Raw genomic sequence first — 72089 nt, 5'->3', positions numbered from 1 at the left:
CCGCCTTTAAGGGGTCCAACCATGTCAAGCCCCCAGACCGTGAAGGGCCAAGTAATGGGGATAGTTTGGAGGGCGGTGGGTGGCATATGGCTTTGGTTTGCAAAGAGCTGGCAACCGGTGCATCGTTGGACTAAGTCCTGAGCGTCTGCCCGGGCCGTCGGCCAATAAAAGCCTATATGGAAGGCCTTGCTTACAAGGGACCGGGCTGCAGCGTGATGCCCGCCGAGTCCGGCATGAATTTCAGCCAGGAGGTTCCGCCCCTCCTCTTCGGAGATGCACCTTTGAAGGACTCCGGTAGTGCTTTTCTTATAAAGCTCTCCCTCGTGGACTCTGTAGGCTTTAGATCGCCGCACTATGCAGCGTGCCTCATTTTGTTCCTCGGGGAGTTCCTACCTAGTAAGGTAGGCGAGGAATGGTTCTGTCCACGGGGCGATGACGGCCATTATTACGTGGGCTGAAGGTGTTATTTCATTGGCAGAGCCTCCGATTGTGTCGGAATATTCGGTGTCGGGCAGTGCGGTTGGGTCCGGGCTGTTATTGTTCGGCTCCCCTTCCCATACTACAGATGGCTGGAACAGCCTTTCCAAGAATATGTTGGGGGGGACTACATCACGCTTTGCGCCGATGCGTGCCAGGACATCTGCCGCCTGATTGTTTTCCCGGGCTATATGGTGAAATTCGAGCCCCTCGAACCGAGCTGACATTTTTAGGACGGCGTTGCGGTAAGCTGCCATTTTTGGATCCTTGGCATCGAAGTCTCCATTTATTTGGGATATTGCGAGGTTCGAGTCCCCGCGCACCTCTAGGCGTTGGATGCCCATGGATACTGCCATCCGGAGACCATGTAAAAGGGCCTCATATTCAGCTGCATTGTTGGAGTCCGTGTACATAATCTGTAGTACGTATTGAACTGTGTCTCCTGTGGGGGACGTCAAAACGACGCCAGCCCCCAGTCCGGCCAACATCTTGGAGCCGTCGAAATGCATGACCAATTTGAATATGTGCCGTATTCTTTAGGGAGTTCGGCCTCCGTCCATTCTGCGACGAAGTCAGCCAAGACTTGCGATTTGATGGCTCATCGAGGCTTATAAGTTATGTCGAACGGGAGGAGCTCAATGGCCCATTTTGCAATCCGGCCCGTTGCGTCACGGTTGTTTATAATATCGTTAAGTGGTACTTCTGAGGCTACTATTATTGAACACTCTTGAAAGTAGTGTCGTAGCTTCCGGGATGCCATGAATACTGCGTACGCAATATTTTGATAATGCGGGTACCGTGATTTGCAGGGAGTGAGGACAGTGGACACGTAGTAGACCGGCTTTTGAAGGGGGAATTTGTGTCCGTCCGCTTCTCGTTCGACGACGAGTACTGCGCTTACAACCTGATGTGTTGCTGCAATGTATAATAGCATTGGTTCGCCAATGTTTGGCGCGGCCAGGACTGGGTTTGTTGCCAGTATGGCTTTTATTTTGTTGAGTCCGGCGGTGGCTGCATCCGTCCATTTGAAGTGTTCGGTGTGCCGAAGGAGGCGGTAAAGGGGTAGGGCCTTTTCTCCCAAGCGGGAGATAAAGCGGCTTAGAGCCGCCACGCATCCGGTTAACTTTTGTATTTGTTTGAGGTCCTTTGGGATATCCAGTTGCGACAGAGCACGGATCTTGGCTGGATTTGCTTCAATTCCTCTACCGGATACTATGAAGCCCAAGAGCTTTCCGGATGGAACACCGAAAACGCATTTTTCCGGGTTGAGCTTGATGTCGTATGTCCGGAGGTTATCAAATCTGAACCTCAAGTCGTCTACTAAAGATTCAACATGTCTTGTTTTGACGACCACATCATCTACATATGCCTCCACTGTTTTGCCGATCTGGCTTACCAGACATGTCTGAATCATGCGCTGATATGTTGCGCCGGCGTTTTTGAGCCCGAAGGGCATTGTGTTGAAGTAGAATGGCCCGTATGGTGTGATAAATGCCGTTGCGGCTTGGTCTGGCTCTACCATCTTAATTTGATGGTAGCCAGAATATGCATCGAGGAAACACAACGAATCATGTCCTGCGGTAGCGTCGATAATTTGATCGATGCGGGGGAGGGGGAAGGGATCCTTTGGACAAGCCTTGTTAAGGTCTTTAAAATCAACAAACAGGCGCCAGGATTTGTCCTTCTTTGGAACCATCACCAGGTTGGCTAGCCATTCCGGATGTTTTATATCACGGATGAATCCGGCCTCTAATAGCTTTGCTAGCTCCTCTCCCATGGCCTGTCTCTTAGGTTCGGAAAAACGCCGAAGATCCTGTTTGACAGGTTTGAATCCTGCTTGGATATTTAAGCTGTGCTCGGCCAGCCTGCGTGGGATTCCTGGCATGTCTGAAGGGTGCTAGGCGAAAATGTCCCAGTTCTCTCGTAGGAACTCTCGCAATGCGGCGTCGACATCAGGGTTTAACAGTGCCCCGATGGAAGCTGTTTTATTGGGGTCCGTTGGATGGACTTGGAATTTGACTATTTCGTCAGCCGGTTTAAAGGAGGTGGACTTGGATCTTTTGTCGAGTACCACATCGTCCCTATTCACCGTAGAGCACAACGCAGTTAGCTCCTCAGCCGCTAGGGCTTCGGATAGTGCCTCGAGGGCCAGTGCGGCTGTCTTGTTTTCGGCACGGAGTGCTATGTCCAGATCACTAGCGAGAGTGATGATCCCGTTAGGCCCGGGCATCTTGAGCTTCATGTACCCGTAATGGGGTATTGCTTGGAAGACTGTAAACGCTTCCCTCCGTAGCAGAGCGTGATAACCGCTGCTGAACGGAGCCACCTGGAACGTGACCTCTTCGGACCTGTAATTATCCGGCGTGCCGAACACCACATCTAGTTTGATTTTTCCTGTACAGCGCGCTTCCCGACTGGGGATTATTCCTCTAAAGGTTGTGCTGCTTCGCTCAATGTGGTTCCCGTCTATTTCCATTTTTTGAAGGGTCTCCTCATAAATGAGGTTCAATCCGCTGCCGCCGTCCATGAGTACCTTGGTAAGACGAAAGCCATCCACTGTTGGACTGAGGACCAATGCGGCTGGTGCTCGGGCTGTTCGGGATTTAGGTTCATCACTGGCGTTAAAGGTAATAGCTGTGTCACTCCATGGGTTTATTGTTGCTACTTGGTAGACTTCGGCAAGGCTGCGGAGTGTCCTTTTTCGCATATTATTTGATGCGGAAGTCTCGAAGACTGTTAATACCGTATTGGTGTCTCTGGGGTGGCTTTCCGTGGCCTCCGGAATTAGGAGATTTTCGCCAATTTTGGCCACTTGCCAGAGTATCCAACATGCTCTAAGGCTGTGAGTTGGTGTGGCGTCCTCTGTACTGTGAATTTTACAGGGTCCATTAAGCCATCCTTCTAGTACGGTTCCATGCCCTGTAGAGGGTTTTTGCTTTTTAGTGCTTGACTCGGGTGACTGGTGATGATGCACCCTTTTATTTCGGGCTCGGTTTGTATTCAGGGCCGGATTGTCCCAAAATTTTATTTCGGTTTTCCAGGCGCTTTCCATCGCACAGTATTTTCGTACAATGGACGCCAAGTCAGCGAAGCGTGTAATATCGCAGCGACTTATGGAGTTGAGTATTCCCTTGTCCGTGCAATTATTGCAGAAGGTTGAGATTGCATCTTCCTCGCGGCAGTCCCTTAGCATGTTCTTAACCAGGAGGAATCTGGCCCAGTAATGATGTACTGTTTCATCGGGTTCTTGCCTGATTTTGGATAGATCGCTTATGTTGGGGTGGGTGGGTGGAATTAAATCCGAAGCCTCACCCCATCTAAGGCTTAGAGGTCGAGGAATTTCCAAACTCGAAAATTTGGATTCCTGGATGTTGTCCAATGAATTCAGCCCGTCGCCTGACTCTAAATTCAGGTCTTGAGTGATATCCTCCCCTCTGCGGGTATCCGGCTTGGAGGGATCGGGAATCCGGACGTAGCGAGTCTTTAAGATAGATGAAGGGTTGCCGCACTGTCCCTCTACCACGGCAACGTGATGGGTAACTTGGGGAGAGTTAATCTCTCTCAGATCGGGTTTTGACCCAATCTGGTCGTAATCCGTGGCGACTCCCAGGGCGGCGAAGCGATCCAAGAGCTCGTTTATGGAGGAGAGCTCCATTGGATCTAACTGCTCGGTGAGTTCCGAGCTGACATGCAGATTGTTTTCGATGGCTCGAGAGGACATCGTCGGCGCAGAAGCCGAACAGGCGGTCATAAGAAAACCACCTAGCTGGAGGGTTTGGCCGACAACCAAAGCTCCCTTAGCAACGGTGCCGTCTTTAAAGACGGGGCGAGGCATCCTTCCTGATGGCGACGACACAGAGGAACTCTCAATGAAAGCACCAATGTCGGTGTCAAAACCGGTGGATCTCGGGTAGGGGGTCCCGAACTGTGTGTCTAGGCCGGATGGTAACAGGAGGCAAGGGACACGAAGTTTTACCCAGGTTCGGGCCCTCTCGATGGAGGTAAAACCCTACGTCCTGCTTGATTAATATTGATGATATGGGTAGTACAAGAGTAGATCTACCACGAGATCGAAGAGGCTAAACCCTAGAAGCTAGCCTATGGTATGATTGTTGATGTGTATGTTGTCCTACGGACTAAAACCCTCCGGTTTATATAGACACCGGATGGGGTTAGGGTTACATAGAGTCGGTTACAATGGTAGGAGATCTACATATCCGTATCGCCAAGCTTGCCTTCCACGCCAAGGAAAGTCCCATCCGGACACGGGACGGAGTCTTCAATCTTGTATCTTCGTAGTCCAATAGTCCGGCCAAAGGATATAGTCCGGCTGTCCGGACACCCCCTAATCCAGGACTCCCTTAATGAGCCCCTCAAAAATCTCTTCATCATTTTCTGAAAAATTCTGAAATTTTTAGTACTTCAAAAATAAAAGTGAACCAAACTCAATAATATTGATAGCAACTACTCATACAAGTGCCTAGAGCCTATATCATGCATCAAAACTACTTTTAACCATATAAATTTGACATGAAAGCTCAAGAACAGGGTCACCTAAGCAGCACAAATTTGCAATGAATAAAGCACTAGAATAAAAAACTAATTGGACCAATGGAGGAGTCACATGCCAAGGAACAATCTCCCCAAGCAATTTTGTGAGAGGTGCTTTGCGCAAGGAGATCGAAAATGGCAGCAAAATGAGCTAGAACTCGTGCTTGAGCTGGATATTCGTGTTTGTGGGAGGAAGAAGGAGTGTGTGGGTGCAGGAATAAGTGGAGGAGGGCCACCATGGGCCCACGAGGCAGGGGGCGCGCCCAGGGGGTAGGGCACGCCCCTGACCCTCGTGGCCAGGTGCCAGCTCCTCCTGCTGTTTTCTGAGTGCCAAATATTCTCAAAATATTCCAGAAAAAATCATATTTAAATTTCAGGGCATTTGGAGAACTTTTATTTTCGAGGTATTTTTATATTGCACGGATAACCAGATAACAGACAGAAAAATACTAATTTTATTTTATTTTATATAAATAACAGAAGGTAAAAGGAGGGTACAGCAGGTTGTGCCTTCTAGTTTCATCCATCTCATGCTCATCAAAATGAATCCACTAACAAGGTTGATCAAGTCTTGTTAACGAACTCATTCCAAATAACATGGAACCGGAGAAATTTCGAATAACACTATGTTACCTCAACGGGGATATGCACATCCCCAATAATAAGAATATCATATTTCTTCTTGACAGTAGTAAGAGGAAATTCAAAACCTCCAAAAATAATCGATGGAAATTTTCCAATAGAGTTGATACTATGAACTTGAGATTGTTTCCTTTGAAAGTATATCGTATGCTCATTACCATTAACATGGAAAGTGACATTGCCTTTAGTGCAATCAATAACAGCCCCTATAGTATTCAAAAAGGGTCTTCCAAGAATAATAGACATACTATCGTCCTCGAGAATATCAAGAATAACAAAGTCTGTTAAAATAGTAACGTTTGCAACCACAACAGGCACATCCTCACAAATACCGATAGGTATAGCAGTTGATTTATTAGCCATTTGCAAAGATATTTCAGTAGGTGTCAATTTATTCAAATCAGGTCAACGATATAAAGAGAGAGGCATAACACTAACACCGGCTTCAAGATCACATAAAGCAGTTTTAACATAGTTTCTTTTAATGGAGCATGGTATAGTGGGTACTCCTGGATCTCCAAGTTTCTTTGGTATTCCACCCTCAAAAGTATAATTAGCAAGCATGGTGGAAATTTCAGCTCCCGGTATCTTTCTTTTATTTGTAACAATATCTTTCATATACTTAGCATAATGATTCATTTTGAGCATATCAGTTAATCGCATACGCAAAAAGATAGGTCTAATCATTTCAGCAAAGCGCTCAAAATCCTCATCATCCTTTTTCTTGGATGGTGTGGGAGGAAAAGGCATGGGTTTCTGAACCCATGGTTCTCTTTCTTTACCATGTTTCCTAGCAACAAAGTCTTTCTTATCATAACGTTGATTCTTTGATTGTGGGTTATCAAGATCAACAGCAGGTTCAATTTCTATATCATTATCATTACTAGGTTGAGCATCATCATGAGCATTATCATTAACATTATCACTAGTTTCAGGTTCATTACCAGATTGTGTTTCAGCATCAGAAATAGAAATATCATTTGGATTCTCAGGTGTTTCAGTAATAGGTTCACTAGAAGCATGCAAAGTCCCATCATTTTTCTTTTTCTTCCTTTTAGAAGGACTAGGTGCATCCACATTATTTCTATGAGAATCTTGCTCAATTCTCTTAGGATGGCCTTCAGGATACAAAGGTTCCTGAGTCATTTTACCACCTCTAGTCATAACTCTAACAGCATTATCATTATTCTTACTATTCAATTCATTGAGAAAATCATTTTGAGCTTTAAGTACTTGTTCTCCTTGAGTGGTAACCATAGAAGCATGTTTACTAATAAGTTTAAGTTCACCTTTAACATTAGCCATATAATCACCCAAGTGTTCAAGCATATTTGAATTGTATTTCAATTGTCTACCAAAATAAGCATTAAAATCTTCTTGCTTAGCCATAAATTTACCAAACTCATCTAAGCATGGGCTAGCAAAGTTAGTAAATGGGATTTCAGCTTTATCATATCTATAGAGAGAATTTACCTTTACTACCTGTGTCGGGTTATCAAGACCATGAGTTTCTTCAACAGGCGGTAAATTAAGACCATGTATTTCTTCAATAGGAGGTAAATTCTTAACATCTTCAGCTTTAATACCTTTTTCTTTCATAGATTTCTTTGCCTCTTGCATATCTTCAGGACTGAGAAATAGAATACCCCTCTTCTTCGGAGTTGGTTTAGGAATAGGCTCAGGAACTGGCTCAGGAGGTATCCAATTATTTTCATTTGTCAACAAATTATTCAATAGAATTTCAGCTTCATCTGGTGTTATTTCCCTGAAAACAGAACCAGCACAACTATCCAGGTAATCTCTGGAAGCATCGGTTAGTCCATTATAAAAGATATCAAGTATTTCATTTTTCTTAAGAGGATGATCAGGCAAAGCATTAAGTAACTTGAGAAGCCTCCCCAAGCTTGTGGGAGACTCTCTTCTTCAATTTGCACAAAATTATATATATCCCTCAAAGCAGCATGTTTCCTATGAGCAGGGAAATATTTAGCAGAGAAGTAATAAATCATATCCTGGGGACTATGCACACAACCAGGATCAAGAGAATTAAACCATATCTTAGCATCACCCTTTAATGAGAACGGAAATATTTTAAGGATATAAAAGTAACGAGTTCTCTCATCATTAGTGAACAGGGTAGCTATATCATTTAATTTAGTAAGATGTGCCACAAAAGTTTCAGATTCATAGCCATGAAAAGGATCAGATTCAACCAAAGTAATTATATCAGGATCAATAGAGAATTCATAATCCTTATCAGTAACATAGATAGGTGAAGTAGAAAAAGCAAGGTCAGGTTTCATTCTAGCATTTAGAGATTGCTGCTTCCATTTAGCTAATAACCTCTTGAGTTCGTATATATCTTTGCAAGCTAAAATAGCTAAAGAAGCTTCTTTATCAAAAACATAACCCTTAGGAATAATAGGCAAGTCTTCATCATCACTTTCATCAGTATTATCAGATTCAATATTTTTACTCTCTCTAACCCTAGCAAGTTGTTCATCAAGAAATTCACCAAGTGAAACAGTAGTATCAAGCATAGAAGTAGTTTCATCATAAGTATCATGCATAGAAGACATGGCATCATCAATAACATGCGACATATCAGAACGAATAACAGAAGCAGGTTTAGGTGTCGCAAGCTTACTCAAAACAGAAGGTGAATCAAGTGCAGAGCTAGATGGCAGTTCCTTACCTCCCCTCGTAGTTGAGGGATGAATCTTTGTTTTTGGATCTCTTAAGTTCTTCTTAATGATAAGCAGATATAAATCCCAAGTGACTCAAAGAATAGAACTATGATCCCCGGCAATGGCGCCAGAAAATAGTCTTGATAACCCACAAGTATAGGGGATCGCAACAGTTTTCGAGGGTAGAGTATTCAACCCAAATTTATTGATTCAACACAAGGGGAGCCAAAGAATATTCTGAAGTATTAGCAGCTGAGTTGTCAATTCAACCACACCTGGAAACTTAATATCTGCAGCAAGTGTTTAGTAGCAAAGTAATATGATAGTAGTGGTAACGATAGAAAAAGGTAATGATAACAGAAGTAATGTTTTTGGTATTTTGTAGTGATTGTAACAGTAGCAACGGAAAAGTAAATAAGCGAAGAATAGTATATGGAAAGCTCGTAGGCAATGGATCAGTGATGGAGAATTATGCCGGATGCGGTTCATCATATAACAGTCATGACCTAGGGTGACACAGAGCTAGCTCCAATTCATCAATGTAATGTAGGCATGTATTCCGAATATAGTCATACGTGCTTATGGAAAAGAACTTGCATGACATCTTTTGTCCTACCCTCCCGTGGCAGCAGGGTCCTAACGGAAACTAAGGGATATTAAGGCCTCCGTTTAATAGAGTACCGGAACAAAGCATTAGCACATAGTGAATACATGAACTCCTCAAACTATGGTCATCACCGGTAAGTATCCCGATTATTGTCACTTCGGGGTTAACGGATCATAACACATAATAGGTGACTGTAGACTTGCAAGATAGGATCAAGAACTCTCATATGTTGATGAAAACATAATAGGTTCAGATCTGAAATCATGGCACTCGGGCCCTAGTGACAAGCATTAAGCATAGCAAAGTCATAGCAACATCAATCTCAAAACATAGTGGATACTAGGTATCAAACCCTAACAAAACTAACTCGATTACATGATAAATGTCATCCAACCCATCACCGTCCAGCAAGCCTACGATGGAATTACTCACTCACGGAAGTGAGTATCATGAAATTGCTGATGGAGGATGGTTGATCATGACGATGGCGACGGATTCCCCTCTCCGGAGCCCCGAACGGACTCCGGATGAGCCTTGCCGAGAGGTTTTAGGGCTTGGCGGCGGCTCCGTATCGTAAAACGTGATGAATCCTTCTATCTGATTTTTTTCTCCCTGAAAGCAAATATATAGTGTTGGACTTGAGGTTAGAGGAGCTCCAGGGGGCCCACGAGGAAGGGGGCGCGCCCCCCACCCTCGTGGACAGGTGGGGGGCCCCCTGGTCTTCATCTTTGAGATTTTTTATTATTTCCAAAAAGATGTTCTGTGAAGTTTCAGGTCATTCCGAGAACTTTTGTTTCTACACATAAATAACACCGTGGTAATTCTGCTGAAAACAGCGTCAGTCCGGTTTAGTTCGATTCAAATCATGCAAGTTAGAGTCCAAAACAAGGGCAAAGGTGTTTGGAAAAGTAGATACGACAGAGATGTATCAACCATATCCTGTTTCCACTAGTGTATCTACTAAACCTTTACAAACTCATTTTTCTGATGTATGGGGTCCTGCACCCACTTTAGTTGGTAGAAACTCTTATTATGTGAGTTCTGTTGATGATTTAAGTAAGTACACGTGCATCTATCTTCCTAAAAAATGTTCGGATGTTTTTCAAGTCTCCCATAATTTTCAAGCTCTTGTTGAACACAAGTTAGATAGCAAAATCATTCCCATGCAATCTGACTGGGGTGGGGAATATGAGAAGCTGAATTCTTTTTTTCAAAAGATAGGTATTTCTCATCATGTCTCCTGTCCCCATGCCCATCAACAGAATGGTTCCGCCGAACGGAAGCATAGACACATTGTTGAGGTAGGCCTAGCCCTCTTAGCCGCAGCCTCCATGCCCTTGAAATTTTGGGACAAAGCTTTTCTAACTACAGTTCATCTTATCAACATGTGTCCTAGTCGCACTATTGCTCATGAAACTCCCACTAAACGTCTTCTCCATGTCACACCTGATTATGCTACCCTTCGTGTGTTTGGGTGTGCATGTTGGCCTAATCTTCGTCCCTACAACACTCACAAACTTATGTTTCTCTCAAAACAATGTGTCTTCCTTGGCTATAGTGCTCAACACAAGGGTGTCAAATGTCTAGATGTCTCCACTCGTCGTGCGTATATTTCTCGCGATGTCGTTTTTGATGAAACCCAGTTTCCCTTTGAAAAAATACATCACAATGCTGGTGCCCTTCTTCGCAAGGAGATACTTCTCCTTCCTTCCAACCTATCTGGTGTTAATTATGTGGGCAATGATGATTGTATTGATTCACTTGCAACTAACTCTCCTAATAATTTATCTAAGTATGTTGCTACAGGTGCCAACAGTGGAGAAAACAGTGTGGACAATGGTGAAAACATGGCAGAAAACGGTGCTTCCATCCGTTCTGTGGCTGGCATGGAAGATCAGATGCGATCTCCTTCGGGATCTACGCCCCTGACTACGTCAGGGCCAACAGAATCAGCCTCGGGATCACCCGTCTGTCAGGCGGCTTGGCGGCCCGCGCCCGCGATAGGTCGGTGCCGACCCACCACCGCCACGGGTACGCATGCAGCTGGGCACTCATCTTCGCCGGCCCGACCCAGGACAAAATTTCTGTTCTGACCTTTTGTGTAAACTTAATCACAAATTGACCTCGTTTTAAAAAGATTTTTGAATCTGACCTTTTTTGGTCATGCCAACATCCTTGGCGTCTTGTTTACACGGCAGACGTCAGAGTCCGTGGCGTTTGGCCCTGGCCCACACTTGCCTTGTTAGCGCTGATGTGGCGATTTGGACACGCCATCCATCTTGGCGTTTGGGGAAACGCCATAGCTCTTGGCGTTTGGCCCTACTCCATCACTGAAACCAAAAAAGCTACATGCATCATTACTAGAGTTGCTTCTATAAACAATTCTCTTAATTAATTACTCCGTAATAAAAGGCATGCTAACCATCGTTGCAAAACGAATTAACCCGCACCTAAATGCAACTAATGACGACAAATTTTCTACGGATCGACTTTGGATGAGGCGTCAGGGTGAGATGGAGCGGATTTCTAGGAGATTAATATGGTGATCCGGTTTTAAATTTAATTAATCGCATGATGATTTATTTTTCTATAATATCTGCGCTTGTTAGCCTATTAAGGGCATTTCCAACGCTGACCCTCAAACCTTCCGCAACCGTCTGGACCGTTTTGTTTGGACAAAGAATCCATCCAACATGGTCCTGTATCGGTCCATGGCGTGGTCCCAACGTTTTTTCTTTCGCAAACCGGAGAAAAAATGTGGGGGAGCTTTCCAGGAGTTAGGACAGCTGTCACGCCCGCTTCTGACATCTCTGGCCCACCCAAAGCCTCCTCCCTCGCCGGTGCACGCTTCCCGCTCGAACCGGTCAACGTAGATCCAGAGCATGAGTGTTCGCATTCATGAGGACCAGAGCGGACGCGGCCACTTACTAGCGCCATCATTGAAGCAACATGCTGACCGAAAGAGCAAAGAGCGCCACCCGCACCGCTTCCTGGTGCTGGCGTCTGTTCCATGTTCAAACGACATGACGGTAGCCCGTCTGTCCGTTTGCTACCCACATTGACGGTGGCCCCCTCAAACGCTCGGACTGACCGGCACCCCTCATCTCCAGGCCAAATATGGGGCAGATATGGAGACGTCCGGGCCCGCCCGCCACGTTGGACCCGGCTCACGCTGGCCCACCTGACCCCACATAAATTTCTTCCCATCTGCTCACCGGACCAAAACCTAGCCACTTCCCTCCCCTCTACTCTGCTCTGCCACGCAAGCTCATCTCCGGCTCCTTCCGACTGTCTCCGACATGGCGGGCAGCGAATCCGAGTCCTTCACCTCCAGATCCGTCGACTCCGAACTCACCCCACGCGCCCCGGAGGAGATGGCCGTCCAACTTGCGCTCCATCGCGCCTGGGAGGAGACTCTGTGGATGTGGAATGCATTTTTAAGACATGACCGGTCACGGTCCATGGACGCGCCTAGACGCGCCCGTGGACGTTTGAGGAGTCGGATTTGCCAAATCCAGTTATAGATGCTCTAACAAACCTACACTGAGGAGTATTTCATTTGTTGTCTAGACGTGCCTACGCCAAGACCAAGGTATATTGTTTGGATCTTGAATTTTGATATATGTTTTTTACATTGTCTCTCGTTTTGCTAAACATAGCCAGATGGGTATATGTGAAGACTACGTTTGTGTGTTCTAGCAGCTTGTAAATTCTCGTGAAGAAAAAAACAAGTGGTGATTTAGTCAAGAGATCATCTCATATACAGTAACTGTAATCTCTTAAAATTCAAGGGAGATCTCTTTATTTTCTTCTCCTTATCTTTTTACGTGCATGATACCAAATCAGGATGAGGTAACCATACATGCTCTAGCATGGGCTGGGCTATCAAGCAGGCCATTAATTATGGGAGTTAATCAAGAGAATTTTTTATAGAAGCAACTTCATTAATGGTGCATGTAGCCTTTTCTTTGTTTATTAAGTGATGGAGTAGGACCAAACGCCAAGGGTTATGGCATTTCCCCCAGACGCCAAGATGGATGTCGTCTCCGCATCGCCACATCAACGCCAACTAGGAAAGTGTGGGCCAGGGCCAAACACCACGCACCCCGGCGACTGCCATGCAAACCAGACGCCAAAGATGTCGGCGTGACCAAAAAAGGTCAGATTCGGAAATCTTTTCAAAACCAGGTCAATTTGTGATTAAGTTTACAGAAAAGATTAGAACAGAAATTTTGTCCCCCGACCCACTCTTCCGCTGCCACGTCGGCCACTCCAGATGTTGGGCCAATGCGGTTTGCCACAGAGCCCCACGTCTACACCTGGCAGGGCCCACCTCTGTTGACTGCGCCCGTCACGTGCACCTGTGCGCGCCCCGAGCCGGCTTCTGCTGGTTCCCGAGATCTTCTATCGCCCCTTCATCATCTCCTGTGGCTCGTTTGGTCATAGAAGATCCGACGGGAGAGGGCACCACCACAGACGTTGCAGCAGCCTCCTCGAGACCAGTTCTGAGCCCTGCGGCTGATTCATCTTCACCTGCGGCTATCGGATCCTCTGTGCAGCAAACTGTGACACCGCCACGTACACGTCTCCAAGCAGGTGTCATTCAACCTGTAAATTACAAAGTAAAATATGGTTTGTCTACATCCATGGGAGAACCATGCACACATCAAGGCTCTTTCTGACCCAACATGGAAGGCAGCTATGGATTATGAATTTCAGGCTCTTTAGTAAAATCGCACTTGGCATTTGGTTCCTTCACGTCAAGGTAAAAATGATCGACCGCAAGTGGGTATTTAGAATCAAAAGGAGGTATGATGGAACAATAGACCACTACAAAGCTAGACTTGTTGCTAAGGGCTTTAAGCAAAGGTATGGCATAGACTATGAGGATACTTTTAGTCCAGTTGTTAAAGCTGCCACCATTCGTTGTGTGTTGTCTATTGCTGTATCTAGAGGATGGAATCTCGGGCAGCTAGATGTGCAGAATGCATTCCTTCATGGTGTTCTGGAAGAGGAAGTGTATATGAAGCAACCTCCTGGGTTTGAAGATAAGAACAAACCGTATCATGTGTGCGTGCTTGATAAATCTCTCTATGGAATGAAGCAAGCTCCTAGAGCGTGGTACTCTCGTTTAAGTACAAAATTCCAACAACTTGGTTTTGTTCCTTCAAAGACTGACACTTTGATGTTCATTTACAATAAGTCACATATTTCAATCTTTGTGCTTATTTATGTGCATGATATCATTGCTACAAGTTCCTCAAATGAAGCAGTGACAACTCTTTTGTCAGATTTGAACTCAGAATTTGCTCTCAAGGATCTGGGAGATTTGCACTTCTTCCTTGGTATTGAGGTCAATAAAAACAGGGAAGGTGATCTTCATCTCTCTCAGGAAAAAAATGCAATTGATCTTTTGAGGAGAGTTGGGTTGCAGAATTGTAAACCCTCATCGACGTCGTTGTCCAGTTCAGAAAAACTCTCTCTCACTGAAGGTGGACTTTTGAGTCAGGAGGATGGCACCAAATACAGGAGCTTGTAGGTGCACTGCAGTACCTGACCCTTACTAGACCTGATATATCTTTTTCAGTCAATAAAGTTTGCCAATTTCTTCATGCACCCACGACTGCTCATTGGACTGTAGAAAAACGCATATTAAGATATGCGAAAAACACTTTAAGTGTTGGATTGAACTTCAACAAGTCCTCATCCACTCTTGTGAGTGATTTTTCTGTTTCTGACTGGGCAGGTTGTCTTGATGACAAAAGGTCCACAAGAGGTTTTGCAGTTTTCTTGGTCCTAATTTGATCTCATGGTGCAAAGAAACACGCTATAGTTTCACGGTCAAGTACTGAGGTAGAGTATAAGGCATTGGCAAATGCAAGGGCAAAAATATTTGGGTCAAAGCCATTCTTAAGGAACTTGGTTTACATCATACACAAACTCCTTGTCTTTGGTGTGACAACCTTGGTTCCACCTACCTATCTGCTAATCCTGTGTTTCATGCAAGAACCAAGCACATTGAGATAGATTATCATTTTGTCAAAGAAAGAGTTGCTAACAAGGAACTGGACATCCGGTTTGTATCTTCACGAGATCAAGTGGCAGATGGGTTCACCAAAGCCTTGGCTATGAGACCATTTTAATAATTTAAGAGTAATCTCAACTTGAGGAGTTTAGATTAAGGGATGGTGTTAAACAAATTATATGTTGGGTCAGGCTAATTGTCTTGTGTGCCAATTCTTAGATAGATAGAGATAGAAGAACTCCTCTGTTTAAGTTGTACTTGAATCTATCTATACCTCTTGTAATCTTTGTCCTCTTCTCTTGGTTATTCTCCTAACTGAGTACGATTGTAATTCTATCGAGAGGATCGCTCTCGCATCTCTCAATATATACCTACTAATCAAGCAAGGTGTGTTTTGCTAATTTTTTCATCCGTTCACCGTCGAAAACAAAAAATCTATCCGAGGTGGTACTAAATTCTTATGCGTTTGTCTGCTAGAAAAAAAAGACTTTTTCAGAATTTCGTACATGGGCAGCGTGTTGTGGTCCACCGAAGCCAGCTCACTTTTTTTATGCCCATGCAGCTAGGAAAATTCTATTTTCCACATAGGGCGGCAAGTAGTCAGAGCTTCGCACATGACAACCGATAGTGGAATGGTCCATTTTTTTGTTTCTATGTTTTACTTCCATTTGTATTCTCCCATATCTCTTTTTTCCCTTGCAGGTTTATTTTTCTTACATAATTTATTTCATATATTCAAAATCCTCAAAAAAACATTCAGAATTTCAAAATAAAATCAAAATTTGGAAAATGTTCAGAATTCGAAAAATTTGTTGCTATTTTGAAAAATATTCGGAAGTACAAACAAGTTCTCAATTTTTTCAAGAAAAATATTGCTTTTCACAATTGTTCGAGAGTTCTAAAAAGAAAATGGAATTTTTAAAAAATGCTCCAAATTCAAAAATAATTCTTGGTTTAGTGAGCTTTTCACAATTCAAAATAGTGTTTACGTATAAAAGATAAACATTTTTGAAAAATGTTACGAATTTTCAACACATGTTCCCATTTTAAAAAATGTTCACAGATTCAAATAATATCCATGTTTTTATAAAAAAAAGGCTGGTGTTTTAAAAAAAATTGTGAAGTTAAAAAGATGTTCCTGTCTGAAATTTTGTTCGCGTTTTTCTGAAAGTGTACATAATTTTTAAAAACCTATTCAGGATTTAAAAATGGTTCATATTTCTTACAATATTCGGAAACTTCATACCTTCAAATCTCCTCGATTGAAAGAAAAGTAGATTAAATAATTCATGGGTCTTCTCTGTCGTACAATGGCGTAACAAAACTCTTAAATGCCCTCATCAATGAATGGAAAATAGCGGATTGATTATTTCACATCTGGCTAAACCAAGAAGCTAAATCTTCCTTTTTCACGTGCACACAGGGTTTTTTCTTGCACATATAATTCTCATAATTTTAAATGCATGTTATATTTTCTCCTGTTGCAACCCACGGGCATATGTGCTAGTATAACATCCGGGCTCCCTCCCAGGGAGTTGAGATGCTTCATCATTAGTTTACACACCAAAATTCAATCACATGTAGGGTTGATTCTTGAATGTTAGAAGGAAGAGAGAGGGATTGGTGGAATAGTTGTTGCATTGCTTGAGCCTCGTGGGCATATATATAGGAGTACAATGATCTACTTGGAGTACAAGACAAGCCAGAACAATCCTAGTCCATCTCGTCTTTTCTAATAATCACGATACTCAACATCCTCCCGCAGTCACAACGGTAGCAACACAGACGGTGAGACTGGAGAAGAATCCGAAGACAAGCCGACGGATACACCCCCCCCCCACAGTCGTAACGGCCGATGCATCACGGAGTCGTGGCTGGAGTGGAAACCGACGAGGTTGCTCAAGCAAGGCGGTAGCCCTTTGTGTCATTGTCGAGGTAGCCGAGAGCGTGGGTGGTGGAGCCGTGGTTGAGGTAGCCGTGCGAAGAATGCCGTGGTCGATGTCGAGTCGGGGTGCCCGGTGTCGAGGAAGTCGTCATGGAGCCGCGGGTGCAAGGGGACGCCGAGTTAGCATGAGCATAGTGGTATCGAAGTAGTGGTGCGCCGGAAAGGAGATGTTGTTGACGACGCGTCGCGGCGGGTTTGCCAAGCCCGGGGACACATCACAGACGAAAGCACGCACCGGTGTGGCCAGCACCGGGCATGCGTAGACGGACGAAGACGAAGTTGATGGAGCGCCGCACCAGGCTTGCCAGGCGCGGGGACACATCGTGGACGAAGGCACGCGGCAGTGTTGCTAGCACCAGGCATGCGGAGACTGGGACCTGCATGAGCTGTATGCCATGTCGAAGAAGTCGGAGAGGCCAACAGAGAAGAACTCGACGATGATTGCGGCATCCATCGGCGCGGGGCCGATGTCACCAACGGTGGTCGGAGTAGACGAAGTGGTCGGGGTAGATGACGGTGACGCTCGTGACGGGCTGGTGCTGGACGAATACGAAGGGAGGTGGACAGGCGGCGGCTACGGGGGTAGCAGCGGCGGCGGCTGAAGAAGAGCGGCGGTGGCGGCTAAGTTAGGAGCGCGGCGGCGGTGCTCGAAGTAGGTGAGGAGAACCCAACAACGTGACGAAGACTGGCGCGGACGATGGTGTTCCCGCGCCAAGGGAGGTGGCGCGGCGCATACCACGAGAAGTCGACGCGCAGGGGCAACGGTGGACAGCGGGCCGCGGCACTACGGCCCGAAGGGGCGACGCAGCGGCAAAGGGCAGGTCAGGGCGACGGCGGAAGACCTCGGGGCGGTCGTAGGGACCGCAAGCCGCGGCGCTCCAGCCCGAAGGGGCGGTGCAGCGGCGGAGCGCGGGTCGGTGCAACCGCGGGGACAGCCTTGGGACGGCGGCCTGGACAGCGTGCCATGCTCGCTAAGGCCTGACGGGGCTACGCAGCGGCGGCGCGAGGGTCGATGCAGCCACAGGGACGACCTGGAGCGGACGGCCCCGGGACAGCGGTGGACCGCGGGCCGCGACCCTATGGCCCGAAGGGGCGACGCAGCGGTGACGCGGGTCGGTGCAGCTGGGAGAAGAACCAAGGGGCGGCGGTGCTGCGGCCTGATGGGCGACACAGCAGCAGCCAGTTGCTCGATCAGTAGAGGGGCGCGCTGAACTCGGGACAGTCTTCATGAGGATGCGGAGGCGCGCGCAACTGACGGGCCAGGTCGGTCGCACGGCGTGGATGAGGCGGATCGCGGTGGCGAGCGGGTGATCAATCCGATTGCGCGCGAGGTCGGGGACGCCGCTCGATGGAGACGACATGGCGGCGAAGTCTGAGATGAAGCTGGCGACGATGGACGGCGTAGGACGACGTGCGAGGACGCCGGGTCGGTGAAGTAGCCAGCCGGTCGTGCCGGTGTTGGAGTAGAGGCGCGGGGTGTCGACGGCGGCGGCGAGCGACGCAAACCGATCAAGTAGAGATCGAAAAACAAAGAAATGCCGATCAAAACGACCAGCGAGAGAGCGAAAAAATCCAGAGCGAGGGTTCGGGAAAAAGACTCTCTAGGGCAACCGGCCAACACGGCCGGCGTACGAACCATAGGTACGGGTGGCGCGGGCCCCGACGGCAGTCATGAAGGCCGATCGCCCTGGGGCGGCGCGCAAGTGCGGAAGCGGCGGCGGCTAGGGTTTAGGATCAACTTGCTATAGATACCATATTAGAAGGGAGAGAGAGGGATTGATGGAATAGTTGTTGTATTGCTTGAGCCTCGTGGGCATATATATAGGAGTACAATGATCTATTTGGAGTACAATACAAGTCAGAACAATCTTAGTCTATCTCGTCTTTTCTAATACCCAAGCCTCTATATCCGGCAAGGTTTTCACTTCAAGATTCATACACTTGGTTGAAAATGACCCATGGTGAATTGTGGTTGTGACACGTGCTATTTTTTTGGTACACGATGGTGTACAAAGGACTTGTGGATTCAGGTTTTTTATTCAAATTTTTTGAACGGGTGTGCCCATCGCTTTGGTTGGTTTATCGTTTTTGTACTGCATGTGGGGTAGGCTGATGTGTTCGGTGTTCTCGCGTGCTTCTTTTGCGTCGTTGTCACGTTAATTTGTGTGCTGACACATCTTTCTGCTTCGATGCTTCTACATATTTCAATTGGTCATGGGTTTGTGTCCCGGCCACTGTTGCCCAATCGATGCGTCGCTTTCTGTTCCTGCCGATGTTGGTCAGTCGTCATGTCGCTTTCTGTTTATCATCGGTGCCGCTTTGGTCGCGCTTTCCAGAGTGTGCTGATCTTCTTCCGGCGGTACTGATTTTCCTGTGTTTTCTAGAGTCGTCCTATGTCTTATGGGGCTATAAATAGGTTGCTTTTTCTCTTGTGGTAGGCGGCATTGGCGACGCTGTCACCTCGCATCCCTCGGCGCTCGCATCATCGTCCGCTACATCGGCGACTCGGCACCCGCGGAGCAGCTGGTCACATCCCTGAACGCGGCCGCGGGCAGCTTGGGGCCACGCGCAGTCGCCGTGTGCGCGGACGTGTCGGACCCCGTGCAGGTGGAGCGTCTGTTCGACGCGGCGCAGGACGCAGCGTACCCGGCCATTCGGTGCTCGATGGTTGCTTCTTCATCCAGTCGTAATGGTTTCTTATCCAATTCTTCACTTTCCCCTCTGATTCAATTCACGCCTCGCCCGTGACTGTAGTCATAGACTCACAGGCCACGACTTACACCAGCAGCAAGTCGCCAGGAGTGACAGCAGGATGGGCCCGGGTGGCGGCCAAGCAGCCAGAGTTGTTGCACGGAAGACCGCCTTGCCGGTGGAGCTCACCAGCTCCGTCATGGAGCTTGGCGGTGTCGGAGGCCCGTTCAACAACGTCAGCCTTCTCGAGCTCCTGCTGGTCGCCTCGACGCCCGAGGGCGCTGCCCTAGCTCCACCCGCCTGCGCGGTGGGTCGAGCTCCAGGAGAGGAAGAAGGCGCATGCATGCGCCGGCGTCCGCTGGATCCACCTCGACCTCCCCTCACCGTGCAGCTTGGCGGAGGAACTGCGCTAATCTTCTTCTTGATGCACGTGGGCAGCGTGTTCATACATGTCCGTGGATCCGCCGGTGAGCATATTTGCCTTGCTGTTCTTAAACGCACTATTTTTTGTAGTTTCTATAGGCAATTACTGCCGGCTCGCTCGCTCTGCCATACGGCGCGCGCCGTAGTTCGTCACCCATGCTATCTGCTCTACAACCGCTGGCCCGCTGGGAATCTCTTTTCTTCAGTTCTCCGTTTTTATCTGCTGGCAGCCGGTGGCGCTGAGGCTATGCTTGACATAATAATGCTGCTGAAGACGGACACAACATGAAACTGGATAGACACAACATGAATGCGTTCTGTTGATAGCTGTCGTAATGTAATCCAACTGTTTTTGTTTCTGATTTGTTTGCCTTTTGAGTCATTCTAATCCTTGGTTCTGTTTCTTTTTTGTCGACTTTTTTAGAGTTTTTTTACCGCCCACATTAGTGAATATCAAATGGGCACATGGTTGATAACCTACAAGTATAGAGGATCGCAACAGTTTTCGTGGGTAGAGTATTCAACCCAAATTTATTGATTCGACACAATGGGAGACAAAGAATATTCTTAAGTATTAGCAAACTGAGTTGTCAATTCAACCACACCTGAAAACTTAATATCTGCAGCAAAGTGTTTAGTAGCAAGGTAATATGATAGTAGTGGTAACAATAGCAAAAGGTAATGGTAGCAAAAGTAATATTTTTGGTGTTTTATAGTGATGATAACAATAGTAACGAAAAAGTAAATAAGCGAAGAACAATATATGGAAAGCTCGTAGGCAATGGATCGGTGATAGACAATTATGCCGGATGCGGTTCATCATGTAACAGTCATAACTTAGGGTGACATCAAACTAGCTCCAATTCATCAATGTAATGTAAGCATGTATTCCAAATATAGTGATACATGTTTATGGAAAAGAACTTGCATGACATTTTTTGTCCTACCGTCCCGTGGCAGCGGGGTTCTAGCGAAAACTAAGGGATATTAAGGCCTTCTTTTATTAGAGTAGCGGAACAACGCATTAACACATAGTGAATACATGAACTCCTCAAACTACGGCCATCATCGGTAAGTATCCCGATTATTGTCACTTCGCGGTTAACAGATCATAACACATAATAGATGACTATAGACTTGCAAGATAGGATCAAAAACTCTCATATATTGATGAATACATAATAGGTTCAGATCTGAAATCATGGCACTCGGGCCCTAATGACAAGCATTAAGCATAGCAAAGTCATAGCAACATCAATCTCAGAACATAGTGGATACTAGGGATCAAACCCTAACAAAACTAATTCAATTACATGATAAATCTCATCCAACCCATCACCGTCCAGCAAGCCTACGATGGAATTATTCACGCATGGCGGTGAGCATTATGAAATTGGTGATGGGGGATGGTTGATGATGACGGTGGTGACGGATTCCCCTCTTCGGAGCCCCGAACGGACTCCAGATCAGCCCTCCCGAGAGAGTTTAGGGCTTGGCGGCGGCTCCGTATCATAAAACGCGATGAATCATTCTCCCTGGTTTTTTCTCCCCGAAAGTGAATATATGAAGTCCAGGTTGAGGTCGGTGGAGCATCAGGGGGCCCACGAGGCAGGGAGCGCGCCCAGGGGGTAGGGCACGCCCCCACCCTCGTAGACAGGTGGAGGCCCCCTGACGTGGATCTTCCTTTCAGTATTTTTTATATATCCAAAATAATTCTCCATTGATTTTTAGATTATTTCGAGAACTTTTCTTTCTGCACAAAAATAACACCATGGCAATTTTGCTGAAAATAGCGTCAGTCCGAGTTAGTTTTATTCAAATCATGCAAGTTAGAGTCCAAAATAAGGACAAAAGTGTTTGGAAAAGTAGATACGGCGAAGATATATCAACGGTATTATTTGGTACCAGTAGCTTGTGTGCGTTGTATTTTCCTTTCCGATTTGGCTATTTGGTCAAACACATGTTCTGTCCCCTTGCATTTTTTTAGAGTAGCCCCCTTGCATTGACCGGTGATTTATATGGATGCAACGGTGGGATTTATTTGACTACGTGCATGTATTTTTCTTTTTGCCATACATCTGAGCCTCTCTGGTAGTTTCTCTTTGGAAGACTCGGGATGCATATCCTAATCTCACTTAACCATGTCCAGCTCCAACAAATTTACCCACGCACAACACTATCGCAGTAGGGGGAGCCAATGGGATATTATAGACCGTCGACTTAGTATCATGAAAAAAAATATCTTTTTTATTCATGTAATGTGCTGTATGTACCTAACCGGATAAATTCATGTTCTGTTTTACTAGGCATGATTTATCCATCAGTGTAATGTTTTACATGTCTACATAACGTACTTCATTGTTATTCTCTTCCAAAGAACATCACTTTTTTCTTTACATCACACCTATGTTCTATATTAAAATAATTCACTAGCAAGTTCAACTATCTATAAATAAGTACCGTAATTTTTGGTACTCCCTATAAAATTTGTTACCTCCATTTACATTCTTATGACACTAAAAAAAGAGGCAACTTGGTTGTAAGTTTTCCCAAATTACACAACAGAAAACACCCTTACTATTAAAATGTTCCAACCTTTCTAGCCAACATCTTTTCTGACAATTTAGACTCTATGCGACATTTTAAACTTTAGCCTTTTTCGGCCCATATAAAAAAACAAGCACTGGATATTTTAAAAAAAGAATGTACCTTCTAGAGAAGATACTACAAGAACTGAGCCAAAAAATAGTACACACACATACAGTGTCGACGGGGCGTCGCATGCCACCGCGCGGGTATGGTTAGTAATCACGATACTCAACATTGAATCTGGCACATTCTAGAAAGGTGTGTGCTTATAGAGAAGGAGGAGAAATCTCGGACATAGTGATGCTGACGAACCAGGTGAAAAAGGAGATGATGAACCGTCCCCACACGAGGCTGGCCGGCCCGGCGTACTGGAGGATGCTACCGTACAACAGTGTGATCCCCGTGAAGAGCATTATCGTGGAGAAAGTGATGACCAGCTTCTTGAACAGCGTCTGCGGCACATGCAACAAAAGATCTTCATCTCTTGAGAAACCAGAAAAATAGAACTGGCAAAATGAAATGCAGTTGCCAAGCCGGTCATGCACATTGGCATCACGCTTCTATCGAACGAAGAAAATAGCCAATGCCGCCATAGTTTTACCGAAACACGCAATGTAATCAGTATCTCATCTCATCAAAAAATACAAGATGCATTGATCAAATACTATATGTACAGTACCAACATTAAGAGTATGTGATGTCATGCCATGGTCATAAATTTAATTGCCTTATTTGTGTCCTCTGTTTCTTTTCTCCTCATATTTATGTTAATAGGTGAATGTTTATACCATCCCTTTTTGCATTAAAATGTAAACCACTATTTTCTACAGCCAAGGTTGAGAAATCGATTAAACCAAACAACCATCAGAATTTGCAATGCATATGACATTGTTAGGGACCGTTTGGTCAGCCCTGGAGTGTCTCACGCTCCAGCCACGATCCCACAACGCCCACGTCCTGGGCAGGGCTACGGCCACTATATGTATCACCTGTACCTTCCTATGATGAATGAAGAACACTTTCCATCAGTTTTCATGGTATCAGACGCAATCTAGATCCTCTTCTCCCACGATGGCCACTCCCGCCGGCGGCCAACCCCCTCTTCCCACCGAGCTGCGTACGATCACTCAAGGCGACCGTCGACGAACTGCGAGAGCTTGGCGAAACTGTCGCTGATCGCTCTCTTTTTCATGCACTAATGGGTGGTCTGGACGATTGCTTCGCTCAACATGTGACGATGATCCCTCTTCCTTGTCCTTTACCCTCGCTGGCCGAGGCCCGTTCCATGCTACAAATGGAGGAGCAGAATCAAGCCCGCAAGGCTGGTGCGCCCCGCCTCTTCCACGCCACTCCGCGCCCTGCCGCACCGGCTGTTGTGGCGCCGCCGTCTGCGCACTCCGGGGCGTCTTCATCACAGTCATCCCCGGGGTGGCGTCCCAGTCCAAACTACAAAGGCAAGAACCCCATCTACCGCCCTCCGAGCTCTTCGGGGTCATCCTCGACTGCCTCTTCTGTGCCGCCCACGCCTGCTCCGCCAACTGCTCCGGCGGCGCCATCATCATCAACTGCTACTCTAGCGTTGTGGCGTCCCTCGCCTGGCCCGTGGACTGGGTTGGTTCAGGCCTAGCCTATGCTGTGGTCAGCACCCTCTCCCTACGGTGCTCCTCCGGCTTACAGCGGCGCTTGGGGGCTGCCCAGCATGCATGCCCAACTTGGCGCCTCTGGTCTTCTCGGCTCGCGACTTCTTCCGAACGCCTACACGGCATATGTTCATGTGTACCAGCCCGCGCCACCATCAACAGATCCTTCAGCGTATTCCTACGGTGCTCCGCCTGCCTCACCGTGGGATCACGCGGCGCTGGCCACCCGCTTCAACTACTGCTTCGTCCTCTACACCGACGCCACCAACTTGGGACCAAACCACCTTCATCGCTGCCATGAACTCACTTACCACTCAGGATGTAGGTATGGAATGGATATTCGATTCTAGTGCTTCCTCGCACATGTCCGCATCTAGCTCTACGCTTTCCTCTCTTCATCATTCAATTTTTCCTTCCATCACAGTAGGCAACGGTTCATCCATACTTGTTTCATGCACAGGCTCTACTTCTCTCTCTCTCCCAATCTCTCCTTATGTGAAGTACTTGTTTCCCTGCCCTAATTAAAAACCTGGTATCTTTTCGACGTTTTACTATTGATAATCTTGTTTCTATCGAATTTGATCCTCTGGGTGTATCCGTGAAGGATCTTCGCAGCAAGGCGCTGATCGCTCGGTTCAATAGTTCCGATGAACTATACACCTTTCATGACGCGCCTTCATCACCACAGCTTCATGCCATGGTCGCCTCCGTCCCGCTCTAGCATCGCCGTTTCGGTCATCCAAACAGTGCCACCACCACCACTCTTCTTCGCGAGTTTTAGCTACCCTACATTCGGGAGTCACATGACTCCTCTTTGTGTCAGTCATGTCAAATGGGCAAACATGTTAGACTGCCCTTTGGCACATCTACTACTGCTAGTTCTTTTCCCTTTGAGTTGTTGCACTGTGATATATGGCAATCACCTATCCCTAGTGTGTCCGATTTCAAGTTTTATATTGTAATAGTGCATGATTACTCGCACTTCATCTGGACCTTCCCACTCCGCTGCAAATCTGATGTTCATACCGTGTTTGTGAATTTCCAACGCTATGTGTACACCCACTTCTCTCTCCCCATTCGCTTTTTGCAATGTGACAATGGCCGTGAATTTGACAATTTTCACAACCATGATTTCTTTCTTCGCCATGGCATTCTCCTCCAGTTCTCCCGCCCATACACTTCACTGCAAAACGGCAAGGCTGAGCGGTCTCTTCGCAGTATCAATGATATTCTACGCACTCTCTTGATCCAAGCATATGTGCCACCACAATACTGGGTCGAATCCCTTCGTCATGCCACCTTCTTACTCAACATATGTCCAACAAAAACTTGCCCCAAATTCTCTCCCTACCACTCTCTCTTTCTTACCCCTCCCTCCTACACAGACTTCCGTATATTTGGATGCCTATGTTTTCCTAATCTCTCTGCTACATCCGCTCATAAACTTGTGCCTCGCTCATTGCCGTGTGTTTTTCTCAGGTATTCCGATGATCATCGTGGCTACCATTGTCTTCATCTTCCTACTAGCCGCATCATTCTCTCTTGCCGCGTCACATTTGATGAGACCATTTTTCCTTTCGCCAGTCACAACCCACCCGATCTCTCCTCCCCACTGTCTGTACCACACGGCACCGCGCCTAGGCATCCCGCGATCGACGTACATGCTCTACATGGGCTTGTTCACATCGATCAGCCCCCACCCACCAACACTGACCATCCCATTATTTTACCCGCACCACTCCCATCCTCTCATTCCCATGCATCGGACCCACCACCATCACCAATCCCTTTCTTGCATGTCGATGCCACTGTGTCGCCCTCCACTCCATTAAACAACCTCGACCAGTCGTCGTCTCCACTCTCCACTGTCTCCTCCTCTCTCAATAGCTCTATTAGCTCGTCTTCTTCCTCTGGCGCAGATCCACCTCTTCCGCCCCGTGCAGTTCCTGTTCCTGCTCCCATCAACAAGCACAACAATGCGCACCCGTAGCAAAGCTGGCTTCGGGCTTCCTTCTCGCCGTCTCAATCTGTCCGCCACCACTAACTCGCCTTCCATTTCACCCATTCCCTCGTCCTATAAAACAACCCTTCTCGACCCAAACTGGTTTCATGCCATGAAGGAAGAATATGACGCTCTTATCCTCAATAACACTTGATCCCTTGTCCCGCGTCCTTCCGGTGCTAATGTCATCTCGGGAAAATGGGTTTTTCGTCACAAAGTCAATTCTGATGGCTCTCTATCGCGTTACAAAGCTCGTTGGGTTTGTCGCGGGGACTCACAGCAGCCTAGTATTGATTTCGAAGAGACGTTCTCTCTGGTTGTCAAACCGAGCACCATACGCACCATTCTCAGCATCGCTATCTCTTCCTCTTGGCCAATTCACCAACTCGATGTGAAAAACGCATTTCTTCACGGTTCTCTTGATGAAACGATGTACTGTAGACAACCCCTTGGTTTTGTTGACCCATCCTTTCCAGATCATGTTTGTCATTTGCAAAAATCATTGTATGGTTTGAAACAAGCCCCACGACCTTGGTTCCATCGGTTTGCTACCTTTCTGCACATCATTGGGTTCCTCCCTTCACGGTCTGACTCATCTCTTTTTATCTTCAAATCTGATGCTCATATTGCTTGTCTTCTTCTTTATGTAGATGACATTGTTCTCACAGCCTCCTCCACCTCTTTTCTTGAGCAAGTAATTTCTTCCTTGCGTGCTGTGTTTTGTATGACTGATCTAGGCCACCTCCATCACTTCCTTGGCATCACCGTTTCCCGCTCCCCCTATTTCTCTCTCGACGTCAGTATGCTCTTGATATTCTCTCCAAAGCTGGTATGCTTGATTTCCATCCGACACGCACTCCCGCTGACACTGGTTCCAAGCCCATCTCTGACACTACGCTATACCGTAGCCTTACAGGGGCACTGCAATACATGATTCTCACCCGTCCTGAGCTCGCCTATTCTGTTCAACAAGCTTGCCTCTACATGCATGACCCCTGCCTACCACATTTCAACCACGTCAAACACATTCTTCACTACCTCAAAGGGACACTTGATCATGGGCTTCTCATCAACCCACCCCTCATACACTCACAACGTATTCTGATGTGAACTGGGCTGGTTGTCCGGATACTCGCCGTTTCACTTCCGGTTACTGTTTATATTTGGGTGATAACTTGATTTCTTGGTCATCGAAGCAGCAACTAACCGTCTTCAGGTCCTCCACGGAAGTTGAATATCGCTCCGTCGCTCATGCCGTTGCCGAAACAGTGTGGCTTCGTCAACTTCTTGGTGAACTACATCGACCTATCCAGCAGGCTACCATAGTGTATTGTGATAATGTCTCCGCTATATACATGTCATGTAATCATGTTTAGCATCGTAGGACAAAACACATTGAGATTGACATCCACTTTGTAAGAGAGAAGGTAGCATTAGGAGTGGTCAGAGTTCTTCATGTTCCCACCAGCGCGTAGTTCGCGGACATCTTCACCAAGGGGCTCCCCTCTGCAGCCTTCAACGACATCCGATCCAGCCTCAACATCGTCGAACCCGTCGTTCACACTTCGGGGAGGGGGGGGGGGTTGTTAGGAGACCATTTGGTCAGCGCTGGAGTGTCTCATGCTCCAGCCACGATCCCACAACGCCCACGTCCTGGGCGGCTGTGGATTCTCTGCCTTGCTGTGGCAAAGGCAGAGGTGAACAGTAACCCCTACCTTTGATCAGTTTCACCCGTCGGATTGGAAACCAATGTACCAAATTGGATGCTACAAGGGGTCCGAACAGTACTGTGACGCCCGGGTAATTAAGCTACAGTGATCCTCTGCTAATAATGCCACGTCACCTCGTTTATAGTTGCTAATCTCAAGTTAGTTCGAAACCGGTTCAACTTCAAATTCAAAAAAACAGGCAAACATATAAAAGTCTTCAAATATTAAAACTAAAATGTTCTGAGTGAACCAAATATTGCATAGATAATTATGGTGGAAAAACCACACATTTATAAAATGTTTAAATACTATGAGATGAATAAAACGGTAGCAACAATGATTATTTAAATACCTTTTTTATTTAATAAAATGTCAAACTAAGTTATTTGGGGTCTAGACTTTTTGTGACTGTGGGCTAAGTTGTAATACTAATTTAGATACTAAGTGTATATTTTACTAAAATAGAATGCAACTAAAATAAAGCAGGAAAGAATAAATAAAAGGAAAAGACAAAACAACAAAAGAAAAAAAAGAGAAACCCCCCTGCCCCTGGGCCTCGGCCCAGCAGGCCGGCCCATTCGGCCACACACCCAGGCCACCAGGAGGCCCACCCCGCCTCCCTTATCCCCTCCCCACCCCCGAAAACCCTAACCACCCACGCACCCACTCCCCCCTCTCGCGCCCCCACTCTCCCTCTCTCCCAATCCCGATTGGATCGGGCACCCATCGCCTACACCGGAGCTCCCTCGCCAGCCTGCTTCCCCTTCCCCACCGGATTGCTCCTCTCCGCCACTCGTCCCCGTCGATCTCCCCGACCTCCACCGAGCACGTTGCCCCGTCCCTACTCCGGCCCGTGAGCTTCCCCCTCTCCTCCCCTGTCTTCCACGCGCACGCGCGCACGCCTCGCGTCCTCGTCCTGCGCTCGCCGCGCCGTTCCGCACGCGCACGCTGCCGCGCACCGCGACTCCCGCCCGCTGCCATCGACCGCTGCGCTCACCGCATCGTGGATGCGCCCGACCCCACCCCGGAGCCGCCCGCGGCCACCTGCCTCCGCACGGGACCACCGTCGAGCTCCCACACGCCCTGGACCGCGCTTGGCCGCGCCCGACCGTGGCCGACAGCGCGCGCTCGCGCCCACGCCCCCTCTGACCAAGCCCGGCCATGGACGGTCCCCGCTCCCCCTTGCTGCTGCACGCCCGCCGCCGCCGAACCTCGTCACCGGCCTTGTTTTCGGCCACCTCCAGCACCAACCACTAGCCCAACTCGATGCGCGCCAACGCGCTCGTCCTTCTGATGCTCGTGGGTGACCAAGTGGTCACCAGAACGCAACTCCGGCGAGCCGCTGTCGTGGTTCCCCTCCCCGCACGCCCACACGCCCTCCCCTGGACGCATCGTGGGCACGACCCCGCCAACGCCCTCCGTCGCCTCCGTGCGGGTGCGCGGCGCCCGCACCCGATAACGCCCGTGCGCCCATTCGGGCTGGCGCTGTCGCCCACGCGCCCGAATCCACTAAGGCCCCTATGGGCCATTGACAAGGGGGCCCCACCCCCAGAATAATTAAAATAATAATAATAATAATTAAATAAATAATAATAATTAAATTAATTAATTAATTAAGGAATTAATTAAGTTAATTAATCATAATTAGATTAACCTAATTAACTAATTAGTTTGATTAAACAGTAATTAGATTAGTTAATCATTAATTAGGCTAAACAGTCAATGACCAGTGGGACCCACACGTCAGCGACCCTGTCAACACCTCTGTTGACTGCTGATGTCATTCTGACGTCATGATGACGTCAGCAAACACTGTTCTGGATAATGTTGACTTAAAATATTTAAATTAATCTTAAAAATGATTTAAATCTTTTAAAATTAATATAAAATAAACCGTAGCTCAGATGAAAATACTTTGTACATGAAAGTTGCTACTACTGTTGTTACCATTACCTGCTATCCTACTGCTTAGTATAGGATGCTAGTGTTCCATCAGTGGCCCTACACTCTTGTCCGTCTGCCATGCTATACTACTGGGCCGTGATCACTTTGGGAGGTGATCACGGGCATATACAATATACTTTACACAGTTACATTACCTGTGATACTGTTCGGAGATCGGGGCTGAAGGGGCAGGTGGCTCCATCCCGGTAGAGGTGGGCCTGGGTTCCCGACGGCCCCCGACTGTTACTTTGAGGCGGAGCGACAGGGCAGGTTGAGACCACCTAGGAGAGAGGTGGGCCTGGCCCTGGTCGGCGTTCGCAGATACTTAACACGTTTAACGAGATCTTGGTATTTGATCTGAGTCTGGCTACTGGCCTATACGCACTAACCATCTACGCGGGGACAGTTATGGGCAGTCGACGTCGTGGTATCAGCCGAAGCCTTCGTGACGTCAGCAACGGAGCGGCGCGCGCTGGATTGGACTGGAACGCCTACTAGGCTAGGTCTGCTTCCGGCCGCCCATGCAACATGCAGGTGTGCTAAGGGCGATGGGCCCAGACCCCTGGGCGCTTAGGTTTAGACCGGCGTGCTGACCTCTCTGTTGGTCTAGGTGGGGCTGCGACGTGTTGATCTTCCAAGGCTGGGCATGACCCAGAAAAGTGTGTCCGGCCAAATGGGATCGAGCGTGTTGGGTTATGTGGTGCACCCCTGCAGGGAAGTTAATCTATTCGAATAGCCGTGATCTGCGGTAACAGGACGACTTGGAGTTGTACCTTGACCTTATGACAACTAGAACCGGATACTTAATAAAACACACCCTTCCAAGTGCCAGATACAACCAATGATCGCTCTCTCACAGGGCGACGAGGGGAGGATCATCGGTTAGGATTATGCTACGTGATGATACTTGGAGGACTTCAGCCTACTCTCTTCTACATGTTGCAAGACGGAGGCTGCCAGAAGCGTAGTCTTCGAGAGGACTAGCTATCCCCCTCTTATTTCGGCTTTCTGCAGTCCAGTCCACATATAATAGCCTTATTCCAGTTGATACCAATGCATACATATGTAGTGTAGCTCCTTGCTTGCGAGTACTTTGGATGAGTACTCACGGTTGCTTTCTCCTTCTTTTCCCTCTATCCCTTCTACCTGGTTGTCACAACCAGATGTTGGAGCCCAGGAGCCAGACGCCACCTTCGACGACGACTCCTGCTACACCGGAGGTGCCTACTACTACGTGCTGCCCGCTGACGACGACCAGGAATAGTTTAGGAGGATCCCAGGCAGGAGGCCTGCGCCTCTTTCGATCTGTATCCCAGTTTGTGCTAGCCTTCTTAAGGCAAACTTGTTTAACTTATGTCTGTAGTCAGATATTGTTGCTTCCGCTGACTCGTCTATGATCGAGCTCTTGTATTCGAGCCTTCGAGGCCCCTGGCTTGTAATATGATGCTTGTATGATTTATTTTATTTGTAGAGTTGTGTTGTGATATCTTCCCGTGAGTCCCTGATCTTGATCGTACACGTTTGCGTGTATGATTAGTGTACGGTCAAACCGGGGGCGTCACAAGTTGGTATCAGAGCCGACTGCCTGTAGGAATCCCCTTTCCAAACTCCTGGGCCGAAGTTGAGTCTAGTCGATGAAAACTGTTTTACTAACATGGCTGTGCGGCCCATGGGCCCACGTCGCCATTGGGTGGTATTAGGATCTTTTACTCCTCGATCTTTACTCTGGGACTCTAATCTCTCCCCTATTCGAGTTAAATGATTTTGCAAAAAGGACTAACCTTGGGTTCTCGAAAGACTTTCTCCCGGAGAGCCCCTCACTCTAGGTGATCGCTTGCTGCACCAGACGATTCGGAAGATACTCTCCGAGGTTTTCCCGAGACCCTTGTGCCCACCGCCCTTGCAAATTCCCTACCACTGTTATATTATTATGGATAACTACATACACTTGTCCTTTCAATCCCATTGATCTTGTTATTACAAGATACCTCGAAAATTCTCTCTATTGTTCCGAGAATACCTTGTGCCTACTACCTTGCAGTTCATTACCCACATGATCACCCCAACGGATAATTCCTCGCACTTACCGAGTATCCGCCCATCCCCAGTTGTTTATGTGTTTCACTAAGTTCTTCGAAATAATATTCAATATTCTGAAAATCCTTAGCAGCTTATTGCTCTTGAAATTCTTGCTTGCTTGCATTATGGTTAATCCCATAAGTATAGTAATCTTATGGGCAGCCTTTGTTACTATCATTTTGAGTACATTGATTCAATATGTTGCAAATGCTCGCAATCCTCAATCAGATCCTAGGATTCATCCTTTCGGCTCAGACATCGCCTTAAACATGAGCTGGATCTCGACCAATCAAATTGTTGTCGATTTTACCCCTAAGCTTACTCAAATTATCCCTCCTTAATCAGAGTGTTTGCTTCTGATCCTTTGATTTGAAAATCATAATCCCTTTGCATTTGAGCTCTAGATTAGTCACTGTTTCTAAAATTCAAAGCCCTTGCTTTGTTTTGTCCTCTGATCGTGTACCATACTCACATCAGCTCCATTATGGACCGACAGATCCTTTGTTGGGTTTTATCCAACAGCGTCCTTCATACTCAATAACCTTGTGGGCCTTCTCTCAGATACATAATGCCTTTGGTAAATTGTATCCTCTGCTTTCTCAACCATGCTCAGCTTTCGAGCTGGTGGTATTTACTATTGAAGCTTGTGGTATATATTTCCACGATACCCTGATGGGTGGAACCTATGCCTTCCTTAATATGTGTGAACTCGAAAGTTTTCACGAGTCATACACTTCTGGTATTTTGCCAGATAAAATTTCAACACTACAACTTCTTCGAAAGTGAGAGGTGAATGAAAGGTTATGCATTGGAGAAGTGGGAGTTGACCTTGAACTTTGTGTTCATGCCCATGGACACGATGTAGATCTTATCATTAAAGCTTCTCTTAAAATTAATTATTCCTTTGGTATAAGTTCATCTTATATCTGGGGTCTGGCCTTTTGCAATCGTGGTTCCGACCATGTTCTCCTTTAAATAACATTTCTCGTGCAAGTTTAAGCATTTGTCTTCTGCAGAGTAATACCCTAGTCCAATCTCTACTTTGATCTGTCGTCGAGCATTACCCCCTGGTATCTCGAGATTATCATGGAACTGCATAACCTCTTATGAGTTCTTCATCAGGTATTACATTCTCACGGACTCCAATTTTTCACGGGCTTTGAGTTATGAAACACTCAAGGACACCGATAACGGAATCGAGTCTGCACTGCGATTCAACGAGGATTAGAGATCTTCATCGCTTACAAGTTTAATACTCCATGTCTGTCCTAGCCTGAACGGATACATCATTATCGTGCTAATTTTAATCATCAGCATTCTGAGCTCTTCAAGGGTATCAACTGAATTCATGATGAGAAATACCATCCTTGCCCCTGATGATTTGTGTTATCATTGGCCACTTTATTGCCTTCCCTCCAATACAAACTTGTTCATGTTTTGTGTTATACCTTGAGTTCCTTGCTATCCAGCATTTGTCCTTCTTTACCTTGGAATATTACCACCTTTTATTTCAAGAATGTCGTGGCAATTTTACCACCTCTTGAGAATTCTTGATATAGTAATATCTCTCGCCATTTGCGTTCATTTCTTGGTCTCCGTGTTGTTTCTAACCGGAATACCGACAAATGGTCTATGATGTGTAAATTCTAAATTTCTAGCAACCCTATTGCTTTGAAGTTATTGGTCTACAGTTTCATTAGAATTCTATTGCTTATTGAATCATCATTCAAACATTGATCGTGCTACCTAGTCCAGATTCCTGGGTGCACCCTTCTATCATTGTTCAGTTGAGTATGTTTCCCTCGAGCATACATCGTTATATCATTGATCCGACAAATGATATTTCCTTGTTCACATAATTGTGGAAATCCATCTTTTGGAAATCTCGAGGAATTGTCGCTGAGTTCATCAGCCACCTCCTCATTCTATCCTTGATTTAATAATGAACTCATGATTCGGAACTTGCTTCCACTGTTCAATTCCCGAGAATCTTACAATGTCATCTTGACAATTTGTGTTGCACCTTTTCTTCTCAGGCATCCTGAGTCTAAGGTATCCTAACACCGATCAGATCTGAATCTCGGTTAGATATGATGGTTGGAACTTTTTTTCCAAGAGTTATAACACTGGTATTTTATGACCCGGTAAGGTGATGGCATGCCCAACACACCTGGCCGGATGACCTATTGTTATAGATTCCCTTTCAGCAAGGTTATCCATTCTTCCATGAGGAAATTGTAAGACTTATCCTATAAGTTGTTTCCGATGAATCCTTTGTGTTTCCAAAGTCTGGCCTTTGCTTAAAGACCATGTCAACGCTATCTTGAAGCATGTATGTGGTACTCCGATTTTCAATAATAACATTTGAAGCACAAGGCTAAAATTTCTTTATTAATTACCCCAAACACCGTTGATTGGGTAATGTCATGAACTTCCTCTCCCGTTACCTAAATGGATTTCCATGTTATATCCTGTCATGGATATCATGCTCTGCTTGTCCTTGTGAAGGATATACCCCTGAATAATGTGTTTAAACACATTTCCCTTTCCATTGTACTGTTTAATCGGATGTTCACCTTTTTCCTCTCCATTGTTTTTGTTTAACCTTTCTTGTGATCTATATGATCTAAGCAGTAATAACTCACTGCTTATGTAAACACCTCGATGTACACCTATGTCAGTAAGACCCTGTTACTATTGTTGATGACATTTCGGTGACCACCGATGGACGAGAACTTTGCCTATTGGTCCGCCTCGTTAAACGAGCATGAAAATGGTTCTCTTCGTCCCTCGCCCTTGGTATTGATATTGTTGCCGACATAACTAACAGGCTACCCTCTGACATGCCTTGCTATCATGACCGTGCAAGATGTCACCGTCCTCCCTACTTTAACCCACATGATGGGCCCATAACCTATAGTTCCGCAGGATCGAAACCTGACTCTCCTGTACATCCCTGCTTCAAAGTTATCCCTTACGCTTGGCTTCGTAGGTAATTTGCGAGCCACCTTCCTACTGCTCTATTCTGGTATCAGACGCAATGCTTACTCTCGCCGCTCTGAATCCCTTTCTCACTCTAGTTCAGACTTTGAGCAGCTATCTATCCGCTTGGACCCTTTCATTGTACCTTCGTATCGTACTCTCGATGTATTTTATATGTTCAACTCGAGAGATAATCTTATGCTCATTCATGGTTAACCCCAGATTGTTTCCCTCGTAAGCATGCTGTAGTAGCCGGGCTGCCCCTTACCTATTCGTAAGTATGTTGGAGTTCCCGAAGAAAGAAAGAATGCCGACTTCATCATGATGACCTGAAGTAGAGAAATGAAGGCATCAACATAATGGATCGACCTCTTCGTGAAGAGCAACCAACACCGAGAAGACCCATTAGAATTTCGTAACCAAATCCCTTCCCCTTTCTACCGCTCCTAAATCTTGGGACGAGATTTCTTGTAGTGGAGGAGAATTGTGACGCTCGGGTAATTAAGCTACAGTGATCCTCTGCTAATGATGCCACGTCACCTCGTTTATAGTTGCTAATCTCGAGTTAGTTCGAAACCGGTTCAACTTCAAATTCAAAAAAATAGGCAAACATATCAAAGTCTTCAAATATTAAAACTAAAATGTTCTGAGTGAACCAAATATTGCATAGATAATTATGGTGGAAAAACCACACATTTATAAAATGTTTAAATACTATGAGATGAATAAAACGTTAGCAAAAATGATTATTTAAATACCTTTTTTATTTAATAAAATGTCAAACTAAGTTATTTGGGGTCTAGACTTTTTGTGACTGTGGGCTAAGTTGTAATACTAATTTAGATACTAAGTGTATATTTTACTAAAATAGAATGCAACTAAAATAAAGCAGGAAAGAATAAATAAAAGGAAAAGACAAAACAACAAAAGAAAAAAAAGAGAAACCCCCCTGCCCCTGGGCCTCGGCCCAGCAGGCCGGCCCATTCGGCCACACACCCAGGCCACCAGGAGGCCCACCCCGCCTCCCTTATCCCCTCCCCACCCCCGAAACCCTAACCACCCACGCACCCACTCCCCCCTCTCGCGCCCCCACTCTCCCTCTCTCCCGATCCCGATTGGATCGGGCACCCATCGCCTACACCGGAGCTCCCTCGCCGACCTGCTTCCCCTTCCCCACCGGACTGCTCCTCTCCGCCACTCGTCCCCGTCGATCTCCCCGACCTCCACCGAGCACGTTGCCCCGTCCCTACTCCGGCCCGTGAGCTTCCCCCTCTCCTCCCCTGTCTTCCACGCGCACGCGCGCACGCCTCGCGTCCTCGTCCTGCGCTCGCCGCGCCGTTCCGCACGCGCACGCTGCCGCGCACCGCGACTCCCGCCCGCTGCCATCGACCGCTGCGCTCACCGCATCGTGGATGCGCCCGACCCCACCCCGGAGCCGCCCGCGGCCACCTGCCTCCGCACGGGACCACCGTCGAGCTCCCACACGCCCTGGACCGCGCTTGGCCGCGCCCGACCGTGGCCGACAGCGCGCGCTCGCGCCCACGCCCCCTCTGACCAAGCCCGGCCATGGACGGTCCCCGCTCCCCCTTGCTGCTGCACGCCCGCCGCCGCCGAACCTCGTCACCGGCCTTGTTTTCGGCCACCTCCAGCACCAACCACTAGCCCAACTCGATGCGCGCCAACGCGCTCGTCCTTCTAATGCTCGTGGGTGACCAAGTGGTCACCAGAACGCAACTCCGGCGAGCCACTGCCGTGGTTCCCCTCCCCGCACGCCCACACGCCCTCCCCTGGACGCATCGTGGGCACGACCCCGCCGACGCCCTCCGTCGCCTCCGTGCGGGTGCGCGGCGCCCGCACCCGATAACGCCCGTGCGCCCATTCGGGCTGGCGCCCGTCGCCCACGCGCCCGAATCCACTAAGGCCCCTATGGGCCATTGACAAGGGGGCCCCACCCCCAGAATAATTAAAATAATAATAATAATAATTAAATAAATAATAATAATTAAATTAATTAATTAATTAAGGAATTAATTAAGTTAATTAATCATAATTAGATTAACCTAATTAACTAATTAGTTTGATTAAACAGTAATTAGATTAGTTAATCATTAATTAGGCTAAACAGTCAATGACCAGTGGGACCCACACGTCAGCGACCCTGTCAACACCTCTGTTGACTGCTGATGTCATTCTGACGTCATGATGACGTCAGCAAACACTGTTCTGGATAATGTTGACTTAAAATATTTAAATTAATCTTAAAAATGATTTAAATCTTTTAAAATTAATATAAAATAAACCGTAGCTCAGATGAAAATACTTTGTACATGAAAGTTGCTCAGAACGACGAGACGAATTCGGATACGCAGCCCGTTCGTACGCCACGCATCCCTAGCATAGCGAACACGCAACTCTCCCCTCCGGTTCGTCTGTCCGAAAACGCGAAACACCGGGGATAATTTCTCGGATGTTTCCCCCCCTTCACCGGTACCACCTCGTACCGCGTTTGGGCACACCTTGCATCATGCTTTGTCATGTCATGCATCGTCATGCATTTGTTTGCATTATATTTATTGTTTCTTCCCCCTCTTCTCTCGCTAGACACCGAGACCGACGCCGCTGCTACCCAGTACGACTACGGTGTTGACGACCACTCTCTCTTGCCAGAGCAACCAGGCAAGCCCCCCCCTTTGATCACCAGATATCGCCTACTCTTCTCTATACTGCTTGCATTAGAGTAGTGTAGCATGTTACTGCTTTCCGGTATTCCTATCCTGATGCATAGCCTGTCCTTACTACTACTGTTGTTACCATTACCTGCTATCCTACTGCTTAGTATAGGATGCTAGTGTTCCATCAGTGGCCCTACACTCTTGTCCGTCTGCCATGCTATACTACTGGGCCGTGATCACTTTGGGAGGTGATCACGGGCATATACAATATACTTTACACAGTTACATTACCTGTGATACTGTTCGGAGATCGGGGCTGAAGGGGCAGGTGGCTCCATCCCGGTAGAGGTGGGCCTGGGTTCCCGACGGCCCCCGACTGTTACTTTGAGGCGGAGCGACAGGGCAGGTTGAGACCACCTAGGAGAGAGGTGGGCCTGGCCCTGGTCGGCGTTCGCAGATACTTAACACGTTTAACGAGATCTTGGTATTTGATCCGAGTCTGGCTACTGGCCTATACGCACTAACCATCTACGCGGGGACAGTTATGGGCAGTCGACGTCGTGGTATCAGCCGAAGCCTTCCGTGACGTCAGCAACGGAGCGGCGCGCGCTGGATTGGACTGGAACGCCTACTAGGCTAGGTCTGCTTCCGGCCACCCACGCAACGTGCAGGTGTGCTAAGGGCGATGGGCCCAGACCCCTGGGCGCTTAGGTTTAGACCGGCGTGCTGACCTCTCTGTTGGTCTAGGTGGGGCTGCGACGTGTTGATCTTCCGAGGCCGGGCATGACCCAGGAAAGTGTGTCCGGCCAAATGGGATCGAGCGTGTTGGGTTATGTGGTGCACCCCTGCAGGGAAGTTAATCTATTCGAATAGCCGTGATCTTCGGTAACAGGACGACTTGGAGTTGTACCTTGACCTTATGACAACTAGAACCGGATACTTAATAAAACACACCCTTCCAAGTGCCAGATACAACCGGTGATCGCTCTCTCACAGGGCGACGAGGGGAGGATCATCGGTTAGGATTATGCTATGATGCTACTTGGAGGACTTCAGTCTACTCTCTTCTACATGCTGCAAGACGGAGGCTGCCAGAAGCGTAGTCTTCGAAAGGACTAGTATCCCCCTCTTATTTCGGCTTTCTGCAGTCCAGTCCACATATAATAGCCTTATTCCAGTTGATACCAATGCATACATATGTAGTGTAGCTCCTTGCTTGCGAGTACTTTGGATGATACTCACGGTTGCTTTCTCCTTCTTTTCCCTCTATCCCTTCTACCTGGTTGTCACAACCAGATGTTGGAGCCCAGGAGCCAGACGCCACCTTCGACGACGACTCCTGCTACACCGAGGTGCCTACTACTACGTGCTGCCCGCTGACGACGACCAGAAATAGTTTAGGAGGATCCCAGGCAGGAGGCCTGCGCCTCTTTCGATCTGTATCCCAGTTTGTGCTAGCCTTCTTAAGGCAAACTTGTTTAACTTATGTCTGTAGTCAGATATTGTTGCTTCCGCTGACTCGTCTATGATCGAGCTCTTGTATTCGAGCCTTCGAGGCCCCTGACTTGTAATATGATGCTTGTATGACTTATTTTATTTGTAGAGTTGTGTTGTGATATCTTCCCGTGAGTCCCTGATCTTGATCGTACACATTTGCGTGTATGATTAGTGTACGGTCAAACCGGGGGTGTCACAAGTACTTTCTACAGTACGAACAAACAGTAATTTCATGTGAACAGTACTTGGGACAGTACTTGTAGTGATTTCAGCCTTCCATTCTTGATCCAGTGGCAAAGTCACCGGTGCCTTCGCCACAGCAAGGTAGAGAATCCGCGCCCGTCCTGGGCAGGGCTACGGCCGCTATATGTATCACATGTACCTTCCTATGATGAATGAAAAACACTTTCCATTAGTTTTCAGACATCCTCCCAAAAGTGCAAGATTGATTTGCAGTCGTCTGAAATGACTGTTGATGTTGCGTATTAATTTAGTTTATACAATATTTAAGACCTGTTTTCAGTTTTTAATTTAATTTCTCACATGTTTATATGCATTAAGAGGCATATTTGTCATTCTGCATAGTCCTAAATTATTTATTAATTTATCTTTCAGTATATTTTTACTTTTGCGTATTGCTAACTTATTAAGAGGCCATATTCCTTACCCTTTTTTTACCATTATTACCGTTTTACTGTAATAGGGCATTGCGGTCCACCATGCACCGTCCACTTCATCATGTTTGAGGGTGCCATCAGATCTCCAGCCAATTGGTATACTCTTCTATATACTACTGATGTCCGCGGTTTGGCGACTTTAAAAAAATGTGAAACTGCACTCATGTATTCTAAGCGTCTTCCTCTATACTTATATGGGTAATATGTGTGAACATGTTTAATTGTTGGGATAAAAAAGTTTCAGTTGATTATAACCGCTTCTTCATCATAGAAAAAAAAGACCATATGTTACTTTAGTCCAGGGGGGATTTTATTAATGCTATCGTAGCTTCGAATTGTCTACTTAAGTCTTGCGATGCTACCATACAGTTCCACATTTGGCCAAAAATACGTCCATATAGTAGTACAATCTCCTCGAATGTCAGCTTTTGATGTTCCCGTATGGCCTATCATGGTAACTTTATTGTTACAAGCTATCTGTATATCAAAGATTAGTCTCTCCCCCTGATGCCAACAAATCATATTATCCTCTTTATATATATACAAACTGAGTGCACGACATTTGAATTATATAGATAGCCATTATACATCCATACATTTCTTTACTTGATCTCTAGGTTTCAACGTTTTTTAGGGAAGCAGAGGGTCTACATGTGTCCACGAAGAGAAAATTGCAAAAGGACGACTATTAAAACATCAAGTGTTAGGATAGTTTCGGTTTTGCGGACGGATGTGATGTTGTGGATGCGTCTGCTTGCATCAAAGTTTTTTAACCAAGTTATTTTTGTGTGCAAAAGCTAGATCTCAAGCTTTTAACATTGTTCAGTTTCATGCGTAAATGCATGCTTGTTTTTCTTAAAGAATAATTTTGTTATAAGATAGACTTAAGGCTTTCAACATTGTTTAGCTTCATGAATAAATTCAAGCTTGTTTTTCTTAAAGAATAGTTTTGTTGCTTTCAAAATTGCTCGATTTATGCATAAATTCATGTAATAGATCAAAACTGAGACCAAGAAGGCCTTTGATGTTCTGGCCAACGATCACCCTATTGCATTGCTCCTGTGGTGTACCAACTATTACATCATGCTATTTATATCACCTTGATGTTTCATTGTTCTGAATTATAATAGACATAATTTTCATGTTATGTCGTATGCCTATGTATTTTTAGAAATAGCTATTATTTTTTAATACCTACCGTTTTATTGTAAAAATGTGTATTTTTAGAAATACTACCATTTTATTGTAAAAATGTACGGGCACAACAACGCGCGTCATTAATGATCTAGTGTGTGTGTGTGTGTTACAACCGTCAACCGATTGATCCTCCATACACTATCTAATGGTTCTAGGTTTTTTTAGAGAAGAAGGATCACCCGGCCTCTGCATCTGAGCGATGCATGCAGCCATATTATTAATATTCATCAAAGACCTTATAAAGAAATACAACAGTAAGTCTGAAGCCACCGTCCAGGCGACAACTATCGCTACTCCTATCCAGCTGATGAAGGGATGCTGATAGTCCAGGCCTAATACCACATACCTCGCAGCCAAGCCTAACATCTCAGACCTGAGACCCCAACCAAACCACATGCAGGGTATGGGGCACACACCGGTCCGCGGCGCTCTTAGAGGCCGTTGCCGCCAACTGCCACTACTCCATCTTCAGAGCTGTACTGACGCATCATCCTTGCCCGGTCTAACTGCCGTCAACGCCACCACGGCGCCCAATGGCACCACCACCCTGCGCGCGAAATGCTGAGCACGTCACGGTCGCCGCCGGTACACCTCAGCACCATGCCGCCAAGTACCACTAGCCGACACAGCTTGAAGTCTCTGGATGATCTGTTATGCGTAGCACCTGCCGACCAGGCATGACAAAGTGTAGCACCTGTCGGCCAGGCATGACTTGACATCTCCACCGAAGCTCCGTGCAAGACAAAGCCGCTCCACCTCCTGCCTCTGACCACCAGCACTGCTCCACAAACGATGCTCCAAGAGAGAAACGCCACGGTCCGATCTGGAAGACCAGATCCTAGTGTTTCCCCTAGAGCAGTACGAGTGGGTCGACATAAGTCACACAACGATGCATTCATCAAGGTAACGACGTAGAACGCTGCCATCGCCCGCCGTCAGCTCGGTTTTCACTGGCAACTATGTCTCCCCGACTCGCAGCCAGTACTGGATCACGGATCTGGAGATCCGAACACCCAGCCTCAGGCTGACCACCTCTGACGAAAGAGATGACCACCACTGCCGGTCGCATCGGTCAGAACAGATCTGACCGGAGGTGCCGCTGACGAGACCACCAGGCCCTCCACACTGCCGACGCCGATTTGAAGGCGGTATGCACGACACCGCGGCCTAGCTGGCCGCCGCTGCCGCCCGAAAAGGCCGGCCACTGCGCCCGCAGCCCACGCCGCTGTCCATGGCTAGGCCGCCCGCCGCGCCTAGCCGCCGACGTCCGAGGACGGGCCGGCCGCTCGCCACCTGCCGCAGCCATCCGCCGCGCCGCAGAATCCAGATCGGCCATGCCGCTACATGCCTAGGGGTCCCACCCCAACCTGGAGACGCATGAGAGAGGAGATCCCCGCCACCGTTGTCGGCCCCCGGGCTTAGCCCCGCGGCATCCCCCGGCGGCGGCGGAGGAAGAGGAGGAGGGAGTTTGCGGCGGCGGTGGCTAGGTTTCTTGGCTCCGCCCGAGTCGCCCTAGGGGGAGGGCGACGCGGGGGCAGGGGCGGTCTACCTATCTAACGGTTCTAGGTGGCCGCGTTCGGTAGTAATCATTGGGACCATGTGATTTGGACGAGCGCAGATCTTTGCGCGCCGCTACACGGGAAAGCGTTGCTACGTATCTGCATAAGGTAGATCTCCCGTTAATAAATTTTACTGTAGAATGATTGTTCTACGGGTTTCTGGTCAATGGTACGGTGTCACAATGGTGTCGGTTCAGAGCTCATATAGCCTCCAAACCCACATTCCAAAAATAAAGCACGCCATCTTATCTTTCTCCCTCTTAAGAGGAGACCTCCAATTGTTCTCCTATTAATAGACGCTATGCTGGTCACCGGCAATTCTTCCACGCCGGAAGGAACGGCGGAGCCGTTGGAGGCTGGCCTGAAGAGTATCTTGGCTTCATTGAGATCAAATTTTGGTGAGGCCATGACAGCATGCATTCCCATTTGTTCTTGGTTTTGCATGTTCATTTTCTCCAGGAATCCTGTTATCTCTTATCTGACATTTCAGCTCAGCAATTAGAGGTATTTGCCAGGCACAAGATATCTTGTGTAACTATGAACCATGTTGACAGCCAAAATGTATCAGAATCCTCATTATTAGTTTACTGTATCTTTCTTCAGGTCACCCGTTTCAAATGTTTGATACATGTTTTCCGTTTTTTCTGTATTATTACTTTGATGTTTGTGTTTTGGCATAATACCTAGTTTTTGTGTATAGAAAGCATAGCTCAATTAATGGCTCTTTAATCCACAAACTTTGCGATTAACATTTTCCTGCAGGGCATGGTTCTTGGAAACAGAATTTCGTTGATATTATGTGGCCTTCTTTTGCCTTTTCAAAAGCACTTAGTTGGGCATTCCATATTCTTGGTAGCTACCATGTACAGATTCATGGAAAGAACCAAATGACGTCATTCTTTAGTTTTTACCATGCACCTTGTTTTACCTACTTTTACATTATGTTCTGCATCTGAGATTATTCCTTTGCCTTCAGGCTAAACGATACATGATTCTGTGAGAAGAAAATGCGAGCCATAAGATTATAATCCTAGTGGTAAGACCTTTTCCTTTTCTATTTTTTATGTCATCTTCATACCTTTATTTCTTTTTAAATTTCAACATAATTCATATTTGAATTCATTGTTATTATTCTCTGGTCGTCTGTACGATAATTAAAGCAAACTACTAGAATGGAGTCAGAGATAGTTATGCATAATACTCCCTCCGTCCCGAATTACTTGACTCAGATTTGTCGTATCTAGACAAATCAAAGTCAACTAATTTGGGACAGAGGGAGTATATAACTTATTGCCTTTTTTGATATAACTGTGCTCTGCTCTAGCTTGTCCGCCACTAGTTTATGCTTTAGAAATAGAAGTTTATTATAATCCTGATCATGAAGATTGTATAATTAATGTAGTCCTTATAAATAGTGATGAACTATGCGACTAAAATTGGGGCAGTACATATTACAAAAAATTAAACTGGTGTTGCTAAACGGTGCAGGTTGAACAGATGAATTAAGACTATTGTAAGGTGAATACTAAAACTAGTAGTAATGGAGCCTTTCGCCAAGCTGGCAGAGAATGAGACTGCTCAGTTACAGAGAGCAGTATTTGCCCAGTATATTATGATGAAAAAATTATTCATGGAGCTAGAAGAGGAAAGGGAGGCTTCATCAAGTGCTGCAAGCGCTGCCCTGTCAATGATTAGAAAACTTCAGAAAGAAAAGGAGGCAGAGAGAATGGAAGCATGTCAGTACAGAAGAATGGCTGAAGAAAGGATGAATCATAGTGACAAAGCCCTGGAGGTCGTGAAGGAAGTCATGCAGCACAAGGAACTGGAGATCTATTATCTCAGGAGCCAACTGCAGGTGTATAAACAAAGGTTACTGGGTGTTGGTATTGATGATTGTGATATTGCAGACGAGACGATAACAAAAAATATACCTTTGTTTGGAAGCAGAGATGTAGAGAATCTTTGTTATACCATCAAAAGGAATTTCTCTCTTCCAACTTTTCAGTTGAGTAAACGTTTTGCTGAAATGGACATGAACAAAAACAACGGATCGGTTGCGTCAGCGAGGAGCAGGCTAGGTGTTTACATGCACAACTCTAGTGAAAATGAACTGGAACAAGTTTCCAGCGACCTGAAAGCCATAGGTTCCAAGGAAAGCTTAGCAGCAGATATGGACAGTACTGAAAAGCATGGGGAAGAACCAAAACCTTCAAGCAACAGTGGTACTGAACACTCTTGTCCATCCGAAGGGTCTTCTCGTTCTTCCCCCTTCTTAATGGCGGGGCACCACACAGATATATGCAGTCAAATTGTAACACCGGTTGGCAAAGATGTCCAAGACACGCTACATGCTGATCCACTCGGGTCACTGCGTCCAGACAATGAAATGGATAACACTGTAGCTCATCATATAGGTCATGCTGACACACTAAAGCATCCAGAACTAATCAAGGCGCCGGCAGAATACTCATGTACTCCTACTAAACATAGCATCAGCACAAAGGAATCTGAAACGCCTCACGCGGTTGCTCTAAGAGATAAAGGGTCCCATGTTCTTTCGAAGTTTTCAGCGACGCGAAAAGTTGGCTCCATGAATAACGTTGACAGACATGTCCGTGTAGCTGCGGCGAGTTCTACGCCACGAGCTGGAGTCGAGAGAACAAGATCAAGGCTGAAGCGTGTTCAGAGTGAAAAGATGATTGAGCTAAATGATCCTAAGAAGAACAAGGAGCAGATCATAATGCTCAAGGAGGTATACGAGCAGCTTAACATGATAGAAGCACACATGAGACCTTCCGCTTCACAGGAGACCCCTAGAAATGACCAGTCGTTGGACTCTGTTATGGAGGTATTTCTCTTCCTGGATTTCAAGTTTAATTTTTTTACATTGCGTTGTATTGTACAAGTTTCTCAGAAAACGTAGTATTATTCAGGTCTAGTTTTGGTCATAGACTGTTGAATTAGTTACATGAACCAAAAAGGTCCATCATTATCTTGTAGGAAAATAAAAGGAGTGGTCTGTTGGCATTAAATCTAACAACTACTACCTCTGTAACTAAATATAAGATGTTTTTGCAGTTCAATTCTCAAAAAAATAGTCTTATATTTAGTTACAAAGGTATACTATTCTCAAAAAAAAACCCCTACCATCAGTATCCTTTTTACAGTACAATAATCTGAGTGATCCCTACATCCTGCATTCCTCAGCATAACTTTTGATAGACTGTAAACTTCTGCACTGCTAAATGTGTAGAACGGCAAGTGATTCTAATGTATAGAGGCAAAATATTCCAAATAAAATTTACAACATAAAACTGAAATTCTTTGAAAGTGCAGACATTGAGAGACTTCTTATTCTACACAATGGTGATCATTATCTTGTCGTGTATGATGTTGCCTTTTTATTCTACACACTTTTTTTTGAAAAGGAGGTTAACCCCCGGCCTCTGCATCAGAACGATGCATGCAGCCATTTATTTATTCTACACACTAGCAGCCATTACATTTTCTGTGTATAAAGTTTCCTTATCTTAGTCTAGACACTGGTGACCATCACATTTTCACGCACAAATTTGCCTTCTCTAACCATGAATACATTCACAGGCGGCTCTGTCCTTCTCCATATAGTCCAGCAATTCAAGTTCTGTTGTAGCTTGAAGGTATAAGCCTAAAAGGTCATTGTGCCTGCTTGCTTTTCAAGATCGTCTTGGAACAAAGACAATGTTTGATATTTAGGTGTCTGAATTTCTCCGTCACATCAAACGGAGGTGTAAATTGAAGAAGTTCAGCACAAATTCGATTCATAACATTTGTATATAACGCTCCCTGAAATGTGTGCAGTCGTCACCAGCAACTCATTTTTGAAGAAATGTGGGCATGAGTCCTGCTGACCTGATGCCCACTCTTAACATCCGGTGTATTGGACATTTCATCTTTTTAGGATCCTTGGATTGAACCAGGCTGCATCCCAAGCAACTAGCAACCTCTGGTCGTGGGCTGGTGCAAGAGAGTTGTAGAACTTCTATATCTTATGATAACTAGTATTGATGACTGTGAAATGCAAAGAAATTCATGTTTACAAGAAACCAAAAGGCCAAGATGCACGTGATAGTATCTCAAGGTATGCTAAAAGTAGTGCCCAATGAATTGCTATGATAGCAGCAGTGTTTCCGAAGGAACCAGCCCAAATCTTCTATGTGCATTATAGAATGCTGGAATGAGTACCTTGGCTGGAACATCAAAGCTTTGGTACTTATGTTTCATCGAGGAAGTTTCTCATTCCTTTTTCACGATGCCTCTTGACCTCAGTAAGAGAAAAAGATGCAGGCAAAACTAGATCTGATGGGAATGGAGATGTTTAGTCTTTTGTCATTTGATCAAGCTCTTCCTTGAGTTCTTTTTTCTCTTTTAAAATGCAGTTGGTGCTTGACTTAATCGTTCCAAGATCGTCTTTTTGATGATTTAGGTTGAATTGCATTCTCACATACAATTTCTCATAATTGCAGTACGAAAGCAACTAAAAAGCCATAGTCAAAGTCTTTTGAGCAATCACGGGACTGGCGGGGGGGGGGGGGGGGGGGATCCCCACCTGAATATATTAGTCAAAGGTGCCCAAGGGCAAGTTGCAGGTTACTTAGAGATTACAGCGAGAGGACAGGTACATGCGCCAAGACACGGCAACCTCCCTACTAACGTGGTCCTTAAATCTAAAGGCCCAAAGCATAAAATCGGAGATAATGTTCCGAATAGAATCTAGAGGGGAGTGTATCTCGTTACGGAAAACATGAGCATTCTGGAGTCCCAGAGCTTCCACAGGATGGCGAGGGCAACGTAGGCCACGTGTTGATGTCGAGGCCAACCGAAGTAGGAGTATCCCAGATGTGGTCGATGGAGTGAGGGGCCTGAAGACCCAAGAGGGACCAGACCTAAGCCATGCATGGGCCGAGGAGGGCGAGGTGCGTCGCGTCCTCAAAAGATAAGTTGCAGCGAAGGCAAGACGACACCAAGGTGATGGTCGTGTGATGTAAGTTCGCCATCGTGCTTAACCTGTCACGATAGAGAAGCCAGCCGAAGATCTTAACCTTGATAGGTACCTTTGAGCCTAGATGTACCCCGCAGCGAGATCAAGCTCATGGTCGGAGGAGAGCAATGTGTAGGCGCACCTCGAGGGGAACGAGGAACAGTAGGTGAGGAACCTGTCATCGGGCGCACCGCTTGTGGTAACATCCTGCAACAAAGACAAAACAGATGCAAGCTCATCAGAAGCCACGTTGGTTAGGAGGTTCCATAGGTTAGCGAGTAAACCATTATGCATGACATGAGATACCAGGACAGAGGGGGAAGTGGAGTGAGAGAAGAGGTGGGGAGTAGTTTTCTACGAGCGGTGTCGACACAGGCCAATCATTGAGCCAGAAGAAGGTGGAAATGCCATTCTTAGTAAGGACGAAGGAAATTTTATGAAGTTGGCATAGCTGATGGTTAACTATTTTCCAGATGTAGTGGGGGTTTTGGGGCTTAAGCGTGAAGTCAAGAGGGTAGTGTTAGAAAAACTAGTTGACCCAAGGCAGGTCAGGTTTTTGGAGAAGTTTGAAAGAGAATTTCATGAGGAGGAAACTGTTTTGGAGAGTCAAAATTTTGATACCAAGGCCGCCAGCCGTCTTGGGTGTGCACACATTTTTTCAGGCGATAAGGCGGCATTTTGCCCCGGAGCAATTTTCGTCAGCCGCCTAGAAGAAGGATCTACAGATAGCGTCTAACCTTCTCGGGTATTCTAAAGACGGACATAAAGTGAGTGGCGAGGGCATCTAGAGTGGAGGAGATTAGTGTAAGTCTGGCTCCTCGAGAGAGAAGTTTTGCCGACCAACCAGTGAGGTATTTTAGGAAGCACTAAATGACGAGTTCAAAAGCAGGGGATGGAAGGCGCGTGTGAGAGAGAGGGATACCTAGATAAATCTATGGGAAGGAGGAGAGGTCACAACCAAAGGTTTGGGTGATGCTAAGGCTGGTTGTGGGGGTCCGTGTTGATGGGAACGAAGATAGTTTTCTGAAAGTTGATAGAGAGGCCGGTAGCAAGGGCAAGCTTGCCAAGGATGCCTTTGAGTTTGGTCGCGGCATGGCTAGAAGCATATGCAATGATTAGGGTGTCGTCAACATATTGGTGCACATTCGGGGGTCTGTCATTGTAGATCGGGTGGCAGAGTTGGTCAGGCGAGAAAGACTGGATGATTAAGCGTTGAAGCAGGTTTGTGATGATAATAAAGAGATAGGGTGAAAGAGGGTCACCCTGCCGTAGACCATTCTTATAGTTGATCCAATGACCCGACGACCCAGTTAGCAGCAGTGCCGTCTTGCTTGAGATAGGCAGAGTTCGGATCCAGCTTGCAGTAGTAGGCGAAAAACCTCTAGAGAGGAGAATGAGGAGGGACCCCAACAAATAGAGTCAAAGGCTTTGTGCAACTCAAGTTTGAAAACCATCACTACAAAAAAAGACACATCCATGACATTTCGGGCCGAACGAATTTTTTCTGTCATACTTATGACACTTCTATGACGATAACTGTCACAAAACCCGGTATCATCATAGATGTGGTGGGGTCCTATTTCTATGACAATAAATCATGACAGAAAATGGGCTTTTCGTCCTGGGCGGGCCGGAGACGCAGCTGCATGACATTCTTTGGGCCGTCCATGACTGAAAAAACTGTGGTAGAAGCGAGGGCGAGGAAAATATCAGGGAGTTCCTGGTTACGGTGGGTGGCCGGGGGCCAAGCGATGCGCGTTTATCTCGTACGTACGCGCGTGTGTGAGAGACGTTGGGCTCTAGCTGAACCAGAGCGAGGCATTGGTCTCTAACTGAACCCGAGCGATTGCACTGCAGGCTACGCGTTACTAAACACGAGCGATCGATCGATCCCTTGCTGTTATCTGAACCTGAGTGATTCCTTCGCTACTGCTGCTAACTGAAGCCAATCGATGCTGCCTCTGGATGAATAGTGAGCATTGTTGGGGGGTTTGGATGAACAGTTCCCGGTTGGGGGTTGGATGAATAGGACCCAGTGGTAGTAGAGGTTGTTGCCGTTGGATGAACAGTACCCCGATCGATCGAGCCGGTGGATGAACAGGACCCCGTGGAGGGCTGGTTGAACAGTAGCCGGTGGAGGGCCGGATGAACAGTAGCAGGTGAAGGGCCGGATGGATAGTAGCCCGTGGAGGGGTGGTTGAACAGGACCCCGTGGAGAGGGCTGGTTGAACAGTAGCCGATGAACGAGCACGCGGTGGTGGCTGGATGAACAGGAGCCCGCGGATGAACAGTCACAGGTGGAGGCTGGAGGAGGTCGACGGTGGATGAATAGTAGCCGATGGAGGCTGGAGGAGGTCGACGGTGGAGATGAATAATATCCCGTGGAGTCCCGTTTTGCGGTACGCCACACCCCTCCCGATGAACAGGACCCCCGTTTCGACCGTAGCGCTCCAACACAAGTCTGTTTCCTCCGTTTTGCGGTACGCTACACCCCTCCCGATCAACAGGACCCCATTTCCACCGTAGGAGGTCTGTTTCCTCCATTTTGCGGTACGCCAGACCCCTCCCGATGAACAGGATCCCATTTCGACCGTGGCCGGTCGAACACAAGGCCGTTTCCTCCGTTCTGCGGTACGTCAGGCCTCGTTTCCATCGGCTGTTCCATCCAAGCCAGTTGGCTCCCGATGAACAACACGCATTCCGTTGCCTCCCGATGAACACGACGCATTCCGTTGCCTCCCCATGAACACTATGACGACGCAGTTTCTCCGTTCCGACCCAGCCATGTACAGGAGCCCTGGCCGTACGTATGCGCGAGTAGGCATTCCAGACCCCCCCCATATGTACGTATGTGGCCGTATTTACTTTCTTGCACCCTGGCCGATGTACGTACGTGTAAATGCTATGTGCGCGCCTCTACTACGACACATGCCCTTCCTTACACGGCCACGGTTCATCGCTGCAGTCTGCAGACAGACCGATCGTATGTACGTACACATTTGCGACCAGAATGACAACGCTACATACGCTTCGACCAGGTGGGTCCCGACTATCAGGCACTTCCTTGCGTGCGAAGATGTAGCTGGTGGGTCCCAACAGTCAGGGGGCGAATCATAATTTTTTTGCCCGTAATATGGACGCACTTCCTTGCGTGCGAAGATGTAGCTGGTGGGTCCCAACAGTCAGGGGGAAATGTTTTTTTCGAGAAATACAGTGGCCCGTCCGGTGGGTCCCTGCTGTCAGGTGGAGAAATAATTATTTTGTGTGTAATAAGGAGGCACTTCCTTGCTGCGGCCATGGACCTAGTTGTTAGCCTCTCCACGTACAGTACTCTTCCGATGAAAGTCATTCGTTGACCACATTGACCACACCGCGCCGAGAGCACCAAGGCGGTGGATGACGGCGAGGCCTAGGAAGGGGACGACGCGGAGCCGGGGAAGACGCGACAGTGGATGCCCACGCGGAGAGGAGTACGAGGGTTCACTGGTTTGACTGCGGTGTGAGGATGCCGTCGCCGCATGGCCTGGCCAGTGGTGGGAGTGGTAGAGGGCGGTGAGGCCTCCGCGGCAGCACAGCCGTCCACGGGAAGCAGGAGCAGGTGGCATGACCGGTGCTGCTTTAGGCGGCTGGAGCAAGAACACCAGAGGTTGAAGAATCACGACGGTCATTGGATGGACATCATACGGTCACTGTAGTTAAAATCGTTTATATTGACTAAGTTGACAAAGCCCTTGGTACGCATCAATTTAGTAGACCCACAGGTCAGCCTTCGAAACGGTGCGCCCCAGATGTCTGGGGAAGGAATCATTTTTTGGGCAACTGAAGCTAGAATATCCGAGATTGAAGAAGAAGCACGACATCCATTGTATGGACATTCAACGGACACTGTTGCTAGAACTGTGTGTTGACTATAAGTTGACAAAGCCTTGCATACGCGTCAACTTACTTTTTTTAGGGACGCGTCAACCTAGTAGGCCCACAAGTGTGTGGCAGAGAACTTATAGCCCATTTACGATTTGTAAGAATGTATAGTTCATTTTTGAATTCTAATGAAATTTACTACAGCCTATTTATAGTTTGTTAAAAGTACAACCCATTTTCTAGCTAGGACAATGATTATTAATTTCAACCAACCGTTCAAATTAGAATTCAATAAAATTTTCCAGATTTTGATGGGATCTGAAATATTTTTATCTCGAAATTTCTAGTCAGATTAAATACAATTTCAATATAAATTTGTATTATGTAAAAATCCAAAGAAACATTGCGCGTGCAACAATTAATAAAATTAAAATTTTCAAAATTCAAAAGTAATATTTTATAAACTAATTACGTGTTTGGTACATTTTTTTATAGTTACTGCCTAGTTTTTATAATTACATCCCATTTACTATTTCTTAAATCTTATTTTCTTGTTAAGCCTAATGCATCTCTTCTAGGAAAGATTTGCAGCCAAGCGGGGCGGAGAATAACAAGTTTACCCGGATTGTGTACAACTGTCGACCCAGTTGCATTGCTGATGTTGAAAAAAGGCCTGTGTAGTATAGTACAACCTTACATGGCTACTTAGCCCACATTTAGCGACGCCGGAAAGGCCCAAACAAGGCTTCTCTACAACTTTTTGAAATCATTGAGCTCAATTAATAACTTAAGAAAAAAGTTAGAGTATAGTGAAACCTAATAAAAAACTGTCACGAGCGAAGAAATAATTCAACGGGTCCCATTTGTGCGTGTGTGTGTGTGTTTGTGTGTATGAGAGAGAGACCCATCGGTCGATGCTCATAAATACATCTTTCAGCCATATGCATTGATGATGCTTAGTAAAAACTTATATAGTTGACACAATCATATAGAACATCATAGCACACTGAACTTGCATACAAAAATTTCACGCAGGAGGCACAATCAGGGTGGAAGCAGTGGATCGCTACGGGCAGGCCTATGTTCAAACCAAAAAACTCGTACATAATGGTTCATCGTCTTTATCAATGACGGGGAAATATCTTGAAGGCTGTGCAAAGTAAACAGACAGACAACGCAATATATAAGTTCTGCTAGCCATCTAATTAACTGCCTGCAGGCCACTTCTCCCATTTACTTCTCCATCGGGAATCGATTTTCCTCGGCTTCTTCACTACTCCGTCATCTTCATTTGCATCCAAACCACACTGCATTCACATTGTTTTAACCTCTTCACATCCTCTTGGAGTAATTCCGAAGCCCCTATAAATAATCATCTTCTTCAGTTAGACTAGCCATCTAATCCTAATTATCCAAACCATATCCCTCCGGTCTAGTGGTTCCAAATGGCGAAAGAGATCAAGATGCAGGCTTTTAGTGTCCAACATGTCCTCGTCGAAGGCTCGTTGAGCATAGTTACCATAGTCACCGACCACCCAAGGGTTGTTCGGAAGTGGATCAACAATCTATCCAACTCCCTCCAAAAGGTGGAGATGAAGGTCATCAGTCTCGACGCAGAGTACACGGAGCATTCCACTGGGAAGATCCAACACGCCTCCGTCCTTCAACTGTGCCTCGAAGATGATGTTTTGGTGTACCACATCATACACGCGCCCTCCATACCAGGTGAGCTTCACAATTTCTTGTCTCGGGAGGACATATACTTCTGTGGGGCAGCCATCGCAGGGGACAAACAGAAGTTGGAGCCGTACAACCTTGATTTCAAAATCATCGCTGACGTACAAACCAAAATAAAAATTCCTGTAGAAGATTGTGATAAACCGACACCATCCCTATTCGACGTAGCAAATTTTGTGTTCGGAACAAATCTTCAGAAGGGTGACGAGATGCTACCTCTTGAGCATGAGTTGGTTTTCTCTTGAAGAGGAAAGGGTGATGCAACAAAGTAGCGTAAGTATTTCCCTCTGTTTTTGAGAACCAAGGTATCAATCCAGTAGGAGACTACACGCAAATCGCCTAGTACCTGCACAAACAAATAAGAACCTTGCAACCAACGTGATAAAGGGGTTGACAATCCCTTCACGGCCACTTGCAAAAGTGAGATCTGATAAAGATAATAAGATAAATATTTTTGGTATTTTTGTATAGATTGGAAAGTAAAGATTGAAAAATAAATAGTAAACTGGAATTGTAGATTGGAAACATATATGATGTAAAGTAGACCCGGGGGCCATAAATTTCACTAGTGGCTTCTCTCAAGATAGCATATATTACGGTGGGTGAACAAATTACTGTCGAGCAATTGATGGAAAAGCACATAGTTATGAGATTATATAGGCATGATCATAAACATAGGCACCACGTCCGTGTCAAGTAGACCGAAACGATTCTGCATCTACTACTATTACTCCACACATCTACCGCTATCTAGCATGCATCTAGAGTATTAAGTTCATAAGAATAGAGTAACGCATTAGGCAAGATGACATGACGTAGAGGGATAAACTCAAGCAATATGATATAAACCCCATCTTTTTATCCTCGATGGCAACAATACAATACGTGTCGGTTCCCTTTCTGTCACTGGGATCGAGCACTGCAAGATTGAACCCAAAGCTAAGCACTTCTCCCGTTGCAAGAAAGATCAATCTAGTAGGCCAAACCAAACTGATAATTCGAAGAGACTTGCAAAGATATCAAATCATGCATATAAGAATTCAGAGAAGAATCAAATATTGTTCATAGGTAAACTTGATCATAAACCCACAATTCATCGTATCTTGGCAAACACACCGCAAAAAGGATTACATCGAATAGATCTCCAAGAACATCGATGAGAACTTTGTATTGAAGATCAAAGAGTGAGAAGAAGTCGTCTAGCAAATAACTATGGACCCGAAGGTCTGTGGTAAACTACTCACACATCATCAGAGGGGCTATGGTGTTGATGTAGAAGCCCTCCATGATCGAATCGCCCTCCGGCAGATCGCCGGAAGAGGTCCCCAGATGGGATCTCACGGGTACAGAAGGTTGCGGCGGTGGAAAAGTGGTTTCGTCGCTCCCCTGGATGTTTTTAGGGTATAAGAGTATATATAGGCGAAAGAAGTAGGTCGGTGGAGCTAAGAGGGGCCCACGAGGGTGGGGCGCACGCCTGCCCCCCTGGGCGCGCCGCCCTACCTCGTGGCCGCCTCGTTGCTTCCTTGACGTCCACTCCAAGTCTCTTGGATTGCGATTGTTCCAAAAAAGATCCTCGCGAAGGTTTCATTCCATTTGATATTCCTTTTCTGTGAAACACTAAAATAGGCAAAAAAACAACAATTTGCACTGGTGTTTCAGTTAATAGGTTAGTCCCAAAAATAATCTAATACTGCATAATAAAGCCCATTAAACATCCAAAACAGATAATATAATAGCATGGAACAATCAAAAATTATAGATAGGTTGGAGATGTATCAAGCATCCCCAAGCTTAATACCTACTCGTCCTCGAGTAGGTAAATGATAAAAACAGAAGTTTTGATGTGGAATGCTACCTAACATAATTTTTAGTGTAATTTTTCTTTATTGTGGCATGAATATTCAGATCCGAAAGATTCAAGACAAAAGTTTAATATTGATATAAAAATAATAATACTTCAAGCATGCTAACCAAGCAATTATGTCTTATCAAAATAACATAGCCAAAGAAAGCTTATCCCTACAAAATCATATAGTTTGGCCATGCTTCATTTTCGTCACACAAAATGCTCCCATCATGCACAACCCCGATGACAAGCCAAGCAATTGTTTCGTACTTAGCCTTTTCAAACTCTTTCAATTTTCACGCAATATATGAGCACGAGCCATGGACATAACACTATGTGTGGAATAGAATATGATGATGGAGGTTGTGTGAGAAGACAAAAAGGGAGAAGGTCTGACATTGACGCGGCTAATCAACGGGCTATGGAGATGCCCATCAATTGATGTAAATACAAGGAGTAGGCATTGCCATGCAACGGATGCACTAGAGCTATAAATGTATGAAAGCTCAACAAAAGAAACTAAGTGGGTGTGCATCCAACTTGCTTGCTCAAGAAGACCTAGGGCATTTTGAGGAAGCCCATCGTTGGAATATACAAGCCAAGTTCTATAATGAAAAATTCCCACTAGTATATGAAAGTGACAAAATAGGAGACTCTCTATCATGAAGATCATGGTGCTACTTTGAAGTACAAGTGTGGAAAAAGGATAGTAACATTGCCCCTTCTCTCTTTTTCTCTCATTTTTTTTCTTTTTTATGGCCTCTTTTTTTATGGCCTTTTTTTTCATACGGAGTCTCATCCCGACTTGTGGGGGAATCATAGTCTTCATCATCCTTTCCTCACATGGGACAATGCTCTAATAATGAAAGTCATCACACTTTTATTTACTTACAACTCGATACTTAGAACAAATTATGACTCTATGTGAATGCCTCCGGCGGTGTACCGGGATATGCGATGAATCAAGAGTGACATGTATGAAAGAATTATGAAGGTGGCTTTTCCACAAATACGATGTCAACTACATGATCATGCAAAGAAATATGACAATGATGGAGTGTGTCATAATAAACAGAATGGTGGAAATTTGCATGGCAATATATCTCGGAATGGCTATGGAAATGACATAATAGGTAGGTATGGTGGTTGTTTTGAGGAAGAAATAAGGAGGTTTATGTGTGATAGAGCATATCATATCATGGGGTTTGGATGCACCGGCGAAGTTTGCACCAACTCTCGAGGTGAGAAAGGGCAATGCACGGTACCGAAGAGGCTAGCAATGATGAAAGGTCTAGAGTGCGTATAATCCATGGACTCAACATTAGTCATAAAGAACTCACATACTTATTGCAAAAATCTACAAGTCATCAAAAACCAAGCACTACGCACATGCTCCTAGGGGGATAGATTGGTAGGAAAAGACCATCGCTCGTCCCCAGCCGCCACTCATAATGAAAGCAATCAAAGAACACCTCATGCTTCAAATTTGTCACACAACGATTACCATACGTGCATGCTACGGGACTTGCCAACTTCAACACAAGTATTTCTCAATTCCATAATTACTCAAATAGCACAACTCTAATATTACCACCCTTATATCTCAAAACAACAATCAAGAATCAAACTTCTCATCGTATTTAAAGCACTCTATATGAGAGTTTTTATTATACCCGTCTTAGCTTGGATGCCTATCATATTAGGACCAATTTTATAGCCAAAGCAAATTACCATGCTGTTCTAAAAGACTCTCAAAATAATATAAGTGAAGCATGAGAGATCAATAATTTCTATAAATAAAACCACCACCGTGCTCTAAAAAGATATAAGTGAAGTACTAGAGCAAAATTATCTAGCTCAAAAGATATAAGTGAAGCACATAGAGTATTCTAATAAATTCCGATTCATGTGTGTCTCTCCAAAAGGTGTGTACAACAAGGATGATTGTGGTAAACTAAAAAGCAAAAAATCAAATCATACAAGACGCTCCAAGCAAGACACATATCATGTGGTGAATAAAAATATAGCCTTAAGTAAAGTTACCGATAGATGAGGACGAAAGAGGGGATGCCTTCCGGGGCATCCCCAAGCTTAGGCTTTTATTTGTCCTTGAATTTTAACTTAGGGTGACTTGGGCATCCCCAAGCTTAGGATCTTGCCACTCCTTGTTCCAAAATCCATCAAATATTTACCCAAAAACTTGAAACTTCACAACACAAAACTCAACAGAAAATCTCATGAGCTCCGTTAGTATAAGAAAACAAACCACCACTTTAAGGTACTGTAATTAACTCATTATTTATTTATATTTGTGTTAAACCTACTGTATTACAACTTCTCTATGGTTCATACCCCCGATACTAGCCATAGATTCATCAAAATAAGCAAACAACACACGAAAAACAGAATCTGTCAAAAACAGAACAGTCTGTAGTAATTTGTAGGTTTCGAATACTTATGTAAATCCAAAAATCCTGAGAAATTAGGAAATCCTAAATAATTTGTATATTGATCTACTGTAGTTGGAATTGGTATTTTATCACTCTCTTGTAAAAAATGAAAATTATTCTCGTGAGCGCATACTTTCTATTTTTTCCAGCAAGATCAAATAACAATCACCCAAGAAGATCCTAAAGGCTTTACTTGGCACAAATACTAATTAAAACATAAAAAACAACCATAATAGAGGATAGATGATTTATTTATTACTAAATAGGAACAAAAAGCAAGGAACAAAAATAAAATTGGGTTGCCTCCTAACAAGCGCTATCGTTTAACGCCCCTAGCTAGGCATAAAACAAGAATAGATTTAGGTATTGTCATCTTTGGTATGCAATCCATATGTGTCTCTCATAATAGATTCATAAGGTAATTTAATTTTATTTCTAGGAAAGTGTTCCATGCCTTTCCTTAACAGAAATTGGAATATAATATTTCCTTCTTTCATATCAATAATTGCACCAATCGTTCTAAGGAAAGGTCTACCAAGAATAATAGGACATGTAGGATTGCAATCTATATCAAGAAAAATAAAATCTACGGGCACATAATTCCTATTTGCAACAATAAGAACATCATTAATTCTTCCCATAGGTTTCTTAATAGTGGAATCCGCAAGATGCAAATTTAAAGAGCAATCATCAAATTCACGGAAACCTAACACATCACACAAAGTTTTTCGAATCGTGGAAACACTAGCACCCAAATCACATAAGGCATAGCATTCATTATCTTTAATCTTAATTTTAATAGTAGGTTCCCACTCATCATAAAGTTTTCTAGGGATAGAAACTTCTAATTCTAGTTTTTCTTCAGAAGATTGCATTAAAGCATCAACGATATGTTTAGTAAAAGCTTTGTTTTGATCATAAGCATGAGGAGAATTTAACACGGATTGCAACAAGGAAATACAATATATCAAAGAGAAATTATCATAATTAAATTCCTTGAAATCCAAAATAGTGGGTTCATTGCTATGTAAAGTTTTGACCTCTTCGATCCCACTTTTACCAATTTTTGCATCAAGATCTAAAAACTCCGAATCATTGGGATGCCTTCTAACTAAAGTTGACTCATCTCCAGTCCCATCTTTATTAAGATTCATATTGGAAAACAAAGACTTAATAGGAGACACACCAATCACTTTTAGATCGTCATCATTATTATCATGAAAACTAGAAGAACACGCTTTCACAAAGCAATCTTTTTTAGCACGCATCCTAGCGGTTCTTTCTTTGCACTCATCAATGGAAATTCTCATGGCTTTGAGAGACTCATTGATATCATGCTTAGGTGAAATAGATCTGAGTTTCAAAGAATCAACATCAAGAGAAATTCTATCCACGTTCCTAGCCAACTCATCAATCTTAAGCAATTTTTCTTCAAGCAAAGCATTGAAATTCTTTTGCGAATTCATAAATTCTTTAACACTACTCTCAAAATAAGAGGGCATCTTATTAAAATTTCCATAAGAGTTGTTGTAGGAATTACCATAATTATTAGAGCAATTACTAGGGAACGACCTAGAATTAAAGTTTCCTCTATACGCGTTGTTACCAAAATTGTTCCTACCAACAAAATTCACATCCATATATTCATTATTATTCTCAATCAAAGTGGACAAAGGCATATCATTAGGATCAGAAGAAGCACTCTTATTAGCAAAAAATTTCATAAGTTCATCCATCTTTCCACTGAAAACATTAATTTCTTCAATAGCATGAACTTTTTTACTAGTGGATCTTTCAGTGTGCCATTCAGAATAATTGACCATAATATTATCTAGGAGTTTAGTAGCTTCTCCTAAAGTGATTTCCATAAAAGTGCCTCCCGAGGCCGAATCTACAGGATTTCTAGAAGCAAAATTCAATCCAGCATAAAAATTCTGTATAATCATCCATAAATTCAAACCATGTGTAGGGCAATTACGTATCATTCATTTCATCCTCTACCAAGCTTGTGCAACATGATTATGATCAAGTTGCTTAAAATTCATAATATTTTTTCTAAGAGAGATGATCTTAGCGGGAGGAAAATACTTAGAGATAAAAGCATCTTTGCACTTATTCCATGAATCAATACTATTTTTAGGCAAAGAAGAGAACCAAGTTTTAGCACGATCTCTAAGCGAAAATGGAAATAGCTTCAATTTAACAATATTATTATCCACATATTTCTTCTTTTGCATATCACACAAATCAACGAAGCTGTTTAGATGGGTAGCGACATCTTCACTAGGAAGGCCAGAAAATTGATCTTTCATAACAAGATTCAACAAAGCAGTATTAATTTCACAAGATTCAGCATCGGTAAGAGGAGCAATCGGAGTGCTAATAAAATCATTGTTGTTGGTATTGAAGAAGTCACATAATTTAGTACTATCTTGAGCCATCGTGACAAACAATCAATCCAACACACAAGCAAACAAGAGGCAAGCAAAAATAAGTGAACGAAAAAGGGCAAATAATACGGCAAAGGTGAAGTGGGGGAGAGGAAAACGAGAGGCAAATGGCAAATAATGTAATGTGAGGGATAAGAGTTTGTGATGGGTATTTGGCATGTCTTGACTTGGGCGTAGATCTCCCAGGCAACGGCGCCAGCAATCCTTCTTGCTACCTCTTGAGCATGCGTTGGTTTTCCCTTGAAGAGGAAAGGGCGATGCAGCACAGTAGCATAAGTATTTCCCTCCGTTTTTGAGAACCAAGGTATCAATCCAGTAGGAGGCTACACGCAAATCGCCTAGTAACTGCACAAACAAATAAGAACCTTGCAACCAATGCGATAAAGGGGTTGTCAATCCCTTCACAGCCACTTGCAAAAGTGAGATCTGATAATAAGATAAATATTTTTGGTATTTTTGTATAGATTGGAAAGTAAAGATTGCACAATAATTAGTAAACTGGAATTGTAGATTGGAAACTTATATGATGTAAATTAGACCCGGGGGCCATAGGTTTCACTAGTGGCTTCTCTCAAGATAGCATATATTACGGTGGGTGAACAAATTACTGCGGAGCAATTGATGGAAAAGCGCATAGTTATGATAATATCTAGGCATGATCATAAACATAGGCATCACGTCCGTGTCAAGTAGACCGAAACGATTCTGCATCTACTACTATCACTCCACATATCGACCGCTATCCAGCATGCATCTAGAGTATTAAGTTCATAAGAACAGAGTAACGCATTAGGCAAGATGACATGATGTAGAGGGATAAACTCAATCAATATGATATAAACCTCATCTTTTTATCCTCAATGGCAATAATACAATACGTGTCGGTTCCCTTTCTGTCACTGGGATTGAGCACTGCAAGATTGAACTAAAAGCTAAGCACTTCTCCTATGCAAGAAAGATCAATCTAGTAGGCCAAACCAAATTGATAATTCGAAGAGACTTGCAAAGATATCAAATCATTCATATAAGAATTTAGAGAAGAATCAAATATTGTTCATAGATTAACTTGATCATAAACCCACAATTCATCAAATCTCGGCAAACACACCGCAAAAAGGATTACATCGAATAGATCTCCAAGAACATCGAGGAGAACTTTGTATTGAAGATCAAAGAGAGAGAAGAAGCCATCTTGCTAATAACTATGGACCCGAAGGTCTATGGTAAACTACTCACACATCATCGGACATGCTATGGTGTTGATGTAGAAGCCCTCCATGATCGAATCCCCCTCCGGCAGATCGCCGGAAAAGGTCCCCAGATGGGATCTCACGGGTACAGAAGGTTGCGGCGGTGGAAAAGTGGTTTCGTCACTCCCCTGGATGTTTCCAGGGTATGAGAGTATATATAGGTGAAAGAAGTAGGTCGGTGGAGCTACGAGGGGCCCACGAGGATGGGGGGGGGGCGCCTGCCCTCCTGGGCGCGCCGCCCTACCTCGTGGCCGCCTCGTTTCTTCCTTGACATCCACTCCAAGTCTCCTGGATTGCGTTTGTTCCAAAAAAGATCCTCGCGAAGGTTTCATTCCATTTGGATTCCGTTTGATATTCCTTTTCTGCGAAACACTGAAATAGGCAAAAAAAGCATCAATTTGCATTGGGCTTTCGGTTAATAGAGTCCCAAAAATAATATAAAAGTGCATAATAAAGCCCATTAAACATCCAAAACAGATAATATAATAGCATGGAACAATCAAAAATTATAGATATGTTGGAGACGTATCACGAGACGCTGGCATTAAGGTCGTCTGGATGGGAGAATTATCCCTTGATGTACGAGCGGATAAAATATGCTACCCTCGATGCCCGTGTGAGTTTCGAGATAGCTGCAAGGTCCAGAGAGATTGTTGCGAAGCCGTCTCCCATAGAAAATGAGAACAACAACAACAAGAAGAAGATGCTGCACCAGCAGCAAGGCATTATGGATGGACGAACTATTTCCTCTGTTGTAAAAAAATTTATTCCCTCTTTGTGTATATTGATATAGATGGACTATTTCGATGGTGTGCATGTCTTTGGAACAAGTAGTAGCGTGGGTCCGCTTGACTATAAGGAACTATTTATCCGCCTAGCTTTCTCTACTACTCCTTCTAGTGATTGGTATGCAATGCATGTGTCCGTAGACATGACAACTTGTCCATGGAAGTTCAACTACGGCGACCATCATGTTTCATCCATTGCCACTCATGATTCCCATGACGCCGCTCCAACCCACGGCACCACATCCCTCGACGTGCGCCTCACCCCTCTCGGCCGCACCGCCCCTCTGCCTTTGTGTGCATGACATGTGGGCCAACTGAAATGCGGCGAGCATCAAGTTTCTACCATAACCACACGCAATTCCCACGATGCCGCTCGAACCCATGACACCACATGTCCCCCGACCTGCGGCTCACCCCTCTCGACCCCACTACCCCTCTGCCTTCGGGAACATGACATGTGGACCAGCCACCTATCGGGTCCACATGTTATTGACTCAAAGGCAGGTGTCGTAAGGCGTTGAAGCTCAGACCCGAGGGCCCCGAGAGGTAAATGTAACTCCTGCTCCAGGCCTTGTGGTGCTACCGCTGCACGAACTCGTGGCAAACTCGAGATTTGTTTCTTTACTATACATGCACGCAACGATTTAATGGACATTGTAATCTCAACATGTGATGGGGAGCTCTAAATTTGAATTTGAAACTTATAAAACAAAAAAATTCAGAACAAATAAACTGGTAGAGAGGGAGTATCTCATAGGATGTGTCCCATACGAAACAAGTCCCCTGGTTTGTCACTGCGAAGATGCGGTTAGAAAGGAGCATAGCGTCTTCGTACTCGTACGGCAACAAATCAGCCGCAGACAACATCTTCCACCTTTGACCGCCATGTGCAAGGTTCGTGCTATGTTCTTCAATCTCACTTCCATCGTACCAATTCAGGCGGTGGACCATTGCATGGCTGATCCCAATGTTGGACAAAGGTTCTACGGGAACGGTGTCACCGTTGTAAATGTTGTGCAAATTGATGTTGGTACCCTTCCATACATATGCAAGCCAATCCCCACTCGCACCAAGCCTAACCCGTGAAACAGTGGGTAGGGGGAGAATTAAGAAATGGACACGGATGTAGTCTTTAGAATGCATTTACTACGTGATCAAACTCATCTTACCTGCACATCGGACAAAATCCGAGTGCCCCTCAACGTCGGCATCTCAAGGGGCGTCAACTTGCAACTATGGCCACACCGTGCTGGAGAGAACCCCAAGGAAACATCCTCGTGCATTGCACGAAACATCAAGATGCATTTGTATGAGTAGTTTATCTTGTGAGAGAAAAGGATGAATGAGGGAAGGCCTTATTTGCAAATGTGGAGAGGGGTGTAGGTTTATTTTTGCAAAATTGCCACAGTTTTCTTCCTATCCATCAGATATAAATCAGACGGCCTATATTGCAGGGTGGCAGGCACACCATCATCACCAACTCTGTTTTTTATAAGAGTAGAGACTAGCAAGATGCCCGTGCGTTGCACAGAACATCAAGATCTTGTGGGAGAAAAGGATGAACGAGGGAAGGCCTTATCTACAAATGTGGAGAGGAGTGCGGGTAAATTTTCATAGTTTCCTTCCTATCCGTTAGATATAGATCAGACAGATATGAAGGAAACTATGGCAATTTTGCAAAAAGATACCCACACCCTCTCCACATTTGCAAATAAGGCCTTCCCTCGTTCATCCTTTTCTCCCACAAGATAAACTACTCATAAAAATGCATCTTGATGTTCCGTGCAACGCACGGTCATCTTGTTAGCATAAGAGGGGTGTGGGTATTTTTTTTTGCAAAATTGTCATAGTTTCCTTCCTATCCGTTAGATATAAATCGGACGGCCCATACTGCAGGATGGCAGACACACCATCATCAACAACTCTGGTTTTCTATAAGAGTAGATTAGAGATAGAGATAGAGACTACTACTACCAATGGGCCGGCCCATGCGTTGCATTGGATCCAAAGTAGTAGAATAATACTTGTTCACGGGCTTGAAATATAAACACTCTAGTTTTGATATACATATATCAGTAAAAGTTAATCATGCTTCACTCAAAATATATTCATCAGGCTGTTTTGATGGTTTGAAGATAACAAGTTTTAAAAAATTGGAGCTGTTTTTTTACATTTTGTAGCGTGGCACGACATCCGGTGCACCTAAGCGTCTGAAAAAAATTGAGTTTGGGTCGGTGGCACACCCTGTGGCAAGATGCCCGTGTGGGCTTCTTTTATAACTAGCAAGATGCCCGTGCATTGTAGGGAACATCAGGATGCATTTTTTTACAAAACACCTGTTGTGATTGACCCTTGCAGGAGTAATCCCATGTGTAAAAACTAATGATATATTGAGAATTTTATCGGAAAAATGGTATCTTTGGAACAAGTTTTCTCTACTACTGCTCCTTGTAGTGAGCAGTATGCAATGCATGTGTTAGCAGACATGACAGCTTGTCCACGGAAGTTGAACCACGGCGACCATCACGTTTCTTATTTCTACCACTGCCACACCCACACGCGATTCCCACAACGCCGCTCCAACCCACGGCACGACGTCCCCCGACGTGCGCCTCATCCCTCTCGGCCCCACCTCTCCTCTGCCTTTGTGTGCATGACATGCGGGCCAGCTGAACTGCGGCGACCATCAACTTTCTACCACAGCCACACCCGATTGGACGCGGTTTGCCTGCTCCGCTCCTGTGCTCCGATCCGTACTCCCGCACCATTGAATTTAATAGTCCTATCCTCAAATAGAATCATTAAAGAAGCAACCATATGCAAACAATGCAAACATAACAGCAATCTGCCTAAACAGGATAGTCTGTAAAGAATGCTGCAACATCCATACTTCCCTAGCTCCAAAAATTATGAAATAAAATTCCCACTGCAGTAAATTTATAAGAGCTTAGTATGCAAAAGGTTTCAAAATTTTATCACATTCTGACTTTTCTAGGGAATTATTGAAACAATGGTAAACTTTCTGTTTTCAAACAGCAACAAGTGGACTTCTAAAATAGGCATAGTAAAGGCTATCAATGCCACTTTTATTGAAATAAAAGATTCAAAACATTATTCTAAATAACAGCAATCAAATACTAACAAAATAAATTGACACTCCAAGCAAAACACATATCATGTGGCGAATAAAAATATAGCTCCAAGTAAAGTTACCGATGAACGAAGACGAAAGAGGGGATGCCTTCCGGGGCATCCCCAAGCTTTGGCTTTTAGGTGTCCTTATATTATCTTGGGGATGCCATGAGCTTAGGATCTTGCCACTCCTTGTTCCATAATCCATCGAATCCTTACCCAAAACTTGAAAACTTCACAACACAAAACTTAAAGTAGAAAACTCGTGAGCTCCGTTAGTATAAGAAAATAAATCACCACTTCAAGGTACTGTAATGAACTCATTCTTAATTCATATTGGTATAATATCTACTGTATTCCAACTTATATATGGTTCATACCCTCCGATACTACTCATAGATTCATCAAAATAAGCAAACAACACACGAAAAACAGAATCTGTCAAAAACAGAACAGTCTGTAGTAATCTGGATCAAACGTATACTTTTGGAACTCATAAAATTCTCAAATAAATTGCTGGACCTAAGGAATTTATCTATTAATCATATGCAAAAAGAATTAAGTAAATAGCACTCTCCAAATAAAAATGGCAGTAATTCTCGTGAGCGCTAAAGTTTCTGTTTTTTACAGCATGATCAACAAGACTTTCCCCAAGTCTTCCCAAAGGTTCTACTTGGCACAAACAATAATTAAAAGCATATAACCACATCTAAACAGAGGCTAGATGAATTATTTATTACTAAACAGGAGCAAAAAGCAAGGAACAAAAATAAAATTGGGTTGCCTCCCAACAAGCGCTATCGTTTAACGCCCCTAGCTAGGCATGATAATGACAATGATGCTCACAGAAAAGATAAGAATTGTAACATAAATAGAGCATCATGAAGAATATGACTAGAACATTTAAGTCTAACATACTTCCTATGCATAGGGATTTTGAGAGCAAACAACTTATGGGAACAAGAATCAACTTGCATAGGAAGGTAAAACAAGCATAACTTCAAAATTTTAAGCACATAGAGAGGAAACTTGATATTATTGCAATTCCTACAAGCATATGTTCCTCCCTCATAATAATTTTCAGTAGCATCATGAATGAATTTAACAATATAACCAGTACCTAAAGCGTTCTTTTCATGATCTACAAGCATAGAAAATTTACTACTCTCCACATAAGCAAATTTCTTCTCATGAATAATAGTGGGAGCAAACTCAACAAAATAACTATCATGTGATTGAAAATTAAGATCAAGATGACAAGTTTCATGGTTATCATTATTCTTTAAAGCATACATGTCATCACAATAATCATCATAGATAGGAGGCATGCTTTCATCATAGTAAATTTGCTCATCAAAGCTTGGGGGACAAAAAATATCATCTTCATCAAACATAGCTTCCCCAAGCTTGTGGCTTTGCATATCATTAGCATCATGGATATTCAAGGAATTCATACTAACAACATTGCAATCATGCTCATCATTCAAATATTTAGTGCCAAACATTTTATAGATTTCTTCTTCTAGCACTTGAGCACAATTTTCCTTTCCATCATACTCACAAAAGATATTAAAAATATGAAGCATATGAGATAAACTCAATTCCATTTTTTATAGTTTTCTTTTATAAACTAAACTAGTGATAAAACAAGAAACTAAAAGACTCGATTGCAAGATCTAAAGATATACCTTCAAGCGCTAACCTCCCCGGCAACGGCGCTAGAAAAGAGCTTGATGTCTACTACACAACCTTCTTCTTGTAGACGTTGTTGGGCCTCCAAGTGCAGAGGTTTGTAGGACAGTAGCAAATTTCCCTCAAGTGGATGACCTAAGGTTTATCAATCCGTAGGAGGCATAGGATGAAGATGGTCTCTCTCAAGCAACCCTGCAACCAATTAACAAAGAGTCTCTTGTGTCCCCAACACACCCAATACAATGGTAAATTGTATAGGTGCACTAGTTCGGCGAAGAGATGGTGATACAAGTGGTATATGGATAGTAGATAAAGGTATTTGTAATCTGAAATTATAAAAACAGCAAGGTAACTAATGATAAAAGTGAGCGTAAATGGTATTGCAATGATAGTAAACAAGGCCTAGGGTTCATACTTTCACTAGTGTAAGTTCCCTCAACAATAGTAACATAATTGGATCACATAACTATCCCTCAACATGCAACAAAGAGTCACTCCAAAGTCACTAATAGCGGAGAACAAACGAAGAGATTATGGTAGGGTACGAAACCACCTCAAAGTTATTCTTTCCAATCAATCCGTTGGGCTATTCCTATAAGTGTCACAAACAGCCCTAGAGTTCGTACTAGAATAACACCTTAAGACACAAATCAACCAAAACCCTAATGTCACCTAGATACTCCAATGTCACCTCAAGTATCAGTGGGTATGATTATACGATATGCGTCACACAATCTCAGATTCATCTATTCAACCAACACAAAGGACCTCAAAGAGTGCCCCAAAGTTTCTACCAGAGAATCACGATGAAAACATGTGCCAACCCCTATGCATAGGTTCATGGGCGGAACCCGCAAGTTGATCACCAAAACATACATCAAGTGAATCACGTGGTATCCCATTGTCACCACAGATACACATGGCAAGACATACATCAAGTGTTCTCAAATCTTTAAAGACTCAATCCGATAAGATAACTCCAAAGGGGAAACTCAATTCATTACAAGAGAGAAGAGGGGGAGGAGAAACATAAGATCCAACTATAATAGCAAAGCTCACGATACATCAAGATCGTTCCAAATCAAGAACACGAGAGAGAGAGATCAAACACATAGCTACTGGTACATACCCTCAGCCCCGAGGGAGAACTACTCCCTCCTCGTCATGGAGAGCACCCGGATGATGAAGATAGCCACCGAAGAAGGATTGCCCCCTCCGGCAGGGTGCCGGAACGGGTCTAGATTGGCTTTTGGTGGCTACGGAGGCTTCTGGCGGTGGAACTCCTGATCTAATCTCCGTTCTGGAAGTTTTACGATACGTAGGTATATATGGGTACAAGGGGTACGTCGGTGGACCGAAGGGGGGGCCACGAGGCAGGGGGGTGCGCCCCAGGAGGGTGGGCGCGCCCCTACCCTCGTGAGCACCTCCTTCATCTTCTGACGTAGGGTCCAAGTCTATCCGGTAGGTTTTCTTCCAAAAATAACTTCTCCAGTTGATTTCGTTTCGTTTCGACTCCGTTTGATATTCCTTTTCTTCGAAACACTGAAATAGGCATAAAACAACAAATCTGGGCTGGGCCTCCGGTTAATAGGTTAGTCCCAAAAATAATATAAAAGTGGAAAATAAAGCCCAATATTGCCCAAAACAGTATATAATATAGCATGGAGCAATCAAAAATTATAGATACGTTGGAGACGTATCAATCACTATCTAGCGATCGTGGACGTGCATCGCTTGAACATAAATCAATATCTTCTTCGTATCGTGGCCAAAGGTACAATATCAATTCAACGCTATAAATATTGGACACTCACATATCACATTTTTTTCTATCTAAATAAACCTTTTCAATTGTGCATGCCAAAGTTACAGTGATGTTTCTTCAAACAACCAATGTAACTATCATGTACATGCACCATTGTTACTCTTGCATTCAAATTCATTTGTCTTGGATGATTTAAGGTTCTATTATGAAGTAATATATGTAATATTCATATATGAATTCAACGGGTACACAATTTATGAAATGGAGGCTATGTAATCATATGAGGTAATACTTTTAAGTAGCGGACTACAATATCCATTTCTTTTGTGGGACTACACTATCCATTTCTTTTTGTGCGCCTCTACACTAACACGTCAATGCATTATGTTTAAAGTAAATAACCAATGGCACTGAATTATCTATTTACATGAGACATACATAGGCCGAGCATTTGATTCCTTTTTTGTGAACGCGCCTCTACACTCGTACGATTGGCCGCGACCGTGTGAACGTCCAAGTTATCAGCGCATCATCCCAAGTTATTATATTTTTTTCTAGGGTGGAGTTCACACCAGTTATTAACTGCTGATGCATGCCCCGTGTACATAGTATCTCATGACCTTCCTGCTAGCACGGTCCAAAATTAGTTGAAACTGGATACGAACAATCCCGTGGGCGGCAAAATTTCCGCCTCCTTCTAAAATTCCCGCCACCTAGTCTTTAGCATGCGAAATTCCCCTTTTGTTGTTGGTGCATGGAGAATAACAGTAACAATACCGCCCTCATCTACATAATAGGTCGGGGCTGCTTTGGTAACTTCCGGTTCCCCCCACCACACTACACCCCCTTTTCCTCTCCTCCTCCCGCAAAAATGACTATCACACCGTCCATACTTCATCGGCCTTTCTTCCCCTCCCCTCTCAAAACCCTAGATTGCTCATCCATCGGCGTACCAGAGCCCATTCACTACCAGCGGTGTCCACCTCGCCGGATCTGCTTCTACAGCCGCATCTACCCCTCCCGCCTCCACTAGAAACAAGTAGACTGCTCATCCACCACTGTACCACAGCCCATTCAATGTCGACCTTGTCCACGACGCCGGATCCGCTTCGCCGGTACTCTCGTCAACCGCAGCGCATCTGCAGTGTCTCATTCGTACTCCCCACCGGAGAAGCTTCGTCCACACCCCCTGTAGCCGCCCCACCAATGCCCCCATCGACGGCCTCTGATCCTATTCACCGACACCTTCCTCAACCCTACCAGAGCCGCTTCGCCGACACCATCGTCAACCCTACTGGAGTAGCTTCGCCTATACCATTCTCTACCCTACCGGGGCCGCTTTGCCAACTCACGAGTCCACGGACACATATCCGCTTCATCACACCCTCATCCAACCTACCGGAGCAGCTTCTAACGCCCCATCCACCGCTGCAGATCCACATTGTCGACACCATCCTTAACCAAACCACCGTAGCAGCTTCACCAACGCCCTCGTCCATGACCACAGATCCTCTTCGCGCACACCGTAGTCCACCCTACAGGAGCCGCTCCACAAACACCCTACTCGACGGTTCTAGATCTCCTTACCGGACCCCGACAGCCAGCACAGCGTCATCACCCTTCACGTTTCGAACCCGATTCCCACCGTCTGGCAAGATGCCAAGCACCCGCCACGGCCTAGGTACTTCACCTTTAAACTCGTCTAGCATCACCTGCCTGATGTACTTCAAATATACTAACATGTTGTTGTTACCTATTATGCAGCTGACAAAAACTACAAGGAAGAAGTTTTTTCTGGATCTAACAGCTTGGCCAACCAAGACCCTGGACTGAGGCATTGCTATGATCTCGTAAATGTGTGTGTCTCTCTCTCTTGTATTGTTGTGTGCCTGCCAGCGTGCTTTGCTAGGATTTTCGACCAGTAATCCCTTTGTGCAGACAATGATTTCTACTACTGGCTGCTAAATTAGATATGTAGAGGTTATACATGATACTACCTCGTACCTCCGTTCCTAAATATAAGTCTTTCTAGAGATTTCACTATAGGCTACATACGGAGCAAAATGAGTGAATCTACACTCGAAAATGCATCTATATACATCTGTATGTGGTCCATACTCGAATCTCTACAAAGACATATATTTAGGAACAGTGGTAGTACATTACACAAAATCGTAGGTGGCATGTAGGAATTCCAGTGCAGTACATTAGGTTCCGTTAGAGTGCCTGCTAGTCCAGCACACAGAGTCATGGCTAGTTTATGCTACACACACAATCATTAATTGGTGGTTTAAATATGCGCAAGGGATATGCAATGTATTATCATGTAGAGATGTTTGAAATTAGCGGTGTCAACTTGCAGATAGGGTTACACAATGAAAAAGTACAAGATGTCTGTGGCAATTTCATGGAACATCGCAAAAAAGGAGATGCAGCGGTGAGCCTATACAGTGTGCTATGGTAGGTCACTCCTCCATTGCAATCATCGTGAAATGTTATTTGTATGTCAGTTCTATTGGCCAAGTTTCTTAGAGACAGCTATTACGAGTTATCCTAAGAAAATAAGCACATGTGAATATAAGCTCCAGGTAATAAGCCAACCAGTTCTTTTCATTGCCTTCCTTTTCAGTTTATCTTTGGTATGATCAGTGAAAATTCTAGATTGCATTATATTTTGTCATTTTTCTGCCCATATGAAAATTAATTTGACTTGCAAACATCAAAAATTGAACCCACTCAGTAATTAATATGATAGGAAAACATACCATGACTATTTGCTCAAAATGCAAATACAAAGATACCATCTACTTGGCACAATCTACTTTGGTCAATGTCTTCCATAGAGATCCCATTGCCTAATTTAAATGAAGAATGCATGAACCACATTTAAATGAAGAACAATTATTTATTGAAATTCGATGGTCCAAGTGGCTGGTTATTATCATAGAGCAGCACCACCTGAAAGCATCATATAGCAGCAGCAGCTCATAGCAGCTCATCATACAGCAGCATCAGCAGTGTGCAATTCATCATATACCAGCAGCAGCTCATAGCAATTCATCATATAGCAGCAGCAGGAGCAGCTCATTGCAATTCATCGTATAGCAGCAGCAGAAGCAGCTCATAGCAATTCATCATATAGCACCAGCAGGAGCAGCTTATAGCAACTCATCATATAGCAGCAGCTCATCGCAATTCATCATATAGCAGCAGCAGCTCATAGAAATTCATCATTTAGCAGCAGCAGGAGCAGCTCATAGCAATGCATCATATAGCAGCAGCAGAAGCAGCTCATAGCAATTCATCGTATAGTGGATCCGAATGAAAATCTGGCAAAAAATCAGAGGAGATCCTCACCTTGTTGGATGAGCTCATCCTTCAATAGCACCTCGAGGCCTCGTCCTGGGAGGAGGGGAGGGGGAATAAGGTGCTTCTGCCGCAGTGTGGCATCAGCCGTAGTTGTGCGGCACCCGCCAGAGTAGTGCGTTGGATGGACCATAGTG

The 72089-nt window shown here is 45.1% G+C and overlaps 1 protein-coding gene across 1 annotated transcript; it reads left to right on the top strand.

Annotated features, from left to right (window-relative positions):
* Nucleotides 1-44097: 44097 nt before the first annotated feature.
* LOC125518823 lies at nucleotides 44098-45860 on the top strand. Its single transcript, XM_048683692.1, has 2 exons — nucleotides 44098-45443; nucleotides 45849-45860. Exons 1-2 carry the CDS (start codon nucleotides 44136-44138, stop codon nucleotides 45858-45860), a joined length of 1320 nt encoding a protein of 439 aa, XP_048539649.1. The 5' UTR covers nucleotides 44098-44135.
* The last annotated feature ends 26229 nt before the right edge of the window (nucleotides 45861-72089 follow it).

Source organism: Triticum urartu, chromosome 7, assembly GCF_003073215.2.
Source record: "Triticum urartu cultivar G1812 chromosome 7, Tu2.1, whole genome shotgun sequence".
Classification (NCBI taxonomy): Eukaryota; Viridiplantae; Streptophyta; class Magnoliopsida; order Poales; family Poaceae; genus Triticum; species Triticum urartu.
The sequence above is the reverse complement of the archived record's forward strand: the minus strand, read 5'-3'. Positions and strand labels throughout refer to the sequence as shown.

Excerpts from the sequence above, each read along its gene's own strand:
- LOC125518823 (XM_048683692.1), top strand. The coding sequence starts at position 44,136 with ATGGAGCCTTTCGCCAAGCTGGCAGAGAATGAGACTGCTCAGTTACAG.